The sequence below is a fragment of the Nannobrachium achirus genome (genome assembly GCF_963921795.1).
Source record: "Nannobrachium achirus genome assembly, chromosome: 18".
Taxonomy (NCBI): domain Eukaryota; kingdom Metazoa; phylum Chordata; class Actinopteri; order Myctophiformes; family Myctophidae; genus Nannobrachium; species Nannobrachium achirus.
This window is the reverse complement of record NC_137825.1, coordinates 57,146,774-57,218,862: the sequence shown is the minus strand read 5'-3', so window position 1 is coordinate 57,218,862 and position 72,089 is coordinate 57,146,774. Positions and strand designations below refer to the sequence as shown.

At 40.9% G+C, this 72,089-nt stretch overlaps 1 long non-coding RNA gene across 1 annotated transcript; it reads right to left on the bottom strand.

The window, feature by feature from the left end:
* Nucleotides 1–40,723: 40,723 nt before the first annotated feature.
* Nucleotides 40,724–64,741, bottom strand: LOC308303668. The gene is made up of 4 exons (XR_013963012.1): nucleotides 64,645–64,741; nucleotides 61,428–61,489; nucleotides 42,002–42,121; nucleotides 40,724–40,840 (listed from the first exon to the last, which is right to left on the bottom strand). It is a non-coding gene; the product is annotated as an uncharacterized lncRNA (long non-coding RNA).
* Nucleotides 64,742–72,089: the final 7,348 nt, after the last annotated feature.

Here is a 72,089-nt window from a genome sequence, read left to right as displayed (position 1 = left end):
GAGTGAATGTAACCACTCATGTAAAAATATACCCTTACTATCCTTCTGAAATAAACCAAGTCATCACAGAAAAGATGCAGCATTAAAAGTATCTTGCATGATTCAGTGGGATGAGCCTGTCAAAGTCCCAAATTGTTTGAACTGTAGTTAAAGTCATCATTACAACTTGTTTAGTTTATTTACCATCACTATCATGTAATTTTCAGTGTGTTTTAGTTGTCACAGATTGGCCAAATACTTTAATCATCAGTGTTTTTGATTTAATGTCCGCAAATACGAACATGCGTTTTGAATTAACTTAGTCTAAATATATGAATATTAAACTCTAAGTAGTCACTACTGTTGGGGCATCGACTACTTACATCCAGACATGCACAACATAAGTTTTCGTGTCTAGACACATTTCTATTGACAGTACCTAGTATGTATCATATATGCAAACCCACACTTGCTCTGCTCTCCCTTATTGACAACAGGAATGTAATGTAATAGTAACTGAATTGAAAAATCTGTTTAAACCTATAATGGCCTACTATATTGACATGATATAGAAAGGCATACATAATCCCTTAGTATTTAACTTCAACTGTATCAGTATAATTTTACAATATTACGTTCATGTGTTCAATGATCTATCTCCATAACAATAGATTTTCCTCTTTAGAAAGAAAACATGTATTAACACCTTTCACACAAACTTTAAGTTGCTCACTAGTTGTGCTATGACATCAAATCATTTTGAAAATATAACGTTACACCAGTCATAAAATCCTTAAGAGGATGTATTGTCAAGTATTTGAGGCAGTTGGACATGTCAGAGTTGGACCACCCAGTTTCTAATCAGCAAATTGACATTGGTCGTCAGTGAGATCAATATGATATCTCACCTCCCTACCACCATACAATTCTGGTTGAGTATTTAATTAAGTGCCTTCTGGCCACTTCCTTTTTTTTTAGCTTTCCCAATTTGACCTGTAACCCGTGGTTTACAACCACCACTATGCTTTTTTCCCACTTCACTTATCTTTTAGATTTATGTTTCTCAATTCACGGAAAACATTTTTGGAGACAACAGAAATTTGCTGTTGTCGGTGTCTCATATGAGGGCCTTCATTCATGACTGAACCATCTCTCAAATACTTCTTCACTACAGTGAGAGTCACGTATAGTCTGTGACTCCATCTCTCTTTCTGAACAGGAGTTAATAACATTCCTTCAAAATAAAATTACTAAAAAACAAAAGACTTATCTTCCTAATCTATAGTTCCAACACTTGTTACTTGTGTAATTTGTCTTTTTTACAATTTAAACACCAAAACTATACTGAACCAGCCCATGTTTTTCAGGTTACTGCCCTTTAAACACTTTTCATAGCCCCCAGATTGATGTAGTTCGGTCACGGCTGGGCGTATCACACCAAAAAACCTTGTCCTTGGTGTCATTGGGTCATGGATCAGCATAGCTTTGGGGTCCAGAACTTCAGTCCAGTCCATCCAGCGTATTCTCACCATAGACAAATACAGAAGAAAATAACAAAATTAATGCCAAATCAAAACACTCTTCAAATAATTTACTCTAACGACCTCCTCAAGCAAGGAAGACCACAAAACATAATAGAACCATCTATTACCGCAGTACTTAAGAACACACAGCCTGCAGACAATATGTTCCCAAATAACCACAATAAATTACAAAAAATATCTTTTTTTAAATCATGAATACTCAGTAAACTAGTTAATAAACTTCTAATCAATTATATTATAACCAAATAAAGACTTCATAACCACCTCTTAAGATTTAAAACACTAGCACATAAAAACACATAATGACAGTAGAGAAAAACACAAAAGAACAATTGGAACCCTGGATGTTTTACTGGGTTCAACTTCCCTCAGACACGTAGAGAAAGAGAAAACCTATTGCTTCTCTCCCCCCCCTCATCCACGGGCGCACGTGGACGACAAAGAGAGAGAGAGAGAGCAACACACACGCACACAAAAGGGAGCAGAGCCACACACACACACACACACACACACATACACATACACACACAAGAGGGAGGAGAAAAAATGACAGCCCCAAACAAAGGAGCAGGCCGTTCTTGCGTATTCAGCAAGCAAATTTAGCAACTATCATCAAATTGACTAATGGCAGAATTGAATAATTAAGCCAATCATATTATTCAATCAACCATCCAAAAATATCTTCTTTTCCGTTTTTGAGCTCAACACATAAAGACAAAGACATAGACAGACAAACAAAAACCCACTAAAAAAATCACTGACCGTGCGCAAAATCTAAATTCAATAGGCCCTAAATCACTTAACGTACATGTACTACTAAATTTCCCCCTTGGGATAATAAAGGTATCTATCTACCAAACTTCCTGGTGCACCTTATGTCACCAATAGCGCTTTTCTCTTTTCAAAACCACCGGTATCACTACTGTATGCAAATCTCAACTTCTCTGTATGCGCATCACATAATCCAACTCTATCTACCAATACGCACATCACATAATAAAAACCCACTTTATCAGGTCCAACTCTATCTACCAATACTGACCTCATTAGCAACCGTTATACTGACCATACAGCGTCCTATTGGCCTTCCCCACAGCAGAGTATTTCGCATTCTCGTCAGAAAGCCCGAAAAAACCCTCTTAACTCCCACACATATAACGTTGCAAAGTCATGACTTAAAACACATATTGCATACAGGCGCAAAGTACAACATACAGTTAAATCCTAACACACACTGTGGACACACCTATCCCTTCAACATAATCTAAGTCCGTTGCAGATGCAGCGTAAATAACTTGGAAAAAATACAGTATTACCCAAAATGATGGAAGGACAGGAGGTAGGGTGATCAATCGTGAGGAGGAGATGAGGAGATCAGCTACGCGCTCCACGGAGGTCAGGTCAGGGCAAGGGTAGAGCTGGATGCCGGAAAGATGTAGTAGTAGCAACACGCACCCCCCTCGCAGGGCTCACGCTTCACTGTTGGGCCCCAACTGACACGGCTCCCTCCGTGTCAGCTCTCCGCAGTCGTACACTGACTGGCACGGCCCCAAAGTTCACAGAGTCAATATTGAAAATGTTCATGTAGATTCGTTGAAAACCTCTGACTTCAACAACCAAAAAATAGCGTCTTGACGTCGTCCAAACCATCTTTGAACAAATGTCCAGTTGTCGCAGCAGTTGTAACTTTAGGGCTGCAAGCAAGCAGTCAAAAAAAACAATTAGTGTTCTTCTTCCTACCGCAGTGATGCAGTAGTCAATCTTCAGGGGCCGCGGACACCGCTCACACACCCAGGTCTATTGATATTCAAAATAGGCCAGCTTCTTTGTCAAACAACGCAAGACAAAGGCACAGGCCACAGGGGCACCACTCGCAACGCAACAGTTCTCTGTCCTCCTCCGTCGAAAACAAGCCCTGATCACAGACTCACAGTCCCCCCTAAAAAAAATCTGCTTTTCTTAAAAAGTCATAAAATACGCCACAAATCACTCCTGGCTCGCGTCGCCATTTTTGTAGCATCTAACATGAAAAATAATACTAATATCAATGATAGATACTAATATCAAAAATAGGGATTGTCCACAAAAACTTCAGAGTTAAAATGTTGCTTCTTGTTTATTAAAGCCTTGATCAAAGTAAAAATCTTCTTCTGAGGTTTCTTTCCAATTCTCAGCAAATAGCATATTTTCCTTTTAATGTTGAACTCACAACATTGTTTCCCAATTAGAATTTAACTCCGGACCGGTACGGAGGAGCCATGTCAACCTCCGTTTCTATTGACAATGACTCCCGATTGACAATAAGCAACCCGTTATATGGGCCAGAGCCGACCCTAAAGAAAGCTCACACAATAGAGGATAAGGAGGCAGATGGCACCCTTCTCATCAGCTAATTGACCAGCGTTGTATGTCAAAGAAAGTACATATGACAATCAATACATTGAAAAGTTACCTATGCTAAAAGCTTCACATGACAATTCTTAATTTACGTGTCATGTTAAGTGCCTATGGTCAGCTAATCCAATTAATGGCTGACCATCCCCACTGACCAGGGGCTACTGAGAAGCTATGACCCTTGCAGCAGGAGAAACAATATCATTAGCTATGTGCTGAGAACTCAAAGATACATCACACAAATATATTAACATATTAGGTCGTCCAGCTGCAACACAAATAAAACACGTTTTATTGGTAGAAGCCATTTGTAACATTAGTACCTTCTTTTCCGTTCCTTGAAGAAGAGTCAAATGAAGTTGTCGTGGGTACTGAGTAGAGAGGAAAAGATCAGCTAGTTTGATATTGTTTCAATCGAGTAAGGAAATCACCACTTCTGTTGTGTTGTCATGTGTGGAGATTAGTCAGATCTTGGTAACTGTGAAAGGTCACCTCACAGTATTTCAGAACACTTGTTTTATTTAGGCCTGAACACATTATGACGCAATATTTTATGCTTTAAATATATAAAAAAATAGCAGATATACAAGCTCACAGCGCGGCACCGAGTGCCGCGCTGCGAGCTTGTAGATCTGCTATTTTTGAAAAATCGTGAAAATTTGAATTTTGACCCGATTCTATAAGTGTCTTTTGAATCCTTCTAAGATTTTTGGAAAAAACCTATGTTTCTATGTCAGCAATCTGGCCAGCCATCGTCAAAGGAAAGGTCCTTTTCACTTAACTGGAGCTCAGTTAGTCTGTTCTTGAGAGACTACTGTGTCAGTGGTTCTCAAACCTTTTCATGTGAAGGACCCCCAAAATGATATTTATTTGGCCACGGACCCGCATCTCAAAATATTTAGTTCCAGGGACCACCCAGAAGCAACATTTGAGTTACAACCGTTCGCTTTGAAAATACATATATTCAAAGATTTGCACACATTTTCATGACTTTTTCAAAAATAGCAGATCTACAAGCTCGCAGCGCGGCACTCGGTGCAGCGCTGTGAGCTTGTATATCTGCTATTTTTCACTGGTTAAAGCAGTCAATAATTCTAGGTCTAAATGGGTTAATGTCTGGGATCGTATTTATCAACAATTTACAGTTTGCAATTTAGTCATTTAGCAGACGTTCTTAATCCAGAGTGATGCAATCCATGACATGCATAACAATTATAATCTAGGATCATAAGTAAAACTATACTATATAGAAATACTGTTCCTACGAAACAGTGTGGGCTCGCTCGTGACTATATTCTGCAGCGTGCTAACTGTCATGTGAAGGTCAACCAATACTCCACCTCATTGGCTAGTGGGTCTGCCAATGAGGTGTACTGTCTGCGGCACAAATACAGTCATGCCACCTCATTGGCTAGTGGCTCTGCCTTTCTACTGTCTGCGGTACAAAATTGGCAGAAATATACCAACTGTCTGCGGCGGAAATGTGCGGCGGAACTCACTCTATAAATAATGAGGATAACAGTGTTCTCGCCTTCGGCGAGCCCACAAATAGCCTATCATCAGTCTAACAGTAGAATATTAAAAATATTATGTACATGAAACTATTGAGACTATAGGGTGCCCGGTAATTTCTGTCTAAATTACATTTTGTCTCCATGTATTCTTTTGTCTTCAAGTCTTTCATGGTAAAAACTCCGTCCTAAGTGTACACTAGCTCTGGTCCAGACGCTCTGACAGGCGGCTGGCTAAAAGACTAGACCAGGATTTCTCTACCCCTACGAAGGCTCAACTTCAGTCAAAATAAACTAAACTACTTCGCTACTCACCAAACCAAAGATAGTTTTGCGTTGTTGAAAGTCTATTCTCCGCGGTAAGAAACCTCTCAGCGCCCCACCCACTCTGTAAAATGCATTATTTTTTATGATGAAATAAAATGCACCCACCTCGAGGCGGGAGCGAGCCACCGCAGACACAACCCGGAAATAAGCGGCGGCCGAGTTGGATGCGTTATTTCATGAGAAAAATAATGAATTTTATAGAGTAGGTGTGGTGCTGAGAGGTTTCCCACCGCGGAGAATAGACTTTAAACAATGCAAAACTACCTTTGGTTAGGTGAGTAGCGAAGTAGTTTAGTTTAGTTTAGTTTGACTGAAGTTGAGCCCTCGTAGGGGCTGAGAAATCCTGCTCTAGTCTATAAGTCAGCCGCCTGTCAAAGCGTCAGTGCAGCTGACGCTCTGGACCAGAGCCAAGTGTACACTACAATTATGATTAGTTTCTAGGCTTTGCTGCTTTGTTGAAATACCACACTGTAATTACAAATAGTATTCTCACTTTAAAGCAACTATCTGCCATCACAGTCATGTTTTATGGTTGTCATGGCCACCCCTATGGGTACTATTATTCTTTTAATGATTACAATTATTATTTATAGTTATTAATATAACAATAACTTAGTTGGAGATTCAAACTTCAAACCAAGCCACATCATAAAGTGCTCAAATAAACTCACTCACCTTGAGGATCATGCACAGGCCACAACCCACGCAAAGTCAATATATCATTTAAATCATCTGTTTAGAAATTCAAACACAATAACAGAGGTATGAGTTTTCAGCTGTTGGCTTGTTTGGATATGTGTGCAATAAGCATACTGTATATGCACGTGTGTGTGCTACACACACACACACACACACGCACACGCACGCACACGCACGCACGCACGCATGCACACACACACACACACACACACACACACACACACACACACACACACACACACACACACACACACACACACACACACACACACACACAAACACACACACACACACAGTAACAGTAACATTGCAAGCATGTTGTATAATGTAATGTGTAACTAATAATCAGTAGAGAAAACTTACCACAACATTTCACACCCAGCACCAAAGCGACTGCAAGCATGAGACCAACAACAATAACTGTTCCAATAATACCACTCACAGGTGTATTTCCTTCAAATAAAAAAAATAAAAAGACAAAAAAATCCTTTTTCATTAATGGGTCCAGTTCAACTAGCCCGGTGAACCGCCCGGTTCACCAGTACCCAGAAATGGGCCCAGCATAGATTTATGCTTTAACCAGTGAAAAATAGCAGATATACAAGCTCACAGCGCGGTGCCGCACTGTGAGCTTGTAGATCTGCTATTTTTGAAAAAGTCGTGAAAATGTGTGCAAATCTTTGACTATATGTATTTCAAAGCGAACGTTTGTAACTCAAATTCTGCTTCTGGGGGGGGGGGGGTCCCTGGAACTAGATATTTTGAGATGGGGGACCATGGCCAAATACATATCATTTTGGGGGTCCTTCACATGAAAAAGAACCACTGACATACCGTAGCAGTCTCTCAAGAACAGACTAACTGAGCTCCAGTTAAGTGAAAAGGACCTTTTCTTTGACGATGGCTAGCCAGATTGCTGACATAGAAACATAGGTTTTTCAAAAAACCTTAGAAGGATTCAAAAGACACTTAGAATCGGGTCAAAATTCTAATTTTCACAATTTTTCAAAAATAGCAGATCTACAAAATCTACTTTATGATCTATCTGCTATTTTCCAATAGTTAAAGCATAAAATAATCATACACTATAATGTGTACCCTTTCTAAATGGGTTAACTCATTTTAGACAACTTAGCCTCTTTCAGTGCCACACCGTAAAAAAACAGAACAGGTACAGGTATAATACATACCGGTATAATGAGTGAATCTTAATTGAAAAGAAGTGGTACATTGTAAGATAAATGGTCTTAGGATCATTAAAAATACAATTATGAGGTAAAAGAAATGATTAGATGAAGATATTTTTGGTGAATGAGGAGAATATGGTAACTATCATACCGTATGTTATCAACCGTACAGAGACATTTAAGACATATACTGTAGCTCAGGGGTCCTCAGGGGTTTTTTAGTTGAGAGAGAGACAAAGCAGGGACCCCCACAACCTTTCCATATAGTTTAATTGTTTAATCATCAGTGTATTCTGGATTCATGTCAATTTGTGTTTTCAGATATTTAACCATTTGAACTGTCAATAGACTTGACCTTTCACTACTGGGTCTGCTCTTTTTCCCCTCTACACCAAACCTTTTTGCCAAAAATAGCCGATCTACAAGCTCACAACGCCTCGCACTGCGAGGCGTTGTGAGCTTGTAGATCAGCTATTTTTGCCTTATATAAGTTCTCAGAATAATTACATAAAAAAGGAGAAAAAGTTGTCTATCACACCAAGATTTGGAGGACCCCCTATAGTAACTCTGAGGGACCCCCTAGGGGTCCCGGACCCCCTGTTGAAGCTCCTTGATGTAGCTGATAGTACTCATGAGTTCATCTTCACAGCATTCTCTTCCAATAAAATTGTAAAATGTATTTATTGAGATGTCTAGATATAACAGGAAACACAAACATACCTTTTCGATAAAAAGGGTTGTTCCAGGGATCACTCTGCTCCACACTGACTGGGTTCTTCATTTCACAGAAGACTTTTTCAACTTTCTTCCATTCTTCATCGTTAGTGATAGTCCAGTTCTGTCCAGACTCCATCCATTCCCCTCCATCTTTCTTCCAGCGATAGGTGACCGGACCTGAATCTGTGATGTTCCCTTCACACACCAGTGAGCAGCTGGTAGAATTACGTGAACAAAGTAGCTTGATAACTACTGACGGCTTTGGGACACTCTCTGTTGGGAAAAAGAATGAAAACAACTCAGGAAGTGAAATAGAATTATCTATGCTCATTTGATAGAGAAAATATGTTTTACTGAACAGCTATTGTTTCTATTTTGTATATTCTCTCAGTCACATGCTGGGAAAGAACTAACAACAACTAACAAACAAACAAATACAAAATCTTGCCCTTGTTTGTTACCAAATGCCCGTTGTAACGGACATCTGTTTGTTTACAATACACTTACACTTACAATACAATAAGTAAATAAATTACACATAATAAATAATACGTGTACTTACACACGAATAATCTCAATACAAATCAATTTGGTTTTGGGCAAACCTTTTCATAAACACTTTGTGTTTTCAATTGCTGGTTTAAAGGCTTTTTTTTAAATCCTCATGATATGCATTTCGTAAATTATGATTCCATTAATTTTCAAATTAATTATTAAGTATACGGTATGTTTCTAGAGTTTCTACTGGTTCTAGCGATTGAAAACCCGGCATCACTGCGGTTGTATCCAATGTTGTTTCCGGTAGCATTTTCAGACCAGATATAGAAAGGTGGCGGATTTGAAATAGCAGAAAAACAGGCTTCAAAACGGGACTGTAGAAACCAATGGCGTCACTTTGTCCATTCTTTTTTTTACAGTTTATGGTTTAAACTCACAACCAAACACCAGTTATGAGTTATAGGCTTCTTCTTAACAGATTTTACACAAGTGAGTTTTGTCTTCTTCTGATGAGATCACAAAATACAGAAGTTCATTTAAATAAATAAGTAAATAAACTACACATAATACATAAAAACAGACTTCCCAGGACATAATTCATACTTACTGATCACCTCAACCCAGTAAAGCTGGCTGCTTTTTCCATCTGCCACCATGAAATATCTTCCACTGTCTGCTATAGTCATATTTTTTATGACGATGACTCCAGCTTCCTTATCCATTTCTGTGCGGCCTCCATATGTCCCATTGACCTTCACTTCAACAGGCGAACCCTCAACCCACCTCTCCACCAAATCTGGTTGCTTGTCTGAGGGTCCAGTTTTATATAGCTTGACAGTGGTGGACTTCCCATCTATGGGCAATTCAAGACTTCCTTCCAGTGGAATGTATTTCACATTGTGTTGGTCTGTGTGCAGAAAATAGTTTCAGTCAGTTAAAGAGATCCATGGCTAATAAGCCAAGTATGCATTAATACATTTTATTACACGGCTTGGTTGAATGCTTGATTCTGATTGGTCAATCACTGAAATCAGCTGTGAATGATATCTGTATAATGACCACTCCGCTCTATAAAGGACCGCTGTCTACTCAACGGCTCAGAACACCTGCTGCACTCAGGCTGCACTGTGTTAATTTAGAGCTGTATCCAACATGACAGCCATGTAAACAAACACACAGCGTCATTTACAACTAATCCTTGCTCTCAAGAATATAAAAAAAAAAGATTTGAAGCGAGAAATAGACTATGCAGTAAGTTACAGAAAATTGATGCTATTTGGGACACTTCCTTGTTTTCCAAGGCGACATGTTGCGCTGGGGAGACGCCCAGATGACAACACTTGTGGAACACTTTCAGTATGCAAACAAGGAAATACTTTGTTTTGTTTTTAGTTTTGAGTCAAATTATACATTTTATTGAGTAGCCACCTAGCCGGGTAATACGTGGGATAATGTCTGGCTGTGCGGTCGTTATAGAGAAATAAAGGTCCCGACAGGCTGATAATCAGACTGAAGGGACCTTTATTTCTCAATAATTGCCCTTTATAGTTACAATTTGTCCATATGTGGTCTGGAATGTTATTAGCATGTCCTAGAAAAGAAAAGAAAAACATAATATTCCTACGGTTACTATGAGCATCAAAACAATATTTTAAATACTGTATGTTTTAATAGCATATGCATGCGTTGCTATTAAAGGCTATGAACCATGACACTTTCGGTGGCAAAAGGTTTGATGAATAACATTAGAGTCTAAGAGCGCTGGCTGGACAGTTCAAAAAATAATTCTGAACGATAGAGACCTTTGTTAGATAATCCCTCCAGGAATATAAAAGAAGACATATCACAAGTATTTTTACAATCACTTGCTTTTCGATGTGCACAGTACATAATGTTATTGAGGCAGCTAAACAACGGCAGGTGAGAGTCTCGCGATACTAGCTAGTTCAGAAACGTACTTTGTGCTCTTTAGATGCCGCTATAAAGTTATACAGCGTACACACCGAAAAGCAACACAGCAGAAAACAATGTATGATTTTTTTTTCTTTCATATTCCTGAGCCGAGTATTTTATAAAGGTCTCTATAGTTCAGAATTATTTTTGAGCGGTGCTAACCGCTCCTATAGACCGCTTTTTTACCAAAACCATGATGTCACAAATGATGATGACACAAGTCCGTTAGACCAATGAAACACTTCGATTCTGTTGATCTGTAGATGATGTCATAGTCACATAGGCACCCGATTGGTTAACTCTGATTTAGAACGCGTTTAGGCCGCCTAATTTACGTCATAAAAAATTATTGAGCGGTGCTAACCTTGAATTTCAAAATTGTATTAGTCATGTATTTTTATCTATAATACATGAAAACAAACCACACCTTTAGACAGAGCGCTTTAATCACAGGGCCCTGTCTAAAAGTGTGGTTTGTTTTCATGTATTATAGAGAGATATCCAGCTCAAGACAATTTTGAAATTCAAAGAATATAAATAAACAGCTTATGATTATCATGTAGATCGAAGTACGAGCTTTACCATGCCTAACCAACCCCATATCCTGGACACTTCATGGGAGCGAAAATACAGTAGAACCTCCTTCTCCTCTTTGGATCTGCAACTACTGTTGAATCTTGTACAATCGGTCTCTCATCTTGCCGGCCTTCTGGCTAAACTGGGACAGTGATCATGAAGGTGATACCTATAATAATGTCATGATGATGACACAAGTCCGTTAGACCAATGAAACACTTCGATTTTGTTGATCTGTACATGATGTCATAGTCACATAGGCACCCGATTGGTTAACTCTGATTTAGAACGCGTTTAGGCCGCCTAATTTACGTCATAAAAAAATATTGAGCGGTGCTAACCTTGAATTTCAAAATTGTATTAGTCATGTATTTATCTATAATACATGAAAACAAACCACACTTTTAGACAGAGCGCTTTAATCACAGGGCCCTGTCTAAAAGTGTGGTTTGTTTTCATGTATTATAAAGATATCCGGCTGTCTCTCAGATATCCAGCTCAAGACAATTTTGAAATTCAAAGAATATAAATAAACAGCTTATGATTATCATGTAGATAGAAGTACGAGCTTTACCACGCCTAACCAACCCCATATCCTGGACACTTCATGGGAGCGAAAATACAGTAGAACCTCCTTCTCCTCTTTGGATCTGCAACTACCCAACAGAAATAACACTCTGCCACATGCCAGACTTGTCTTTTCGAATTACTTTGTCTTCAAAGTATCTGAACATGACCTTTCAGGGTCATTAGAATCCTCATGTATTCTAATCTTTAGGTTACAGGTATGTAGACCAGCTTATGGTCCTTATGGTTTTAGACTGATTAGCACAAGAAATAAAACCCTAAGGCCTCTGACTAACATGAATGCACACCCATACATGCATCATTTTCTGAGGCCATTTATAGCCCAAGGAATGTTTTTTGTGCAAAACAAATGCTTGCAATGGATTCGGCATCATGACAAACCCCTAGTTTGACCCCTCTTATGCTACTAAAAGCAGATTATTTTTTTGCTTTTTTTCCCTGTAATGTAAAGTTAATGGGACACCAACTCCAGCGGCTGATAACACCAATTTAGCTGTGTCTAAGAAAGGGTTATCATACCAAAATATAATCTACAGATATAGAGCTTTTCAAAAATGCATGGTAACCTTTGCCACCTTTTTGATACCGACAACCCGTCTGGCCCATGGACTAAAAGCCAGTATTGTATTTATCATTTTAAAAATGATTTAAACTAGTGGAAACAGCCGATCTACAAGCATTGAACGCCTCGCGGTGCAAGGCGTTGTGTGCTTGTAGATCTGCTGTTTTCACTATGGTTGTGCGACACCTTGTATGATGAAGCAGGGCTTTACTTTGTGAAGAAAGGTACAAATTTGAAACTTGGAGATACAAGGTTTCTTCCTGACAGTGACGATATTTACACCCCCGTATTATGTTGGTGTGCCCATGGATTCTTGGGACATGAAAAGTGTGCCCATGCAGAGAAAAGGTTGAGAAACACTGCTCTAAATAATGTTATTCATCAAACTTCCGGTGCGAGTTTTGCACCGAAAGTGTCATGGCACATAGCCGTGGTGCCAAAATAACACATCAGTGTCTTTTCCTTATGTCTTTGTTCCTAGCTGAGTTCTCCCATATTTCCTTTTCTTCTGTGCTGTTTGTCCTCCACCTGGTGGTGAAGAAGGGGATTGCATGATTGTCTACTTCCACAAGCCGGGAGAGGAGAAGGTCAACACTCTGTTCCAAAACTCCACTCAGGACGTCCTGCTCCTCATGGGAGAACCGACCCAGAACATAGCGCTCTACTAGTGTTTTACTGGATGGTCTGCCAATCCCCACTCGCAATCTGGGCATCACTTTAGTCTGAAGACAGTCCAAGCAGGATCGAACGCCATTATGGCCTCCGGCGCTTCCTCCATTTTTGAACGCCATCTTCCCCAAAGGTTTGTCCAGGTCATCATGGATGAGAAGTATGTCTTCTCGCTTGATTCCGTATTTCCCTGCTGCTTTGGTCACTGACACTCCGTTGACGTTCATCAGCAGCTTAGGACGAAGCAGCACCACTTGGGTATCCTGGATCTCTGAAACAATGACCTCGCCAGACACATGCTTGTCACCCCGCCAGTGGTCAGCCACCCCGAGCCTGGCAGCGAGCGCACCGAGTACAGCCATGCCCACGCTGTGCCTGGAACCTTCCATGCCAGGGTTACCCAATCCTACAACCAGCCTCCTCCGAGAGTGTATTTCTTCTTCACAGGCCATGTCACTGGAGTGAAAGGTGCACTCAGCAAAGGTGGTGAACAGTCCACTGGGAGGCGATGGTGCGTCGGTAAGAGTCTCGTCGGTAATGGTGTTCCCCCAGTGGGGGCTCTACTTTTATACCAGGCACTTTGCATCGTCACTGTGATGTCACTATGACAACAAGCGCACACACATAGTTCCACGTCAGCCATGCCCAAATAAGGAGTCCTGTGTTGTCACACTGGCCTCCACGTACACTGATCGTCAATATTAGGTCGTCGTAGCAATAGCAACCCAAAATCAACAAACTGATTTCTCATGGAAATCTATGAGATGGAATCTCCATATATGGGCATACGGTGGATACAGACATAGACACAGATACAGAGATCTCCATTTATGGGCATACGGATACACACATAGACACACATACAGAGATCTCCATACATGGGTATAAGGATACACCCATAGACACAGATACAGAGATCTCCATTTATGGGCATACGGATACACACATAGACACACATACAGAGATCTCCATATATGGGTATAAGGATACACCCATAGACACAGATACAGAGATCTCCATTTATGGGCATATACGGATACATACATAGACACACATAGATCTCCATATATGGGTATAAGGATACACACATAGACACAGATACAGAGATCTCCATTTATGGGCACGTAAATCCGCTCCAGCGACCGCTCCACCGTTTCATAGTAAGATATTATGATATCTATAAATCGTACCAATCATGGAAATTGGTCCTGATTGACCAAAATGTCATGTGAAGCTCACCACAGACGGACGGATGGATTTGGATGTAGGCAAAAAATAGCCCTTATATATGCCTCGATATTACCAGTAAGATGCCTAAGGGCGAAAAGTGATCCCTCCCTATTGATGACATCAGGGATCTCCATATATGGACATAAAATGGATTTGGTTCCCCTGGCATCACAGGGATCTCCATATATGGCAATACAAGGGATTTGGTTCCCATGACATCACAGTGATGTCAGAGTGGGAGAATCAATCAACAAAAAAGACAAACATTACCCAAACAGACAGACAGATACGGTCAAGATGACGATTCTGATAGAATTGTGAAATCCGATCAGACAGATATTTAAATATTGGTCCAAAGTTCATGTAAAAAGAGTTCTGTGCATGTGACACGAAAATCCCAGGATAAAAACGGGTTTAAGCGTTTTACAAACTGCTCAAAATGGTGGAAAATCTAAGAGTGGAGCTTACTTGACAAAAACACAGATGTGTTCCTCTTGAGTCAAGGCACGCGTGTAAGCAAGTTGCATGTCTTCAAGCCAAACGAGGCATGACTTATATAATCAGAAACACAAAACATTATAGAGGGTGTCCATTGGCTTCTGCAATGTAATGTAGTGTAGGCTTACTAGGCTATGCATTGTTGCTATGGCAAAGTCTCATTTCATAATGTGCGTGTGAGTCAAGTAAAGCTTCCATACATGATGTCAGTGTTTGATGGAGGACAATTTCATTATCAACTAGAAAGAATTGGAAATTGCAAGTGTGGTTCATGCGTGATCAAAGGGGAAAATTATTTCACAAATATTTTAATGGCCATATATGCCTGATGTCATCAATATTAAGCCCATATCTTGGAAATGCACATATATGGGCATATACTCTGTCATTCTCATGTGGTCTATATATGGACATATACCGGTACAGACATGATGAAGTCAGACATCAAATCCATATCTGGGAAATGTTTATATATTTTTTATTAAAGTCAATGGAGAAAATTAATTCACGAATAGCCTACACTTTTTTATGAATTAAACTATATATAAGTATCTCTTATTAGCAAAATAGCACGCATACGTGTCCCCATGAAGGTTGATTTGACATATGGCCCAAGCGCATGCCACCAAAACTGTGGGTGGAATTCAAAAAATATTTATATACTTGGAAGATGGAATAAAGTCTGACAAGTAGGCCTATTACAGTCTACGGGGGGAAACAACACTAATAATAAGTCATTGACTGCGAACATTGTTTTTCGTTTTTGTGTTTTGCGTTACTCGCGGGAGCCCTCAAAAGATGCGCACGGGTGTCCTGGAATTGGAAAGTAATCCTCGTCTAGATGCGACCATCCTTTTGAAGGATACAGGGCCGACTCCTGGTGCTCCTGAACGAATGCAAAAGTGGTCGCACATAAAATGCTGTAACTCGGGCTAGGAGCGACCCGGAGAGCCGGGGCCGGTACCCACTTGTTGGAGCAGAGACAGCCGTAACTCCGCCCCCCCAGCGACCGGGACAGACGGGGCCGGCACCCAGGGGGTCCCCGGGGGCCCAGCCACTGCCGGGGACCCCAGCGGACCCCCACGGACCCGAAACCTCCGGGAAAAAAATATGGGACAATAGTCAAAAGTAGACGATCTACAATTAACCTACTGCTCCACTCCACGGCCTGTGGTGTATACATGTGACCTGATGGTTGCTTATCTCCCGATTAGGGAGTCCTACTGGTATTGTGTTCATCACATGGCATTGTATTATTTTTGTTCACCTCATGAGATGACATCACTCTTGCCTAAATAGGGAGGGCCGGCACTGGCAGCCTGCACAAGTCAGTGTTGCTAATAGCCGGGGAGCCACAGGCCCAAAAGCTCAAAGAATAGGGTTTTACCTGTGATGTCATGACATACTTTTTATTTTCGTTTTTTCTATTCATTTGGTCATTCAGGTACACAGAATGAGAGGCCTGCTCTGCCGGAAACTCTGCGAAAAAAAGTTATGGCCATTTGTATATTCACTCCATCGACTTCAATATACAGGAAAGAAACACACCAAAAGAAATATGCTTGAAGTAGCATGTGAGGGGTCAAACTAGGGGTTCTTGATGATTATGAATCCATTGCAAGCATTTGTTTTGCATGAAAAACATTCCTTGGGCTAGAAAACGGACCAAAATAATGGTGAAAAGTGATGACTCATCACTTTTCACAGGTTTGAGAGGCTGAAATCTAGCCCAAGGAATGTTTTTCATGCAAAACAAATGCTTGCAATGGATTCAGAATCATGAAGAACCCTTAGTTTGACCCCTCACATGCTACTTTTTTTGGTGTGTTTTTTTCCAGTACAGTGAAGTCAATGGGAAACTTTTTTTCGCAGTGTTTCCGGCAGAGCAGGCCTCTCATTCTGTGTACCTTATTGACCAAATTAATAGGAAAAACTAAAATTTGGAGTATGTCATGACATCACAGGTCATCACAGGTTACTTCTCTCATTTTGGCACAGTGGCTCCCCGGCTATAAGCATCATTCATGGCAACCGATTGTGTTGTGGGTGAGTGAAGTCAGACCAAAGCTCTGCATACATGAGGTGTGAAGACACTCTAAAGCAGGGATGGGCAACTTTGATGATGGCGAGGGCCACTATATTTCCACCGTCATTCCAGAGGGCCACATTGCATATTGCTACGTACTACTTTGTCATTCTAGTATCTCATACAAAAGAAGCAAAAATAGCCGATCTACAAGCTCAAAACGCATCGCGCTGCGATGCGTTTTGAGCTTGTAGATCGGCTATTTTTGCTTCTTTTGAATTGGAATCCTGAATTATTTGTTGTTATTTTTTAATTGGAATCCTGAAATGTAACATTTTGATTTAATTTCAAACACATTTTGTTATATACTCACTCAACTTATGAACTTAATACAAAAACAATGGACATAAGAAAATACATTTTAATACTACTATACTAGTCATTAAACTACTAATATAGACTGACGGAATTAAAGCAGATCATGGTTGTAATTGTAACAGCTGAAATCAATAATATATCAGTATTCTGGTATTAACCTGTGGGCCGCATTAAGTGAAGGTGGGGGCCGCATGTGGCCCCCGGGCCGCCAGTTGCCCATGTATGCCTTAGGGCATCTTACTAGTCTGTATTCTTGAACAACTATTATTATTCTTTTGTCTGAGTGCATGAAAGACAGACAGGGAATGGAAAAACAAACGTTATGTCCTCGAGCACTCGAGAACAGGTAAAGGTGGGGCTAAGCTCATTTTGTTTGCAGAAATACTTACATATGCATACATGCATAGCCTACATAGAAACATGCATTGATCTAGATGGCTGATCCGTTTCTTGTATAAAAAGAAAGTCGGTGAAAGCATAAAAATACAGCCTATACATAATGGTTTTGTGTGCCGTCTACGATTTATTAAAGTGCTGAAACCTTGCTGTGTTAGTGCAGTTGTGTTGTTTAACATGAATTATTTATTTTATTTATTCTCTTTTTTGGAGGCACACACACACACACACACACACACACACACACACACACACACACACACACACACACACACACTTTTTTCACTCTCCATAATTCCCCGTACATTTACATAAACGTTCAAATATAAAATATAAAGTGCTTAAACCATGGCCATGGATCTTACAATGCTGTACGGCCCCACAGAAGTACCCGTATATTCCCTATATTCTTTAATTAAAAGTAAACGTAATCCCATTGCTGGCTATTTTTCTCATAGAGTTAATACCGTATCAGAGTGCAGAACAGCTCCCAACCGATATGGTCAGATTGGTCACGTAGTTGGAAGCATAGGGCGAAAAAAACGGAGAAATGGCCACCGAACAGATTAAAATGAACATTGTTTATTGAACAATACGGAAGACACAGGAACTTCTGCTGGCCCGTACAGTATTGTAACATTCATGCCCAAGGGGGAGGCACTTTATAGTTGAAATGTGAACGTTTATGTTGATGTACGGGACAAATATGTAAAAAGTAAATAAAACCAACATATTCTCACCCCCAAGTAGTCAGTCATCTTTGCCATACCCTAGCTTTTGCTGAACTGACGCCACTGACCCTACTGCGTCAACAAGAGGGGACGCTTTGGGTATGCCTACTGCTTCAAGTTGGGAACGCTTTGGGTAAGCCCAGTGGTCTAAGAAGACTGTAACATATTCTCACCCCCAAGTAGTCAGACACCTGACGCCCTGTCAAGGAAAAACAGACCAGAGCTCATCCATGACGGTCGTGACAGACGACCCGTCATGTGAACCATATGGCCGTACAGTGGCTCTAATATCGCAAATTGCTGAGCAAAACGAGTCCAGTCTTATTGATTATCAGAGGTACTAACATGTCTTACTTGAGTAAAAGTATCAATAATGCAATGTAGAAATAGATCTGTTACAAGTATAAGTACGGAATTCAAAATGAGTAAAAGTATAAAAGTATTGGCATCAATAACTACTAGCTAGCAGATCTACAAGCTCTCAACGCATCGCGATGCGACGCGTTGTGAGCTTAGATCGTCTATTTTCAAATAGCCACGGTATAAAATAGGGCTAAAGTGGATTAATGTATGTTTTGTAATATAATCATTTATATCTGCAAAGTAACTAGTAACTAACGTTTTCAAATAGATGCAGTGGAGTAGGCCTACAAGTACAATATTTGGATCCGAGATAGAAGTAAACGTATTGGACATTGGAAACACTCGAGTAAAGTAAAAATACCTCAAAAGTGTACCTAAGTAGAGTACTTAAGTAAATGTACTTACGCCCCTGTTCGACTGCAGCTTTGGCACCACACCACACCACACTGCACCACATAAAAATATCTACATTTTCCATTACACAAAAGTACCCCTATCGGTAAGAAACACATTTACCCTTTTAACTGTGATTATAATACAACATAAATTTGTATTACCACTATCATAAATTATAATACACTATAATGGATTATAACTGTGATTATAATACACTATAAAGTAGTAATGTATTACTATAATTATAATACACTATAATAGATTATAATAGTGGTTATAACACAATAGAATCTATTATCATGTATTACAACTATATCCTGGTGGTCTAAATGAAAGGTCAGTGAGTGATCAGTCATTATGAAGTGTTTGGCCCTGTTTGGCCTAGCTCAGACCTACTTTAGATTGGATACTTTTTAGTACCACGTTTAGTACCACTTTCACACCACTCTACCCAGGTCCTTGTAGTGGAAAACCTGGCACAAGTGGGCGGTGTGGTGTGGAGTGGCGTGGTGTTGGGCCTGTGGAAAAGGGGCTTTAGTTACTTTACACCGCTGTTGATCAGGTCTGAGTTGGGAGACTCCTCTGTAGGCCTACAGTTCTTTAACTGCATAACAGTGTAGTGTTCGTGTTTACCTACCTGTTGCTATGAATCCAGCAGCTGCCAGCAACAGCGAGACGCACAACGGTGCTCCGGGGCTCATCATGATTTTGTCCACGTATAGCCTAGTATGTTTTATGGAATATCATAGCGGGATCGCAAAAATAATAATAATAATAAATCAATAAAATACTTTAAAGCAAAAGCCATTGCGGCTTGGTTAGAACGAGGAAATGGGGCAGAGCAGGCTGCAACACGCGCACGGATCGGGGCCATAGAGTTATAATGTATTAGGGGGTGTGTCAGACAGGAGCAAAGGTATTTTCCCTCATGGCTACACAGTTACACACGTAGGAAGGCACACGCCTCTCTAAAATAGTTGAAGAAGTTTGCTTCTGCATCACATGAGACAAAATACTCTTAAAGGACAACTTCTTTTTTTTTTTTTTTTACAACAAGGGTTCATATTTTAGATTGTAATTAGAGAAAAGAATAAGTGAGTGTCAAAATGCTTTCATTTGTTTTGTTCTATTGTTTTATCGCGTTTACCGTGTTAAAATGTATGGCATGCGTACGCATGAGGGCATGCGTACATGCGTACATGCGTACAAGTGGCTAAATATGTCTTTTTAGACACAATAAGCCAGCAGTTTCTTTATTGCTATTTACAGTAACACTTCTAGCCCCCATAAGTCACATCCAACCATGAAAGGTTGCGTTGTATCTTGGATATGGACTTATTCTGTGTAAAATTACATATTTAGCCACTTGTACGCATGCCCCCAGCCACTGAAATAAGAATCTCTAAAACAATAGAAAGAAGTAAATGAAATCAATTTAACACTCATAGTTTATATTCTTTAATTACAATCTAAAATATGAACCCTTTTTGTAAAAAAAACTAAAGTTGTCCTTTAATGACTTAATTAATTGAGGCAAATATGTATCTATTTGTATGCTCTGAGTCTCAGCAGATTGTCACTGATCCAGAGCACGACTCTGGCAGCACTCCACGTGGATATGCATCTGAACTTGAACCTGAACCTCGCTCTTTCTTTGATTCCTATCTTCTACCTCTGTGAGATGCCTCTTAATACTAATTACTGAGTGGGAAAATGGCTGAACGACTTTTGGGTTAAATGAGGATGGAGGCGCTAGCTAGGAGGACAGAGCAGAATGGACCTGAGAAGATGCGGTGGTCCTGTCCTGTGCTGCCAGGACACTTTGGTACATGTGTGGATCATTCCACTAGAGGTCAGGAGAGACTCATTAGGAGAATCATCAGGGCTACTGGGCTAGTAGGCTATACCTTATGTGCAGAAGCTGTTGCAAGCAACACAAAATAAAAGGACAGGGGATATCCCTACATCAGGGGTTCCCAAACTTTTTTGTCTCAGGGCACCACATAAATATTTTTTTTAATCCGAGGCACCCCTACAATATAATTTTCACTCCCAGCACCTTATAAGCATATCGTCGTTGTCGGGTGAAATCCTTGCATTTCCAAAACCGTTTGTTTTGTATTTATCATCTATAAAATGTACTAAACTAGTGAAAACAGCAGATCTACAAGGTGTTGTGTGCTTGTAGGTCGTCTGTTTTCTCTAGTTTTGTGCGACAGTCTTGTATGATGAAGCAGGGCTTTGCTTTACCAAAAGACATACACATTTGAAACTTGGAGATACGAGGTTTCTGCCCGACAGTGACGATATTTTAGTGATTATGTTGCGAGGAAAATGATGAGATAATAGCCATTTTGGTTGGAACTGCCTGAAAATAACTTTGTACTTCAAGTTTAAAATGATACTAATTTAAGTTAATTCCAAATATTATCAAATTATCTCGTGGCACCCCTGGACTGCCGTCACGGCACCCCAGGGTGCCCCGTCACCCACTTTGAAAAGCCTTGCCCTACATGATCTAACACAGCCCTGCAGACGGTCGTGTTTCAGGGCCAGGTCTTACATTGCTTCAGTCATCAAATCAATTTCTGTAGGCCTACTTTCAGCGTTTGAAATTGAATGGTTTAACGTATCAAAATGTTGTCAAATGCTAGTAAAGCAATCCTGATCAAACTCCCACAATTCACCACCGTCCAGAACACATGGAGATTACTACTACTCTGTTAAAAATGAGAGAACAAAGAACATAGCTTGCAAGCAAGTATGTGAGCTTAATCATAGCTACCGGTATCTAAATGCAAATGTTATCAACCGTCATGCATTTGTGTACCATATTTTTCATTTCTTTTTACATTAAAAAAAACCCACATTTGAAACAAATATTATAATGACTTGGGTTGTGCAGGTGAGATTTAGAAAACCCAGTTTTATAAGGTTAATCTCACCTCAGTTCAGATTATTCTAAACAATTCTCTAATGTATGAGAGCCTAAATAAAGATGAGACCTCTTAGATGCTCTAAGCCAGTGGTTCTCAACCTTTCCAGGCCGCGACCCCCAAACTAATCATATTTTAACTGGGGACCCCCCAACCTGACGAGCACTAAGAGTTGAGGCATTGCATTTTGTATATCACGGACACGGTTCTATTGTGTTGCGAGGCATTGTGAGCATGTAGATCGGCTATTTTCACAATTTCTGCCTCTAATAATTGACAATTTGGCCAATGTTTAATTTGTCCTTTTAGAGATATTAAAAAGTCCTTAAAGGAGTAGTTCACCCCCAAAATGCCATTGAGCCAATGGAGACTCATTCCTAAAACAGAAATGTTATTACAATAAATACATGCCTATTGATTCCGGATTCCGGAATCAATGGGGGGAAGTGTACTATTATCACATTTTTGTCTTAGTAATGCGACAAATAAAATAAAAATACATTATTGAACTCAAGTCTCCATGGTGTGAGTAATCAAAGAAAAAAAGTCATTTTGCGGATGAACTACTCCTTTAAACAAATAGCATCTCTCGTACCTAACTGCAACTGTAATACCAATAATGAAAGTAGCTATTTTACTTAATAAACACAATTTGTAAAATGATATACTGCTAGCTACAGCAGTGGCTGAGACGACAGGAAGAAAAACAGAGCGAACATGTGCGCGAGTGTGCATGCCATCCGTTCCGCGACTGGTTCGGCCCTCATCAAGTCGCCTTTCATCCAATGCGGCCCTCACCCCAAAATGAGTTCGACACCCCTGGTTTAGGGCATGATGTTATATGAGGTACCTCAATGGGAATGGGAGCGCATCTGCTGTTAGGTTGGTGTATGATGTGTTTGATCCAGGGGTGTTTTGAGGTGGATGCATGAGCTCTCCCCACAGGCCAACCTGCTGCTGGTGCGGACATTCTGTACCTGAAGCTGCTCCACGTTCAGGAACCTTTGGAATAAACACTAGGGACCATCTTGCATGAGATACTTAAGTTAAAGTATTAATACTGCGATATAGAAATACTCGGTTACAAGTAAAAGTCCGGAATTAAAAATGAACTTGAGTAAAAGTACAAAAGTATTGGCATCAAAATGTATTTAAAGTACCAAAGGTGAAAGTACAAAATGTTTGAGAATAGCCGATGTACAAGCTCACAACGTGTCGCTGAGTAAATGTACTTACTGTAGTTACTTACTTTACACCACTGACTAGCAGTGTGTGTGTGTGTGTGTGTGTGTGTGTGTGTGTGTGTGTGTGTGTGTGTGTGTGTGTGTGTGTGTGTGTGTGTGTGGGTGGTGTGTGTGTGTGTGTGGTGTGTGGTGTGTGGTGAGAGAACTGAGTTTGGTGAAACCGGTTGTAGGTCATCATGTCAGAATTCCCTCACGGTCTCTCAGCACCTTCATAAGAAAGCACAGCAGAGATCCTACTTTCAGACGAGGTTCTATGAGAACCTTTTTTAGGTCCTGCTCTTAAGGTAGTACTAACCTTGAGTTCTAGTGGGAAGCCATGGGCAGGACCAGCAGCGCTGCTGCTCTCGATTCCGGTCTGGTTGGGTCTGGTTGTATGGAAACTTAAGCAGAACTTGGTCCCGGACCTTCACAGGTTCTTGAAAGTTCTTGGTTCCGGAAAGTTCTGTTTCCAGGTCTGGTTTGGCCATGTAGTGGAAAAGGGGCTATGGTCTCTCAGCCAGTGGCGTCAGTTCAGAAAAAGCTAAGGTATGGCAACATGACTGGTGGGACACCAGTCATGTTGCCAAACTTGCCATACCTTAGCAACAGGCATGATATATTTATTTTAAGAAGAAGTACATATAATATATAATTATATATACCTATAATATAATTATAATACCTTGTTAAAGTGACCATTTTGTTAAATTTTGCATTTGTAGTTATTTTACTGTAATTTACCAACATAATAACCCGCACAGATAGACAAAGAGACATTCATGGATTCATATTTAGAACTAACTTTTATCTTCCCCCCTGGACCCAGGGTATGGCAGCTGCATACCCCTGCCATACCCAATTGACGCCCCTGCTCTCAGCACCTGCATAGTCTTCAATCAATACTCAAGAAAGCACAGCAGAGATCCTACTTTCTCTGAAGGGTTGGTAAGAGTCACTCAATTTTCACAACAAGTCTGTACATCGGAAGCTCTGAAAATGCAAAGAAAATAAAGTGGATTCTGTTTTTACAAATAGTCTAAGCCTTTCTAGCTTGCTGCTGAGCAGAAACGGAAAAAAAAAACAAATAAGATATTTTGAAATATCGGAGTATCTGCACAAAGCTCTTGTGAATTTCTACAAAGGATTGTAAAGACAGCAGCAATCATTGCCACAGAACTACTGTACAATAACTTGATAACACGTACTCGCTGCAAAAGGAAAAGCCCAAAACATTATTAGAACAATTATAACACTAGCTCGCACCACGCATCTCAGTTTCTTTCCAAACTGAACTGAAAAACTGATTTACATGGGGTTTGAATAAACAGTGCTAAAGTATTGTTGCAAATTACATGGACATGGACAGAAATACTGCCCATCATGGAACATGGACATTGTACACTTCATGTATTTAGACTACCTAAAGCTAGCAATAGAGTTGCTACATGACAGGTGACTCTACTCTGACCTTACGAAAAAATATATGCATTGGCTGCTGTTTATTGTTCATTCCGGATGCCCATTAGTCCTCACCGCAGTGAAGAGCTGTCTTCACTGCGGTGAGGACTAATGGGGATCCATAAATGAACAATAAACAACAAGGTCAGTGCATGTGAGCTGTTCATGTGAGTGAGCAGGACGGATATGCAAGGCTTCTTCTGAAATCTACATTCTGTCAAGACAGCCATCCATGAGAGGCTGTGAGAGGAGAAATCCTTTACTGTCAACGTATTGACTTGTATAAACGTATAAAATGTGCTAATTTGACGCAAAGTCTATAGCAGGGGCCTTCAACAGGGGGTCCAGGACCCCTAGGGGGTCCTCAGAGTTACTACAGGGGGTCCTCCAAATCTTTATGTGATAGGAACTTGTTTTTTCCCCCTTTCTTAAATTAACCACTTGAACCCTAGCGTCCATATTTTGAGAACTTTAGCCAAAAATAGCAGATCTACAGGCTCGCAGCGCGAGGCGTTGTGAGCCTGTAGATCAGCTATTTTTTGGCAAAGAGCTTTGGAGGGGGAAAAGAGCAGACTAAGTACAGTGAAAGGTCAAGTGTATTAAGTATTGATGGTTCAAGTGGTTAAATATCTGAAAACACACATAAACATGAATCCAAAATATACTGTTGATCGTGCTATCAAACAATGAAACTATATCTATGAACAGATTGTGGGGGTCCCTGCTTCATCTCTCTCTCAGCTAAGGGGTCCTTGGCCTGAAAACGTTGAAGACCCCTGGTCTATAGAACAGGATGTTATGAGAGGTTCCTCACTGGGACCACATCTGCTGTTTGTTTGATCCGGGCTGTTTTGAGGTTGGCAAAATAAGGCCGGCAGTTGCATATGCTCTCCCCACAGGCCGACCTGCTGCTGCTGCTGAAATTCATCTGATGATTCAGGGATGACACTTTACTACCGCCAAAGTGACTCAACACTCTATTCCCGTCCAAACGAGAAGCACGCATGGCGTCATATATCCGCCCAGTTCAGAGAACATTGCATTCTGTTTTAGAAGTTGTTCTACTGCCATTTACGCCACATGACTATGAGACCAGTGGTGTACAAAGTACTCAACCGCAGTACTTGACTTGTGGATACATGCTTTTAAAGATACTTAAGTATTCAAAACTACAAAATACAAAAGTATATAGACATTTTTATTTGTATTATTTATTTTTCTTGTATTTAGTATTTACATATTTCCCCAAAAATGATTTTCCAGAATTTACTTTATAAATAATATGCAACATATTGTATATCTGATATTTTCACTATATTTGAAATAGGGCTTGAGTGGTCAATTCATGATGTACTTTTTCCCTTCCCAAATTACAATATTTCTCTTTGAAATGTAGTGGAGTGAAAGTAAGGCATACGTATTCAAAAATACAAATAAGTACAGATACTCAGAAGATACAGTACTTTGTTAATCCACCACTGCTTTTTAGGCAAATAGACTGTGTGTATTTTGATTTGATACTTGCAACTTAACATAACACACAAGCACATGACAAGGTTCAAGAGCCTCATGTAATAGTGGTTCACACAAAGAATATACAGCAAACCTTTTACCAATGGATATAACACTGCTCTTTCTCTGCATGGGATTTGAAAATGAGCCCGATTTATCAAGCACTTTACAGCAAAATTACATCCATATTTTGATCTTACCGGCATTTACAAGTTAGGGGTCAGATTCAGCAATGTTTCTTGTTAGGGATTTTGAAGGTAAGACAGAAATATAAGCAAGATTTAGTCACTTTATTTACACTATATTTATGACAAGATTGATGAATCGGGCCCATAAATGTGTCTAAATTATCCATGATTGTTTGGCTCCTATTCGTAAACTTTGGTGAGAATGTGTACATTATTTCGAGGCCCTTGATGGTGATGGCATGGCCAATTCAGAAATGACCCATATTACTGTCACTATTAGCCATTTGTGAATTCTCCATACATTTGTAAAAATGGTAAATGCCTTCAAATAATATGACCCTTTTTTTAGACTTAGCATCATTATTTCACATTGCTCAACTGCAGTTCAGATTGTATAAGTTAGCTATAAGTCTAACGTTTCTTTACTTTGAACATTGCAGTGTTTGAATTCATTGCAGTTTATGATTTACTTGGGAAAAGGGCGTTAACTCAGCAAACCAGCAAATTTACTTTGTCCACAATTATGTCTCACACTAGAGAAATGAGCAATGTTTTTGACAGGAATTCATTTGTCTACTCATGGGAACCTCTAATGCACAGTCCGACCTCAGTGAACATATTTCTATCATTAACATTTCAACTGACCTTTTACTGTGTCCAAAACTGAAGAATTCAACGAACGAATGCTGTCTACTTCCATCAAATAACTCCACACCCCACAACCAGCAAGTATAGGCCTATCCTCCTTCCAGTGCTCTGTGAGAGACTTGAATCAGCACTAGCCATCAACATGTGGCTCCCTACAGTTATGGTAGACATTTCTGCTCATTTCCGCCATGTGACAGTTTAATTTACTTTTTTGGCAGAAACACAATGCTGTCAAAGTCAATGTGTTTGACACAAGCTTTGCATCTCAGTATAGCTACTTCCTCCTCCTCCTCCTCCTCCTCCTCCTCCTCCTCCCTCTGTCTCTTTCTATTCTGGGTTTGTGGAGATCCTCCCAATACTCCACACCTCCTGCTACCACCCTCGTCTGTCAGGCTCGGCGTACCAAATGTGATGCACTAATTAGTTGGCTTGGAACCAGACATTAACATATGGGGCCCTAAACGGAACCTGCCGTAAATTGTATAACTGCGACGGCACTTTGTTCCCGAGTTCCCACCTTGGCATTGTAGGTTATGTGTAGCAGGAATAGTGTTGCACATTCAGAGTGGATAGCCTACCTACAGTATAGGCGACCAGAACCAGAACCAATGGGAAAGGAGATGTGGGTTCTGTCCTGCCGGTACAGTAGCTACTCCAAAATGAGCATGGTGTGACAAGTTAAAATGTGAAATAGTCTCTATTGTTTATAAATGTCTTCACATTTCTTTTTCCTAATTTTACAACACAGATAATAGAGTAGACCAGCTAAAAAAAATACCTCAAACAAAAGAAAAGAAAAAAAGAAAATAAATAATATAGGCTACTTTATAAAATACTACTACTGATACTACTACTTCATCATCATAATAACAACAACAACAACAACAATGATTATTATTATTATTATTTTTAATCTACTTTGTCACCCCCTTCGCAAAAGCAGTTAATGTCTATGGATTAGGTCCATGCATACAGTATTTGCCTCAGCTCAGTGTATTTCAATGCATACAGAGCCATCTTGTGGCTGTTTGGTAGAATCACTCAACCAATTCATTGTATTTAATGATAGTTTAATCATGACACCAACACCAGACTCAGGTTTGACATTATGATGATTCTGTCACATGTTGTTGTTGTTGTTGTCTGTTCCATCATGTAGGCTTATTGGCCCTGTGGAGTTTGTTTGTTCCATCTATTGCTGGCCAAATAATTGCCATATTTGTATATATATATTTATACTGTGCAAGAAAGGGAAGGAAGTCCATATATGCTTATTTGGAATCAAGAAAGAAAGAAAGAAAGAAAGAAAGAAAGAATGAATTTGCACTTTGTAAACATAAACAAACATGACCCTCATCTATTGACAATATCGAGTATTTAGGAGGTGCAGATGCCTCATTTCTGTTTGACAGAAAAAAATATTCTCAAGGACAAGGACGGAATTCATTTGCAAGTGTGACTCGCATCACAACATCCACACTGGTTATCATGAGACCATTCTCTCGAGACAGAGTCTGTAGCTGGCTACTGAAGGAAAAGGAAGAGGGACAGACCGAGTGTCAGCTGGCTCCTCTGCCAGCGAGGCGTCACCTTAAACAGCTCCAATGGTAGTCCTGTAGTTGGTGAGATGCTGGACTCCCTGCCACACCTGCCTGCGGTCCTCGATCCTCCTCCTGTAGTCAGACTTGGCCTCTGTGATGCCTCTCTTCAGGTTGGTTCGGGCTGTGTTGTAGTGTGCCCTGTCCTCAGACCTGAAGGCGGTGTTCCTATTGACGTCACAGACTGGCCTGGACACGCCGGAACACCATATAAGGGCATAAAAGAGACAGACAGACAGAGATAAGAGATCTCCATATAATGTATGAGCATGAAAGGGACACAGACAGATACAACAGGTATTGCACAACTTGATGCCAATGGTGACTATTATGCCCAATGGACACACACACACACACACACACACACACACACACACACACACACACACACACACCTAGCTCAAAACCTAACCAGCAGTAGGCTACTATATCAGACTGGATGCTATCGCTATAAAACAAACATGACCAGAAGTTGTTGTGCAGTAAATCGTGCCAATAAATCAAAGGATGGTGGAAAATGTTTAATATTCCGAGGGGTTCTCACCCATTTCCGAAGGCCATAAAGGAGTGTGGATCACTAGCATCCTTTAAAATTGCCCTGAAAAACCACTTACAGGCAGCAGCCGTTCGCAACTGGTAAAAAAAAAAACTAACCTAGCCCAACCCTACCCTCCCCTGCCCCTTCTTATATACTTACTTACTTACTGTTTAGACTCTTTTTTTTTGTTCTCTCATTTTTCTTTTCTTTACATCTACTGCATAGTACTGTGTTCTATTCGTCTGTCATTCAATGTTATATGAGATACTTAAATGGTTTCCTGTGGAAATAAGCTTAGTCTTTTCATGGATCTCCTTTTAGACCTTGTACCAGTGAACTGTACCGTCATGAAACTGTACCTTTTCCTATGCAAAATTCTAATAAAGTCTTCAATCAATCAATCAAAAATTTCATAAAAAGAGAAGAATATTGTGGCTACTGTACAAGCCATCAAAAGGGGGTTCCGGTGGTCCTAAAGTAGTGGTGTGAATGGCTCATTTCAGTCAGAGAACAGACTGTCTTCAACGATTAGTGATTACATTGTTGAATGTTCTGATCATGTATGCTTTACTTTACTTTACCTTTACCACTTTGGGTCCAAAAGTAACTGCAGACAAAGAATGCTGTGGAAATAAGCGTAGTCTTTTCTAGGATCTCCTTTTAGTAGACCTTGTACCAGTGAACTGTACCGTCATGAAACTGTACCTTTTCCTATGCAAACATCTAATAAAGTCTTCAATCAATCAAAAAAGTCATAGGCCTACCAGTGACTTGTAAATAGACTAAGCCTCTTTTTGGTTGTTTTGTTGTTTTTGTTGTTGTTGTTTAACCTCTTTTTTTATTATTATTATTTTCTTTTCTGCTTTTGAAATGTTATCCAAAGGCTACTCGTTCTATCCGTTTTTCCTGTGGTGTGTGGTTCCTGTGTAAATAAGCCATAAAGCTAGGATCTCCTTTTAGTTGACCTTGTACCAGTAATTTGCGCTGTCATGAAACTACTTCTTCCTATTGCAAACTCTTCAATCAATCAATACATTACAGAGGCTGCCTGTGTGTGCGTGCAGTGGTGTCAAGTAACTATTTACTAAGTATACTGTAAGTACAGCAGTTTTCAGATACTTGAGTATCTAATACTTTTACTTCTGCTCCACTTTATCTCAGATTCAAATGTTTACACCACTACATTTAGGTATTTGAACAATTTAGCCTACTACTTTGTAGTTTTTTTTTTATTATGATTACAAAATACTTTAGCTATTAAGTAGCCTATATAGCTAAAGTATAAATAACTAAAGTAGGAATAATCAGGCTATCAAGGCCATTTGAAAATAGATTATCTACAAATAAAGCTCACAATGAGTCCTCTGCTATTTTCAAAAGATGTTTGTGAATTCCAGGATTTTATGTAGGCTTGATACTTTTACTTAAGTAAAACATTTGACGATTTGAGTAGGCTACTTTTCCCCACCACTGGCTGTGCTCGTGACAATGAGTGTGCTCGCAAATCAATCAAAAACATTCACACAACAAAACCGGACGATCAGCGCGAATTAACATATTAATTACACTGGCTGGACGCATAATTTCTCCTTTGTGAGACTTGTAGCCTATTGTATATTCTGAAGATATATGCCACACAGTCAAGAGCCCCTTAGTTTAAACCCTGTAGCATTTTAATTATAGAAATGAAAGACTAATCCAACTCTGAAACACCATTTTAAATCAGTGAACAAGTTATTACAAACAATGCATATTTAATCTACTTTGTTTAAAGTCGTGAAGACCAATTTTTATCATAGTCTTAACTTGACTAGAGCTGCTGCGCACATTAGCGCCCTCTGCATCCCCGTTGATGCGTGCGCATCCTTTCTTGTTTACAAACAGGAAATTTGTCTATGTATCCTGATATGAGGTCATATTAGCTATCAACAACATGTTTTTGTACTCAACAATCTTCTAAGGTTAAATTAAGGTAGTGGATCAAAGCTCTTCTGTCATATCCCCAATGAGACTTCAACACAGAAGTTATGGCCAAAAAACATATTTTTGTTGCAAAGGATTGTGGGAAAAGCTTAAAAAGCGTTTTAAAGCGTTTTGACACCCATTTCTAAACATTTTACACCACAACACCAAATTTGAAAGTTGTAGAACGTTGCGAGTTCTATCAGAGAAAAATATTAATAATAAAAAAATAATAATAATAACCGCGACCGACACTGATATGTGAATAGTATATCTTGGAGCAGTCTCAATTTCTACACAAATATAAGAATTAGCTCAGCCTGCGAATGCCCTTGCCAAATTTTTCAAAAATTGCAAGACAAACCCAACCTTTTCCGACTTTTATTTGGCTTTTTTTTTTTTTTGGTCTTAAATTTATGTTTGTGCAGCGGGAGCCCTGTGCGTTTTTTTTTGTAGTGGTGGGAATTTTCGTTCATTTCCGTGAACCGAATCATCGTTCGTTCGTTCACAAGATAGATTCGGTCATTATCGTTCAATCGGTCGTTCACAACTTTCGGGAAGCGGGGGGGGGGGGGGTTATTGGAGCCGGCGTTGAGCCGGTCGTCACATCATTCTCGTTCAGACCCGTGACCGATAATCAGTCGAGTTCAGTCAGTCAGTCAAGCACAAGCAGTCAAAAACACACGGCTCTTTCCTCTCTGCCTGACTGTTTCGGTCAGATGACAGACTCATGCCTGGCCTGTGAACGTGACCTGACGAAGATGATGTATTGATTGACACGCTCTATCACTATAAAACGGCCAACATAAAGCGCAAATTAACATTTCACCCGTTGTGAAATATCGCCCAGCGTTTTGTCCCGGAGCGAGTGTGTTTCTCCACCGCGGGGGCGGCGCGATCCCCAGCTCCGCAGATCAAAGCGAGAAAGCATCGCAGCCGTCTGTAGGGCTCTCCGTCTCGCTGCGTCGCCTGCATGTGTGTAGAGGGGAGAGAGAGTGGAGGAGCAGAGCAGCTCTGCTGCAATCACTGCGCTTAGAATTCTCCGTGCGACTTTTACCAAGTGAGAAAACCCCCGCAACTTTCGGGAGAGGTCGGTGGGATGGCTGTAAAAATGCGTGAGAAATGGCATGTGTGGCGTGTGGCGTGAGAAGAGGTTAAATTGCGTGACTCTCACGCTCAAAGCGTGAGACTTGGCAGCCCTGATAACACCCTTTTCACTCGCAGTCAGTCAGTCGGTCTCGGTCAATCAATCATCAGTCACAATTCTTCTCGCGGTCGGAGGCACTCTGCTGCTCCGTAACTGTAGGTCCCTGATTTCTGTTCCACCCCCCCAGAGCCCTGCACACCCCCACGCACACACAGTCCTGCTTCTCTGAGGGAGAGCCCGCCTCCAGCCCTCTACTAAATAATAAGAGTGAGAAAAATATAATGGAGGGTAAAAAACATTAAAACAGAACAGTATAAAATATAAGGGTGGGTGACGTGACGTAACGTTTTCGCTGTCCTCGGTGTCAAACATGTATAAATAAAAAATATATTTGTCAAAAACCTTCTGAATATTGTGCAGGACATTAAGCTTTATGTGAACTTACTCGAGATTAAAACATTTCATTCCTCATTTCTTCAGAATCTTCAACCAAACATGGCAAAACTCATATGGTGTGACTGTCCTGACCTTGTTTCTCAAAGTGGGAACTTGAATAAAACTAAGAAAAAGAATTGCTAAAAATCATTTGAAAATGAATTTAGGCAAAAAAAAATGTCTATTTTGAGCCTATATCTTTTCAAAGTCAAAGCATAATGTTTTCAGTCATTTCTGATCAAAAACATTTTGTCCCCCAACCCAAAATCATTTGGTGTGACACTAGTTTGGAAAAATTAAACAGGCAATTATTTGGACACCTATTGGCTAGAGAGGTCCTTCTTCTGTAAGGCTATTCAGCACTCCCAGCACAACTGCAAGACAGGTGTCTGAGGTGAGTTATGATTTTAACATTTTCATGAAATGCCATCTTGTTGAAACGTTGACAAACTCACCATTCTGGATGTCTTTTGGTGTGACACCTTTTCTTTAAAAAAAGCTTAAGTTATTTGAAGTTTTGGTCATATTTCCATGTAGATCTAGGCTGCTTTGTTATAGCTAGCATGCTGTTAGCATGCTAATGTGTACATAGTAGCCTCAAGGTAAACCTAAATGGAGAAAACAGTAATATGGTGTGACACTTAATCATATGGTGTGACATGTCTGCTTGTCACACCATATGACTTGACTGTCACACCATATGATTTATACTGTATTTAACTACAGATATAACAACAAATAACAAAGTTCCATGTTTCTTTTGTACATTTAAACATTTGTTTTAAACATTTTTACATAAAATGTAATTTAGCTTCATTCAGTGATACTTCAAATTCATCAGACAGAGCAGAAACCCCTTCACAGAAACCTTAACATATTGTTTCAATCTAAACAATATTTTCTCTTTGTCTTAAACTATACATTCCATTTTCTTTTGTCAGCTGGAAAATGACAAGTGCTGAGAGAACGAGAAAGTACAGGGAGAAACTAAACAATGACCCAGCAAGGAGAGAGGAGCCAAAGGGGCGAGACTGCCTTTTCTACGAAGAGCAGGAGGTTGTCTGTGGCATAGCAGAACCGCAACAAGGCAGCCGGTTTGCTACCCTCACCAAATACGACTGGCTGATGTACAATACAGTCTAAATGTATAATCTAATCTGATCTAATACTTTTGTACTTACACTCACTGGACTGGACTGGACAGTGGACAGTGTTAAGGTAGGACCCGAGACAAAACTAGACGTTGTGCTGCGAGAGCTTGTAGATCAGCTATTTTCAGAGTTGCGCAACCCAGCACTCTTTAGCTAGTGGAGATGTGGTGTAATGTCATGATTCCTAATTACATTTGTTCAACACAAAATGCTGTGTTCAAGTTCAGGAGACTTCGGAAAAAAGCAATTTACCTGAATGCTGAGTTCTGTTTCCACTAATTGGTGTTAATAAAATGTTGCCTTCAATGCCTTGGCTCCAAGTGTGGCTATGCGCCTTATTGTCCCTTTAGGATCCTTCTGCCGTGGGCCGGCAGAAGGTGTGCGTAGCATTCCTGTGCACATCCTCATCATCCATCTACTACTACAATTCTTTCTTATCCCATGTTAAAGCCCTACAATAATATCCTGTTCAGAAATATTAAGGCCATGTTATCCTGGGTAATTGTTTAATCAATCAGTAAAGTTCAGTACTCACTAATAGGTAGGTTAAAACACAGTTTGCTTTGACACATGAAGATATGATCATACGGTGTGACACTAAATCATTTGGTGTGACATTCCAAATAGTGAGAAATCATACCTTTATTAATGATTAAACCAAAAAAATGTTTATGGATTACATAGAGAATATTATCAGGAAGAGTCACAAATATTTGTGTAATTTTAGAGAAAGTTTTGAGAGAATACATTTAAAATATGTTGTAAGATCATGAACATGGGCCTCACACAGAGTGTCGATTATGAAAAAAATATATAGATATAATTAATTTTCAAAAAACTATAGTGGATCACTGGTTAGTTATGATAAAGGACTTTGATAAAGTGAGTAACTTAAGAAAGATGTACTCCATTTTCATTTTATGAACAATTATTTTCATGTCACACCATATGACGATTTTAGGCACAAGTACAACAAACTGCTGAATAAAGTCTGATTCCAATAAAATATCTAAAAACAAAATGTATTTCCATAAGGTTGAGAGTGAGTAGAACAAAAGTAAATAACTTTTATGCCTGCAATTTAAAGTTTTTTTAAAAACACATTTTTTGGGGCGTCACGTCACTGACCCATAAACAATTGAATAAGGAAATGGAAATAAAATAGTGTCAATAACAATCGCGTTTTTCCCAATTTAAACAAACATTTACGTGGAAGTCAAGTCTGTTATAAAACAAATAAATTGCAATAGTGATTACCACTGTGTATCCTTCCCTGGTGGTCTAGTGGTTAGGAATCGGCGCTCTCACTGCCACGGCCTGGGTCGATTTCCGGTCAGGGAACTCAACTTTATCACATCTCAAGTCAAACTCAACTCAACCTCTAAGTTTCATTTTTTAGCATACCCCTTTTCAATCACATAGAAATGTTGGAAATAAATTGTGATTTTCATAAGAGCCAATTGTTATCCAGCCTTATTGAGGCTACTCGTAATTGATCAACTTTGCCACTAGATGTAGATGGCACAGTGGCATGAAGGTGGTCAGCCTGTGGTACTGCTGAGGTGTTGTGGAAGCCCAGGTTTGCTTTGGTCTGATGATGCTTATCCTGCAACCATACCTCTGTTAGAGAAGCCAACACTGACCCCTTGTGGCCAAAGCTGAGAACACACAAAATCTATGTGGAATAAGAAATGTCTTTCAGGGGTCATCACCATGCTGGTTTGTGGTGGACATTTGTCAAAATGAAATATTTTCCCACGGACATACAAAATGAGTAGACAAACACATAAATAGCTAGCCCTAAATGACCATTACAGGTCTGTAAACCTGAGTGTACAAAATGTAACCTTACGGGTGCATCTGGTTCCATGTGTAAACTATTCAGAGTTATGGGGTCTTAAGAAAAAAAAAACATCAGAGAACTGCTATCCTAGTGGCCTCCTAATGTGCCATATAGTGTACAGACATATAGATGACCCCTGCTTTCAGCTCTTCATGTGGTTCACGTCTTCCTTCTTTATTGTCGTGCAGAAGCTCAGGTTTCTAGCTTTTTATATTGACTACCCCAGTGGTTCTCAACCAGTGGTCTGGGGACCACGTGGAACCCCCACAAGGACCACTGGTTGAGAATCTAGATGCTGGAGAGTTGGTAACCAAATGGTCCATTAGATCCGTAACTTTTCAGAAACCAATTGGGGCCTTCAACAGGGGGTCCTCAGAGTTACTACAGGGGGTCCTCCAAATCTTTATGTGATAGGAACTTGTTTTTTCCCCCTTTCTTAAATTAACCACTTGAACCCTAGCGTCCATATTTTGAGAACTTTAGCCAAAAATAGCAGATCTACAGGCTCGCAGCGCGAGGCGTTGTGAGCCTGTAGATCAGCTATTTTTTCAAAAGAGCAGACTAAGTACAGTGAAAGGTCAAGTGTATTAAGTATTGATGGTTCAAGTGGTTAAATATCTGAAAACACACATAAACATGAATCCAAAATATACTGTTGATCGTGCTATCAAACAATGAAACTATATCTATGAACAGATTGTGGGGGTCCCTGCTTCATCTCTCTCTCAGCTAAGGGGTCCTTGGCCTGAAAACGTTGAAGACCCCTGGTCTATAGAACAGGATGTTATGAGAGGTTCCTCACTGGGACCACATCTGCTGTTTGTTTGATCCGGGCTGTTTTGAGGTTGGCAAAATAAGGCCGGCAGTTACTCAACCGCAGTACTTGACTTGTGGATACATGCTTTTAAAGATACTTAAGTATTCAAAACTACAAAATACAAAAGTATAAAGACATTTTCTTATATTTAATATTTACATATTTTCCCCAAAAATGATTTTCCAGAATTTACTTTATAAATAATATGCAACATATTGTATATCTGATATTTTCACTATATCTGAAACAGAACTTGAGTGGTCAATTCATGATGTACTTTTTCCCTTCCCAAATTACAATATTTCTCTTTGAAATGTAGTGGAGAGAAAGTAAGGCATAAGAATTCAAAAATACAAATAAGTACAGATACTCAGAAGATACAGTACTTTGTTAATCCACCACTGCTTTTTAGACTAATACACGGTGTGTATTTTGATTTGATGCTTGCAACATAACACACAAGCACATGACAAGGTTCAAGAGTCTCATGTAATAGTGGTTCACACAAAGAATATACAGCAAACCTTTTACCAATGGATATAACACTGCTCTTTCTCTGCATGGGATTTGAAAATGAGCCCGATTTATCAAGCACTTTACGGCAAAATTACACCCATATACACCCATACCGGCAATTAGGACAATTCCCAAGTTAGGGGTCAGATTCAGCAATGTTATTTTTGTCAGGGATTTTGAAGGTAAGACAGAAATATAAACAAGATTTACCGGTAGTCACTTTATTTACACTATATTGACCTGTTCGTAAACTTTGGTGAGAATGTGTACATTATTTCGAGGCCCTTGATGGTGATGGCATGGCCAATTCAGAAATGACCCATATTACTGTCACTATTAGCCATTTGTGAATTCTCCATACATTTGTAAAAATGGTAAATGCCTTCAAATAATATGACCCTTTTTTTTAGACTTAGCATCATTATTTCACATTGCTCAACTGCAGTTCAGATTGTATAAGTTAGCTATAAGTCTAACGTTTCTTTACTTTGAACATTGCAGTGTTTGAATTCATTGCAGTTTATGATTTACTTGGGAAAAGGGCGTTAACTCAGCAAACCAGCAAATTTACTTTGTCCACAATTATGTCTCACACTAGAGAAATGAGCAATGTTTTTGACAGGAATTCATTTGTCTACTCATGGGAACCTCTAATGCACAGTCCGACCTCAGTGAACATATTTCTATCATTAACATTTCAACTGACCTTTTACTGTGTACAAATCTGATGAATTCAACGAACGAATGCTGTCTACTTCCATCAAATAACTCCACACCAGGACAAATTCTCACGATTTTTCAAAAATAGCAGATCTACTGAGATGTACAGTAGTGGAGTAGAAGTACTGAGAACTGGAAATACTCAAGCATCTTTAATGCAATGTACAGGTAACAATACAACAATGTACAGGTAACAAAAACAAAAAAAAACTGCAGCCTCCGCTTGCTCTCCAGCTTGCCATCTCTAGAATCAAGAGGGTAGAGAGAAAATACATTTTGGGTCAGCTAAACACTAAGGACTAGGGGTGCAAAGTGCAACACTTTATGGAATATTTCGCCATGCTTGTTTGGGGTCATGTTAACGTCTACGTCTACGTACAATAGACCGTTTGTCAGCCTTCTGATTGGTCCCTGAGACTCCCTGACTGGCCAACCAGAAAAAAACATTCACTTTTTGCTATCGGGGGTGGAGTTTGTGCAGTGGAGAATGTTGCTTCAGCCTTTCAAAAACTGTCCGCAGTGCGCGACACGGAGATCGGCCGGTACGGTGATAGCGACGGCAAGCGTCAAGCGATCTCGCTCATCATAACGAATAAGCTTCAACAAACTAGTTCACATGTACCTTATCAATGGTCTAAGAGTCACGATTGGGTACATATAATTTAAATGGCCAGAATTACGAAAAGCCAGCCTATTATGTGAGGAGAAACATTCTCTCTGTCCTCTTCCTAGTACCCAAGATGCAATGCGCTTCTCTTTCTATCTCTGATCCAGAGGATTAAACTAATTAAAACATTTATTTTTCGGGGGAAAACTACTGTTTTGCTATGTAATTACTGTACCTTTTTCTTCCCTTTTTATTAATATCACGTAGATGTGTTTTTTGTGGTACTTTATATAGCTGTAATGAGGCTATGAAGGGAAAAAAAATCGCATCCACTACCACTATAAAAGAATCTGCAAAGAGGATTCTGTCCCACTGGGATTAAACAAATTAAAACATATATTTTCGGGTAAATCCCCTGTTTTGCAATGTAACTACTGTACCTTTGTCTTCCCTTTTTATTAATATCACCTAGGTGTTTTTCCTTTGGTACTTTATATAGCTGTAATGAGGCTATGAAGGGAAAAACAAATCCCATCCACTTCCACTATAAAAACAATCTGCCCAGGGTTAATGTCCCATCATAGTAACAGGGCAGAATGGGGCGGGATTTGCAAAAGGGTTTATTGATGAGGTTAGCTTCGGTGTGGTGGATAGTCTCGTTGGCGAGACATTCATCAATAGCTGGCACAGTGCAGCTGGCAGGGGCAGGGGCAGGGCCGCCACGGGTCATAACTGAAATAAACAAATACAAACATTTAATTGTATCCGTGGCAAAGAAACACAAATTGGGTCATAGAAAGGTACAATACTAGTAAGACACCTCAGGGTGACATGCATGAAGGCAGAAGCAAGCATCACACAGCATGGCATATTGAGCACCCTACTATAGAGACAGCATAATATCTAAGGCCTATATAAGCGCATCATATTGGCAGCCTACCTTAAGCGCTACTATAAGACAGCATAGAATCTATATCCTAAGTGAAGCATTAGACAGCATAATATCTAAGCTAAGGCCTATATAAGCGCATCATATTGGCAGCCTATCTTAAGCGCTACTTTAAGACAGCATAGAATCTATATCCTAAGTGAAGCATTGTTTGGCATGGGTTCTGCCTCGGGCCATTACTCGCTGACCCACGATCCCCATGTTGCCATGAGTATCGAGGGCATAATCTTATTACAGCGAGCTCTGGCCCGAGACCCCCCACGGGGGATCTGAGGCAGAACCTGACAGTGGAGCTGGGGTGGTGGCGGGGCAGTGCTATGCAACAGACTGAGACCCACCAGCTACCTTCCCTATGAACCTTGGGTAAGGGGGGGGGCAGGACCCAGTGTCCCGTCCCCCTCCGCGCGCGCGCCCCCTTGTGACCGTCCACCGAACTAGCTTTGATTCTACGAATCGTCGCACTATATAGTGTTATCCACATTTCGTGTAGCCGCCCCCTACAGGAAGTGATGTCACAACTCGCTGACATCACACTGACATCACAGAGGATACGGAAGGACGGTCACGAGGATACGGAAGGAAGGAAGGAAGGACACTCAAGCGACACGATTCTTCAGAGTATATGCGACCTTCGGTCGCAATCAATTCATTTGAAATACTTACACAGGTACAGGAAGAAGGCAAGGCAGAGGGCAAGAAGCACCATGGCCGCCACTGCAGTAACAGTGTTGCCCCTCCACTTGATCCCTGTGGCCTTGGCCCCAGGCACTTCTATCTTCTCTCTGTAAAAGGGAAATACTTACACAGGTACAGGAAGAAGGCAAGGCAGAGGGCAAGAAGCACCACTGCAGTAACAGTGTTGCCCCTCCACTTGATCCTTTTGGCCTTGGCCCCCCAAGGCTTAACTTCTAACTGATCTCTGTAAAAGGGAAAGATAATACTAGTAAGACACCTCAGGGTGACATGCGACCTCGCCCTAAAGGGCGAGGTCGCGCCAATTCTTGACTATCTTGACTATTCTTTAGAGACCAGGTCTCCCTCCAGTCCAGCTGCTACTATTATCTCTGTGTCTCCTCCTTCAGGAGTGATTTCTGCTGCTTCCGTAAACACGGCAGATGCGGCAGCGGCGCACATGTCACGTGACGGTTTTCGGTTTTGGCTTACGAGACCGTCAACATTTTATAACACCGTATCAAACCGAAACACCGAAAAACCGCACAACACTAGTCATGTTAACGTCTACGTCTACGTACAATTGATGAGGTGTGCTTCGGTGTGGCTGATAGTCTCGTTGGCGAGACATTCTTTTATCGCTGCCACAGTGCAGATGGCAGGGCCAGGGGCAGGGGCAGGGCCGCCACGGGTCATAACTGAAATAAACAAATCAGGTTCAGGTTTATTAGTCAAATGCATATCCATACAGGTATAGACATACAATGAAATGCTTGTGCCAGGAGCACTCTCAGCCTTATTACAAACAAAAAACAAGACAACAACAGGTCACCCAGGACAACCCAAAAACAACAAAACAACCATACAGTGTACAGTTTAAAAACTGCGTATATTGCACATGACTACCTACGTCTCGCTTCCATCTCTTCGTTAAGCAACCTGATTGCTTGAGCATAAAAACTATTACTGAAACGGGTGGTGTGAGATTTGATGCTCTGGTAACGTTTTTTGGATGGGAGGAGATAGAACAGGGAATGGGCGGGATGACAGCTGTCCTTTAAGATGTTCTCTGTCTTTTTCTTACAGCGTGTGTTATAGATTGTGTGTAGCTGTGGTAATTCTGTGCCAATGATTTTGGCAGCTCTCTTCACAATTCTCTGTAACTGTGTACTGTCTTGAACAGTCACGTTACCAAACCACACTGTGATGCATCCTGTCAAAACACTTTCTATGGTACAGCGATAGAAATTAACAAGAGCCTTGGTGCTCAGGCCAAATCTCCTGAGGCGCCTCAGAAAGTACAATCGCTGCTGCGCTTTCTTAAGGATACCTTCGCTGTTTTGAGACCATGTGAGTGAGTTTGTTATGTGAACACCCAGGAATTTGAAACTGTCCACTATGTCTACAGGTGAACCATTTATGGTTAAGGGACTGTGATTGACTTTAGACTTCCTAAAGTCAACGATGATCTCTTTTGTTTTACTAACATTTAGAGAGAGATTGTTATTCTGGCACCATAGGGTTAGCTCTTCAATTTCCCTCCTATAGGCCCTCTCATCATCGTTGGATATTAGTCCTATAACCGTGGTGTCATCTGCAAATTTGAGAATAGAATTATTGCCACACCTGGCAACACAATCATAGGTGAACAGACTATACAACAAGGGACTGAGGCAGCAGCCCTGGGGCGCTCCAGTCCTGGTCAATATCTTAGATGAATGCTTGTTCCCTATTCGTACAGATTGTGGCCTGCCTGTCAAAAAGTCAAACAGCCAGTTGCAGATACTACTGCCAAGACCAAGACCCCTGAGTTTCAACACAAGCTTAGATGGTACAATCAATTCATTTGAAATACTTACCCAGGTACAGGAGGACGGCACAGAGGCCAAGAAGCATGGTTATTGCCATTGCAATAACCGGGTTGGCCCGACATGTGATCTTCTTGACCTTGACCATCCAAGGCTTAGCATCTAAGTCTTCTCTGTAAAAGGGAAAGATAATACTAGTAAGACACCTCAGGGTGACATGCGACCTCGCCCTAAAGCCCTAAAGGGCGAGGTCGCGCCAATTCTTGACTATCTGGCCAACAACAGTGTTTCTCTGACAATTCTAGTTGTTATCATTCTGGGGGGAGTTTGTCCATCATGTCATAATGGGACTACCGTCATAGACAGTAGCCATTGTTAGGCCGGAGTCAATGGCTGTGTCTATGACGGTAGTTCCATATGACATATTGGACTAGACTATCTCCATATATAGTGTTATCCACATCTCCATGTTAGGACTCATATATGGGCATAAAAAGTATGTCATGTGACATCACTTCCTGTACAGACAGTCAGCCATTGACTCCGGATTAACAATGGCTACTGTCTATGACGGTAGTCCCATATGACATATTGGACTAGTTAATGAATATTCTCACACACACACACACACACACACACACACACACACACACACACACACACACACACACACACACACACACACACACACATCTCTTTCTCTCAGGAGGAGCTGCCTGGAGCAGTAGTAGGTAGGTAGCGGTAGCTGTAGTACTGCAGGGAGACACAGGAAGAAGACGTTAGGGAGCGATCAACATTCAAACAGGGTTCCCACACATTTTTACCAATTCATTTCCAAAACATGCATGCTTTGTGACTACAGAGAGGGAAATATTTTTTGTAGACAGTTTTTTGGACTACAGGTAGTTGGATTTTGTAGTGTTATCATGATGGCAGTAACACGAGAGAGAGAGAGTAACACGAGAGAGAGAGAGAGAGAGAGAGAGAGAGAGAGAGAGAGAGAGAGAGAGAGAGAGAGAGAGCTCTCAGGGGTCAAACTGACAACCGGAGCTGCCAGAGGAGTGGCGGCCTTGGTGATAGCTGCAGTATGCCTCTACAATGCTCCTTCGAATCCTTCGCATCTCTGGTCTTAAACTAGATGCAGATTAGACAAATCTGTGCTTCGATCTGGGGGTCCCTGGAACAAAAAAGTTTGCGATAGGGGTCCATCCGTGGAACAAAATATTTTGAGATGGGGTCCATGGCCAAAAACACATTTTGGGGGTCCTTAACCACTGATAGGCACATTCTACAAAATTTGTAGAATGTCTTCTAAATCATAATAATAATAATAATAATGAATCAATTAATTAATTACCCTCCACTGCGTTGTTGCTCCTATTGTCCGAGTGACGCCTATGGACGCACCATACAGCAGGCGGGAACAGGGCCTGCTCTCCCACGTACGTCCCCTCCATGTATTGGATAAAGTCACCAATTGCAGGGTAGCGCCGAATCAGCCTGCGTGTCTCTCTGGTCACGCAAAAGGCCCTGAAATTTTGCCTCTGGAGGGCGACGGGCAGGTAGCCAGTTGCCATCGCCTTCCTGAGCCATCCTCTCAGGGCCTCGTCGTGCCGGTATGGACCTGCAAAGGTTGAGACAAGAGGTACAATTTAGGCTACTTAAACTTGTATCTTTTCACACAAAAAAAGAGCTCAACATTTTGTGTTGTGTTCTGTTAATACCATCACTAACCTGCCAGGCCAATTTCCTGCACCTTCCTCCAAAGGCTCTGACAGGTGAAAGAAACACCCCGTTAGCGCGTCTGTGGCAGCTCCGCTCTGAAGGCGTTCATCATCCCCATTTCATCCCCATTTCGTAGTCCATAAGGACTTTCTCAGGTCTCCATCTTACATGGATGGAAGGATGGATGGAAGGATGCACGGACAAACAGTAAAATAAATAAATACATATATTCTCTATAAAATATTAAAATGCTAGGTGCAGTGAGACACATGAGCGTCTCTCTCTCTCTCTTTCTCTCTCTCTCTCACACACAAACACACACACACACACACACACACACACACACACACAGAATGTAAAGGAAAAGTGGTTACAAAGTGGAGTCACCTAGTACTCCCAGTATACAGTAAGACAACGCCACTCTCAATTACGGGGTGAGAGACCCGGATGTTAAGGTAAGTGTTCAGTTTTAGTGAACAATAAGAGCTTGGCTTCAATGTAAAATCACACCCGTGTGAACTGAGCGGTGGTTTACCCCCCCCCCCCCCCCCCCCCCTGTGTGTGTGTGTGTGTGTGTGTGTGTGTGTGTGTGTGTGTGTGTGTGTGTGTGTGTGTGTGTGTGTGTGTGTGTGCCTGGTCTGGCCTGAACAACAGCGCCCCTCCCTTAACATGTGTGGTCATAAAAGGTACTGCAGGCCTGCAGGCTACATACAGACACACACGCACGCACACACACACACACACACGCACGCACGCATACACACACGGCCACGTATAGGAGACGGTGTAACCACCGCTCAAAAAAATACTTTATTTACATATGGAGAAAAGTACAGTATTGACAGTATTGACATTTAATCATCACAAAACTATATACCCAATTGTTTTGTTTAAAGGGACACGTTAGAGACAGTAGACTTGGCTTGGTTTAGTATTGGCGCTGAGAATTAGGTAATCAATTGCTGCTTTAGACCCATACACAATTATGTTAAACACTGCAAAAATAAAATACAAAAAAAGAGCCAGGTGCACCTGGCATTAAATGGCACGGCAAAAGATCACTGCAATACACGCAAACAGGCTAAAATGCCATCAACACAGCAAACAGGGTCAATAATCAATTAATTGACAATCTGCAGCGCAACAGTTAACCAAGATTAGTATCTCTGTCCTTGGAGGAAGCCCAAACAACCAATGACATAAAGTCATAGGACATAAGATATGAAGTTAGTTTCAAGTTTAAAGCCGCTGGGGCTACCACTGGTATATACACAATACCCCAAACAAACTAAATAGCAGCATAGAATAAATGATAATAAACCATAAGAAAAAAAATGTAAAAAGAACAGCGGTTGAACAGTGTATCCAGTACAGGTGATTGTGAGTACCCAGGTTGTCTGTGCACGGCACGCCAGTCACTTGTTGCACCGCCTCTCGAGCTGCGTGTCAGTCACACACACACACACGGCTGGCTGGCTTCTAGTTTACACACTCGGATGCTCTCATGGACCTCGTCTTTGTTTGTTTTACTGTCGCCTGTGTGCAAATACACACGCACACAACTAGACCCTGTTAGCCTCATTTATCAACGTGGTGCAGATCAAAATTTGGGTGTACACCGAAATTTAGGGAAGTCTCGACATTTATCATTTCAACTTGACTTTGACGTAGGGTAGGATCAAATCTCACGTCAAGTCCAGAGGTGGTGTAGGATTCATCCTACACCACTTTGTTCCATTGTAGACGTGCGGAGCAGCATTGTGTAACTATTTGACAGGCAATGGACACGTATCCACTCAAAAATGTATATCCAACACAATAATAAATAATCCTGTGAAAATATAACATTTTATAAAAGTATATTATAGCCAGCTACATCATGGACATGCACGCCGATTTTATTTCCAAGTTACAATGACAAGCAATCAAAATCTAGCAACATGGAAGCAATCTACTGTTAAGTGCTTTAACAGTCTATATTTTAAGATTGCAGACCTGGCTCAGAACAAGCACATTATAGCCTACGAACGCATGCGAGAGCATTTTCGGGACCAGCGCAGCGCCGCTGTGATCTACCGTGAGGCGTGAGCCTCCAATTTATACAGTGACGCGAGTCCTTTTAAATATGGATAAAACCCGAAGCTCCAAACCTGGCTGTGTCCAGCCCCGCGCACGCACGCTGCGGATGATTTATTTGGGGGTCCACGGCCCACCTGGGAGAAGACCAGCCCGCGCAGGAACGGTACATGATCGCTAGTTCAAGCACTCAAAAGTGCATTGCGCTCGTCACCAAAATTGGGTTAAATTAATATCCAAAACGTAACCGTGGGGTCTCTCAATTTATACAGTAGATACTGTACACTATGCTGGAGTTAATGATGAAACCCGACGTGGCGAGCCTTGAGCTCATGGCCATGGGGAATATGATTGCTTGTAACCAAATGAACGCGCTCTGTCTGCGCACGCACGGCACGGGTAGGCAATGGTTTAAATTAATATCCAAAAGTATTCATGGCAGTGACCAGTGACTTGTGTCATTCATGTCGGCTGCGGTGCTATAGCCTCCTTGTCAAAGATTGTACCGTTGGTTAATCCCACGTTTCCACTGTCAAAGACTGCTGTGTAAACCAAAATGCTGCTGTTCCAAGTAGCCTAGTTGCGTGTGTAGGTGTGTGCGTGCGTGCGTGCATGTGTGCGTGGTCTGTGTGGGACGCGGACATGGCTTTTCTTTGGTTGTTAGGTCGTATTCGGGTTGTTCTGGTCGTAAAAGGGGGGCGTTTCGAGAATAATTAAGGGCGTGTTATTTAAATTTCAGCCTGCGCATTTATCAACGCTGGGATCAAATGTACGCCAGGTGTGTCTGTTTAGGAAGCATTGATAAATGCCGTGCACACGTTGCCCTACGCAAAATTTGGTGAAAAAAATAGACCATTTTTTACACTCCATTGATAAATGAGGGCCTCTGTGTCCTAGTTCGGAGCTCCGTAATGCTAACAGCACAAACACAAGACGCGACTTGCTGCCCCACGACCAAGATGCCACTGAGACGCAACGAGTGAGTAAGCACCCTGGGCAAACACCTGATCACTCTATGCCTGCCCAAGTCCCTAATATGATGAGCTGAAGGGGAGGTGCTGTTTCATGCACCCATTACCAATCACACTGATTACAGATACACTGTTCAAATTAGTCTCACGAATGTCTCTGGTGCCATTTACATGTTCCATTGTAGTTTGGTTGCAGTCGGAATCCAATTCTGACTACAGCCAAACATTCACAACACAACACCAAGCAGGTTACAATGTTTAACATGAGCACATACCCAGTACAGGTGATTGTGAGTACCCAGGTTGTCTGTGCACGGCAGTCACTTGTTGCACCGCCTGCATGGTAACATAACACCAGTGTGAGAATTCAAAAAATTTCATTCATAAACGAAAGACTGTTGTGTAACCGCACTACTAAAGCGAGCCTACCTCTCGAGCTGCGTGTCAGTCAGTCACACACACACACACACACGGCTGGCTGGCTTCTAGTTTACACCACCTGCTTCTAATGATATCAACGCACTTAATGCGAAATATTCACGTGCTTTCAGACTCTTCAATGCAGAGGTATCCATAGATACAGCATACTAGTATCTCACCAATGCAGAGAAGTATCTCACCAAGGCAGAGATATTAGTAGTAAAATGACGACATCTAGTGGTCAACCTCAGAGGAGCGCAAAAATAAAACCTGAGGAGAATTCCAGCCTCGAACCAGAAGCCAGCTATTCTCTGTTCCCCCGTGCAACGCTCCACGCCACAGACCCTGACGGAGCGGCGCGGTATTGGGCGGCGATGACCCCCGTGAGTCGCCACCGAGGCGAGCGCTAGCGAGCCGAGTTGCCGCGACGAGCGGTGGGAACGCCGCACAATCCCACTCAGCCGCGTTACCGAGTTATGTGCCGTTATGGACAGAATAGTAAATATTCAGTCCCTCACTATCAACGTCTACCCCACTATCCACGTCATAGATAAATGCACAAAAAAGGAGTCACATCATCCGTTCATTAGCTCAGTCAGTAGAGCACGGATGCAATAAACCCACGGTTTGGGTTCGATTCCCCTGAGGGGAATAATATTCAAGGCGAGAGATATCGGCGCATGCGTACTTCAAAGTAGATACTCCTCCGTGGATACACTGTGGATACTATCTGCGTTCAAACGTCTGAAAAAGGGTGATAAAGTCCGGTTGAATGCGAAGATACCAGTCGAAGCGGGTGGTTTACACACTCGGATGCTCTCATGGACCTCGTCTAACAAAGAGATAAACATGTATAAATACTCAGACCAATGTCAAGCATTCCCGTCGCAAACATTTGTGCTGCTGCAATAGGAAGCAAACGTACCTTTGTTTGTTTTACTGACGCCTGTGTGCAAATACACACGCACACAACTAGACACTCTGTGTCCTAGTTCGGAGCTCCTAAAGCAACATATAACAAAACCATAAGTCAGTCACTTGGAGGGTGTCTGCATAAAAGCAAACCAGAAACAGAACGCTATTGTGCTAACATTTAAAACAAAGGCTTACCGTAATGCTAACAGCACAAACACAAGACGCGACTTGCTGCCCCACGACCAAGTATGCCACTGAGACGCAACGAGTGAGTAAGCACCCTGGGCAAACACCTGATCACTCTATGCCTGCCCAAATCCCTAATATGATGAGCTGAAGGGGAGGTGCTGTTTCATGCACCCATTACCAATCACACTGATTACATTATGGATTGCCTGTCACGCCTTCCACCCTCCGCTTGACGAGGCGGAGGACCGACTCGTACATTGCTTGAGTCTTGCCGCTCATTAGGACCATTACAAATGGCACCACGTGCTCCATGTACAGGCCATGTATGGTCGCAAACTGTGCGTAAGGCCTTGGGCACGTCTTAAACGTGGCGTCCATGTAAATCTGAAACATGTCAAATTACATAAATTAGACCTGTCGGCTATCATATTGCCCCAACAAAGTGGCGAAACTAGCCCCCGGTGTGCCCCGATGCGAGATTTTCACCAAGTGCCCCTCAAAACAACAACAACAACAACCCCCCCCCCCCCCCCCCCCCAATTAATTTGCGCAAATGCGGGAGTACAAAAGAAGACATCTACATGCTCGCCAACTAAGGTTTTCATGACAAAATGTAGCCCAACCAAGTTTAGTGTCACTGTCTCCATCTCTCTCTGGAAGAACTCATGAACTCCTCTTCCCCAGCTTTGAAATTGAGACACTCTCCAACACAACTACTCTTGACATTAGTCTACTCTACACACTACAAACATCACCATGCCGTTTTTCCAAAACAGCATTATAAATATCATCCATTAAGAAAACTAGGCCTACATTAATGACAGCACAGTTTAACTGACAGCGATGCATCACTGCAAAACCAGCATTATTTATATTAATTACTTAACTCACCTGCTAAAGTAAGGAGGATGACAACAAGAGCAGTTGGGCACGTTTTGTTCCATATTCCACAGTGTCTTGGTTTCAGAGAGCATGGCAAATATTTACTTTTGCCTCAAAGTCTTGTTGAAACTTTATATTCGATAATGCCCGACGTGTTGTTTTTACTCAGAAGTCAGAACGTCTCTTCAGCCTGTGTTCCGTCAGCAGCACTAAGGGGCCCAATAGAGCTTCCAGGAAGCTGCTTCCTGTCATACCAGCGGGCATTTCAAAACAAGAGTCATTGTATTGGATATTTGTAATGTGATCATTCAATACATGTTTTATTTTGAAATGGTAGCAGCCTACTACAGGAAATATAAGCAGCAGACAGTGTCACATTGGACTGAACAGCGGTGTCTGGGCCAGGCTCCGTCTGTACATTATTAGATTTTTTTTTATCTCCTCCGACCTGCGTGTGCCCCTGAACGCCATGGCCCCCAATGCGCATGCGTTGGCTGCATCCCGCTAGTTTCGCCACTGCCGGCCCAACACCTTTTCTTTGATCAAGCATTGATATTATTAAACATTTAAATGATTAGGCTACATTTCATTTGACTGATTCTCACCTGCCGACACTGGCTCAGTTTGTCGAAGTTCTCTTCAGTTCCAAAAACTAAATAGCCATGCGGGCGATTGTGTTTGGTAAGGAAATCGTCCCCTCTCCAAGTCAATGCCCATTCATCCGCTACGGCAACGTCTTCCACTCTCGGGGGGATGGGAGGCATTAGCCTGGCACGTGCCCTCTCCAAGAGAGATTTGACCGCGTTCCAGGGGGGAATGTGGCGAATGTCGGCCGTTTGGACTACGATTAGGTCATAGACCCTCTTGACGGGAACAGTAGGGTCTGCCTCCACCTGTCTGAGCATCTGTTGTATCAAAGCCGTGGTGGCTATGAGATCTGGCTCTCCTGCGTGGCCGTGGTTACCTGGCGGCCTAATAATAACTATTGCTGGATCAGCCTGAGACACATCTAACCACCTGGTGTGGATCCAAACGTTGCACCCAGTGCGGGCACAACGCCAATAGATTTTATTCTCGTTTATCTTTACCTTGTTTCTAAGGTATCTAAACTCATCAAGGATGAGGGCCTTTCCTCCGCGACTGTTTGCCACCTGCAAGTACGCCATCATCGGTGTTGGAAAAGAGAATCCTTCCCAGGTGGGACGCTCTTTTATAGACTTGGACATAATTTCATTGATTAACATCTGCTTCCAATACACGATTGCCTCAAACTCATTGGACTTTGCGAATTGAATACTTTATTGGCACTGTTTTTATCGTGCCGACCTGTCTGTCTGTGGTGATGATGACTGATGAGGAACTGTCTGGTGCTGAAATGCCGTGCGCAATTACGCACGGCTGCTGCAACCATCCAGCGCGTCTGTGAACTCTGTGCTCTACTCGCTATCGAAAATCTAGCTGTGTTCTATAAGAGAGAGAGAGAGAGAGAGAGAGAGAGAGAGAGAGAAATCAATGACAAACAATTATTATTCGATAGCGAGTAGAGCACAGAGTTCACAGACGCGCTGGATGGTTGCAGCAGCCGTGCGTAATTGCGCACGGCATTTCAGCACCAGACAGTTCCTCATCAGTCATCATCACCACAGACAGACAGGTCGGCACGATAAAAACAGTGCCAATAAAGTATTCAATTCGCAAAGTCCAATGAGTTTGAGGCAATCGTGTATTGGAAGCAGATGTTAATCAATGAAATTATGTCCAAGTCTATAAAAGAGCGTCCCACCTGGGAAGGATTCTCTTTTCCAACACCAATGGCGTACTTGCAGGTGGCAAACAGTCGCGGAGGAAAGGCCCTCATCCTTGATGAGTTTAGATACCTTAGAAACAAGGTAAAGATAAACGAGAATAAAATCTATTGGCGTTGTGCCCGCACTGGGTGCAACGTTTGGATCCTCACCAGGTGGTTAGATGTGTCTCAGGCTGATCCAGCAATAGTTATTATTAGGCCGCCAGGTAACCACGGCCACGCAGGAGAGCCAGATCTCATAGCCACCACGATTGATACAACAGATGCTCAGACAGGTGGAGGCAGACCCTACTGTTCCCGTCAAGAGGGTCTATGACCTAATCGTAGTCCAAATGGCCGACATTCGCCACATTCCCCCCTGGGACGCGGTCAAATGTCGCTTGGAGAGGGCACGTGCCAGGCTAATGCCTCCCATCCCCCCGAGAGTGGAAGACGTCGCCGTAGCGGATACTGGGACGCTGTCAAGCACTGCATCCACAACTTTTTGTAGGGTTTTGTGGTAGATGTTTCTTTTCTTTCTTTCCTTTTTTGAAATTATAGCCTACATTATTTTAATTTTTTTTTATTTTTTGTTTTAGTATGATGTTTATGCATTGTAGGCTATTTTTTTGTTTTGTTTTTTTGCATAACGAATACCTTTGTATTACTTGGTTCTGATAAAAAATACTTCAGTACACGTGAAAATACTCAAGTAAATTTTGATTACCCTACTTACGTGTAACAGAGTATACTTCTTCATTGCAGTATTGATACTTAAGCACTTTTGAAAGGTTTGAACCCACTAATGTTGAGAGTCCTCAGCTTTAACTTTGAACTTTTGGTTTAGGTTAAATTAGAGTAGACATGGTTAGATTAGCTTTTCTGTGAATAGAATAGTTTGTGTTTAAAACTAATGCAGCTTTACAGATGGTTCTATTTTTCTATTGTGTTAAAAAGAGTTTAAAAAAAAAACAGGAGACGGGAGTGACGGGGAGGGGGAAATTACGCCGCAATATGGGCGCATATAGGCCGGGTATTCGGCTTCTAAAGAGATTGAGTCAGAGCAAGGGTTTAAATAAGTATTTTAAAAAAATATGAAAAGGATGTGACTTACCTTTGATTTAATCTCCTCCTAGTCTCTAGAACGTGGACCCTTCTTATACCATATTATAATGGTGAACAACAGGAATTGCCATGGCAACCTCCTTTTGTACTGAAGAGCGCCCCAAAGAAGCGCTCAGACTACCGTGATTTGGCTGCATCTATTAGGTTTAGTTTAGTGATGGCATGAAGACTGAAGAGAGAGAGGGACGTTCCATCCAGCTCTATTAGACACCACAATTATTATTTATAGACTAGATGTATATGGCTTGTGTGTTGATTGACAGGTCAGTGATCACTCACTAATCACACGCAGGCAAGCAGGCACGCACGCACACACACACACTCACACGCACGCACGCACGCACGCACGCACGCACACACACACACACACACACACACACACACAGCCGGTGAGACGGAGAGAGAGAGAGAGAGAGAGAGAGAGATAGAGAGAGAGAGAGAGAGAGATTTTCTTTTTGATCAAATTGATTCAATGATCGCTCCCAGCCTGCCATGCATATCTCTCTCTCTCCCTCTCTCGCTGGCATATAAGCAAGACACATGTAAACTTTTATTCAATACAAGGAGTAGCCTATTAATGAAGGATTAATTGGTCACAGGTGCACTTGTCCTCCTGACCCGAGGCTTCAATCGCAACTGCAAAAAACCCTGCAACGGGAGTTCTGACAGGTCCGAAAGGTGGTCTTCCGAAGGGTCGGAATGGGGGGGGGTGTCGTAAAGGGGGCGTTTCGGAGCTTGGTTGTTTCGGAAAGGAAACCCGTTACCCACTGAGGAGGAAGGTGCCAGTGAACGATGCCTCACCAGGAGAAGCAGCAGCCGAGCCACAGCCACAGGTGAGTTGGTTTCCATGTTTAACCGACAGTTCAGACACAGAAACTGATTCTCCTCTTTCTCCTCCCCCACAGGTCACCACCAGGAAGAGAGTTGCTGTGGCCAAGAAGCAGCGAGCCCCCATGACTGCCTGGTTGAAGTAAGTACATAGATGCATGGTTTTGTTACTCTTGACCTCAAATGTTTAAGAATCATGTTTAGATGGTATTTAGCATGTTGTATAGACAGATGCTAGGTTAATTGCTAACCAGAGGCACTACATTGTCCTCTCTGTGCTGTATTTGTGACTATTATACCTTGTTGTTTATTGACTGGAGTTCATAACCCTAACCCTCTGCTTATTGTCATCTCACTCTTTTTGCAGGGGTATGCGAGGCTTCCTCCAGCAGAGGTACGTCCGTCAGACCACCGGCGCCAATCGTAGGCCAACGCTGAGAGCCTGCAAAGGACACTCCTGCCAGGGAGAATGCTGCCAAGGTGTTGCCTGCAGTGCAAAGGACAGAGGCCACAGCCACCCAAACACCACCTGCTGGTAAGTCCACGTTCACTACGGATACAGATCTCTACAATAGAGAAATGAAGTGACGTTAATTAATTGATAAATACAACGTTTAGTCTAGTTAGACTTAGACCAGTCATCCATCTTTGAAGAAAATTAAGGTTGATTTTCTTACTATTGATTGGAGTTGGTGCTTAATCTCAGAAGTACAAGAGTTGAGCTAAACTAGGCCAAGCTCACATTCAACAATCCTTTAACATTTAAACCCTATTTACATTGTTGACTGGAGTTCTGGAGGCTGTACTTTCCCCTCTCCTTTTTTCCCTCTGCATTAAATCTCTGCCACAAATAGCCAATCTACAAGTTCCCAACATGACATGTTTTGAGCATGTAGAATTTCTATTTTTGCAGAGTGCTTGCCCCAAACACCATTTGTTGTGTTTATGAATGTGGTTAAGCTGCTGAGACATGGAATAAAACCTCCATGAGTTTGTCTGTAATTGTTAAAACCGTGTTAGCTGTTGAATTGAACTGATTGATCAGTGATTTGGTTTGTGTACATTTACCACCACCACTAACCTCTATCTACATTTTCTCCAACAGATCGATGAAGATTACTTCACCAACAGCAGGACGTGCATCGTCATCGATGACCCCAACAGCAGGATGGCTAAGAGCAGGAAGGGACCATCTTCTGCCATGGCCACCAAGAGACCTGGACCCTGCCAGCGGTTAAGGTTGCTGAGAGCCCAGATTCAACCAGCGCACTCTACAATCTCCAGACCCTGAACTTCAGGACCTTTGAGCCACACTGGCATTGATGGACACTTGGACATTTACTTGAGTAGTGTACTCAAGTACATTTTTGGATTGTTTTTTTGCAAGCACTTTACTTTCACTGCAATACATGTACTTTTGACTCTACATTTCTAGGAACGGACTATTTTTTCTTTCTTTTTTTTCTCCTTCTTTTGTAATCTTTTTGTGGAGACTTGACTATTGACATTCATTTCAGTACACGGGTTAGATATTGTTTCTTAGTTCTTATCGGACACCACTACGAGATGGGTCCTAGTCTTTCCTTTGATTCATCTTTTGTTTAGATAAAATGTATAGTCATGTTATTTTGTACAGAAAGTATGCTTTCACGATCCTTTGTAAATAGTTATGGTATTTTTGCACAATGATTATTATTACATATTTGTTTCTAAGGCAACTAACGGTTCTGTAAATAATAGTGTTATATTCTACATTCATGATGGTTTAATCTTTTATTTCTTACATTAAAGGAGTAGTTCACCCCCAAAATGACTTTTTCTATTCATTACTCAACTCATGGAGACTTGAGTTCAATAATATTTTTTGGTTTTTGTTGCATTCCTAAGACAAAACAAATTGTTACAATAAATGTACCCCCGGATCCGGAATCGATGGAGGTAAATTTACTATTATCACATTTTCGTCTTGGGAATGCAGCAAAAAAATATTATTGAAGTCTCTATGGGGTGAGTAGAATGAATAGAAAAAGTCATTTTGTGGTGAACTACTCAAGTTTTTTTTTTAATCTTGTTTTATACATTAAATATGTTTCATCTTATATAATTTAAGTTTGTTAGTTTATGTAATAAATAATGCATTTTTATTTGATAATCATATATCAAGCTTCATCTCTTTATTTTCTTCTTCACTGTGAAATATAAGCTATGCAAAGCACTTCATTCCAGTAACTGAAGATTGGCAATATCAATTGTAGACTTTTTTGTATTATTACAGGCTTGAGGTTTGACTGATGACTACACAACTAATCGTACTGCCTCCATGCAGGCCTGGGTATGGGACTGAAATAGACTAGTGGAATAGACCATATACAAGTTACACATGAACATGATAATGTGGAGTTTTGAAATTAGGTTTTGAAGCAGAACCTGAAGGTTAAGATTGATGTCAGTGTCAGCTGACTACCATACTCCTTTTGACACCTGAAGAACTCGAGAATATTATTGAAGGAAACCAAAGGCAACAAGTTTCACTATTGTCTTTTCGATGAAAATAATTCAGTTAAGAGGGTTTATCAAAGGAAGAGATGGATTATGATTATTCTTTGTCCACACAATGATGCAGATGATGGAAATCCAGTCCTGCATTGGAGCAGTTCTGTTTGAACATACTGTGGTCAGTAGGCCTACAGTACATTACAATGAAAGCAACAGAAACATTTACAGTTATAGCTGTTTTGCAGTTGGTAATTTAATGGAGGAATACGGAAGAGGAAGGCAAATAAAGGATGGTTCTCAAGGTCAGGTCTGGGGACCACCAGGGGTCCAAATGGAACCTTACAGGTCAGTGTAGACTGGGGTAAAACATGGTATCAAATGGGGGTCTGAGCCCTAAATGCATATCATTTGTCTCGAAAATTAAGAGCTCAGAGGAAAAGATTCAAACAGGGAAAAATCAAATTACATTTATTATTGATGCATTGTTTCGCAAATGATCTGTTTGTTTGTTTTTTCAGTCTAAAGAAACTTTACAATATAAAGAAACAATAATACAAATTACATCTTTATTACCTAAACAAGACACCTACACACACAAGTCCACGATTCCTAACTATCCCACCATGCTGTGTCATTAGAATGGACCATGAACAGGACACACAGCTTGTGGGAGAAAGTGGACTAACCAACACTGACACCTGGTGGACAAAATAAATAAAAAAACATCTTAACATGAGATCTAAACATGAGCTTCATAGGTTTCCAAAGATGTCGTCCATTATTCCAACATAAACAAAAATCATTCATATAGGCCTACTGCTACTGTAGCAATTATGCCTCCCTTGCATAATTATCTAATTATTTTTGTGTATGTGTGTGTATTATGGATTTTGATTCCAAACCTTGATATAATTGTCAATGTTAGGGTACCCTGACTGAAGAAACACCTCTTCCAATGGAGTTCACCTGTGTCCTACCCTATAGCCAATGATACGTGAGGTTCATTCCTGTTGCATCAATCCTTAAAGAAGACCTTATCTGTTGGTTGTGTTTCATTAAAATACTGTTTACATGGTAGCTATGAGCAGCGCAGCCTTTCTTCATTAACGTCTTCTGCACCATGGCAAGCACCTCAGCAACATTGGTGTGCATCCTTTTTGCTAGCCAGACAACTATAGAGGGTATGCGCATGCATAAAGTGAATGGCATATCGAGTGGCAAATCGAGTGGCAAAGTGGTGTGGCAAAATGAGTTTAACGGCATTTTACATTGTTTAATTCAATCAGATATGACTTTTCTGTTTGGATGTATGTGCTGTCAAGGCCATAAAGTATTTTTTTGCCATTCATTAGGCTTTCCCGCATAACTTCCTGGTATGGTGATGATGTCACACGCATACCCTCTATTCCACAATCTCTGAATGCTATATAGAGTCTGGAACAGCAGCTCCATAACGGCGAGTATCGGAAACGGGCATTACCGTTCAAAAAAATATATTTTAAAATGTTATTTCTGCTAAGCAGCAAGCTAAACATGCTTATATGATTTTTATTTATATAATGATAAATATGTGTGATGACTGAAACGGAAGTGACGTGGGGGCTTCACTTCCTCTTTAATCTCTTATTAGTCCTAGTTTCATCTCGCACTCATTTTTTTCTTTCTGCTTTTTGCCACTGGGAGCATTTGACCAAATCGCGGAGGCAACCGTCTGGCCACGCGAGACTACCCTGGTTGGCACAAAGTTTAAAGTCCAGTTTGGATAATTGTTTTGTTGTTTTTGTTGTTGTTGTTTAACCTCTTTTTTTATTATTATTTTCTTTTCTGCTTTTGAAATGTTATCCAAAGGCTACTCGGTGACAACTGATGAAGTGTTTAAAAAACTTCGCACCCTACCTCAATTCAAGGCCGCTGGCCATGATAAAATCGCCCCCAAATTTCTCATAGACTCAGCTGCCACCATTGCCCCAATCATTACCCATATTATTAATCTATCTATCAAGCAGGGTTATGTCCCCCAGGACTTCAAATTAGCTAAGGTAACCCCCCTGCACAAAAAAGGCAGTAAACTTGACCCTGGCAACTACAGGCCAATCTCAATCCTTAGTTCCATCTCTAAGGTAATGGAAAAAGTTGTCTATGAACAGGTGGCTAAATATCTTGAAGAGAATAAACTGATCTACGAGTTCCAGTCTGGCTTCAGAGAGTCCCATTCCACAGATACATGCCTCATCTATTTGAATGATTACATCAAACGTGAAATTCACGATGGCAAATATTGCGGCATGGTCATGCTGGACCTCCAGAAGGCATTTGACACCGTCGATCATTCTATTCTGATTGAAAAACTCAAAGCTATTGGTCTTGATAGCACAGCAGTGAGATGGATGCACTCTTACTTGGTGGGGAGGGAACAGATGGTGGAAGTCAACGGAACCCTGTCCCCCCCCCCTCCCAGTAAACTGTGGAGTACCTCAAGGGAGTATACTAGGACCACTGTTGTTCTTAATATACGTAAACGACATGTCATCTGCTTGTGACTGCAATCTGTTTCTGTTCGCGGATGACTCGGCTCTCCTAGTCTCCGGCAGAGACTTATTGCAGGTTGAAAAGGCCCTTAACTGTGAACTTAACAAGATCTGCACCTGGCTCAATGACAACAGACTCTCAATTCACCTAGGCAAAACTGAATGTATCCTCTTTGGATCTAGTCAGAAACTTAGCCTTGTTGAGTACTTCACAATTAAAGTAGGTGACACTGTGATAGAAAGAAAAAACTACATCTGCTACCTGGGTTGCATCCTGGAGGCTAACCTATCCAGTGAAAAAATGACCACCAAGGTAATCAATAAAGTCAACCAACGAATTCGCTTCTTGCAAAGGGTTGCCCCACTGATCAATACAAAATCCCGAAAGACACTAGGAGGAGCTCTTATTGGGCCCCTCATTGATTACGGAGTCCTTGTCTGGTATCGCGACGCCCCAGCCGCCTTAAAGATAAAGCTTCAAACAGCCCAAAACAAACTAATTAGGGTTGTGCTTGGTCTCCCTCCTCTGACCCACCTTACCGATCATCACCACGAAAGCGTGGGATGGCTCAAAGTAGCTGACAGAGTACAGCATCTTGCAATGGGCCTGGTGTACAAGATACACTACACCTCCAAGATTCCCATGTACCTGACAAACTACTTCTTAAAGGTCAAGGATGTTCACGACCACAACACCAGAGGCAGCTCCACTAATCATCATCAACGTAGATTTAACACTAAACAAGGCTCTAACTCGTTCTCCTGCTACACCATCAACATGTGGAACGCCCTTCCTCAAGCCCTAAAGGAGAGCAAATCCCTAGCCTCCTTCAAAATTGGTATGAAAAGTCACCTTCACACAGCTGCTACCCGTGACTTGTAAATAGACTAAGCCCCCATGCCCCCCCCCCCCCCCCCCCCCCACCCCACCCGTTTTTATTATTCTTTTTTCTGCCTTTGTATTTGATGTCATGCTTTTGAAACTGATATTATCCTAGATAAAGTACTATGTTCTATCCGTCTTTCAATGTTATATGAGATACTTAAAAGTGTGGTTCCTGTGGAAATAAGCCTCGGCTTTCTAGGATCTCCTTTTAGTTGACCTTGTACCAGTGATTTGTACTGTCATGAAACTGTACTTTTTTCTATTGCAAACTTCTAATAAATTCTTCAATCAATCAATCAAACTCGTTCTATCCGTTTTTCCTGTGGTGTGTGGTTCCTGTAAATAAGCCATAAAGCTAGGATCTCCTTTTAGTTGACCTTGTACCAGTAATTTGCGCTGTCATGAAACTACTTCTTCCTATTGCAAACTCTTCAATCAATCAATACATTACAGAGGCTGCCTGTGTGTGCGTGCAGTGGTGTCAAGTAACTAAGTATATTTACTAAGTATACTGTAAGTTCAGCAGTTTTCAGATATTGTACTTTACTTGAGTATCTAATACTTTTACTTCTGCTCCACTTTATCTCAGATTAAAATGTTTACACCACTACATTTAGGTATTTGAACAATTTAGCCTACTACTTTGCAGTTATGATTACAAAATACTTTAGCTATTAAGTAGCCTATAGGCTATAGCTAAAGTATAAATAACTAAAGTAGGAATAATCAGGCTATCAAGGCCATTTGAAAATAGATTATCTACAAATAAAGCTCACAATGAGTCCTCAGCTATTTTCAAAAGATGTTTGTGAATTCTAGGATTTTAAGTATTGATACTTTTACTTAAGTAAAACATTTGACGATTTGAGTAGGCTACTTTTCCCAACCACTGGCTGTGCTCGTGACAATGAGTGTGCTTGCATATCAATCAAAAACATTCACACAACAAAACCGGACGATCAGCGCGAATTAACATATTAATTACCCTGGCTGGACGCATAATTTCTCCTTTGTGAGACTTGTAGCCTATTGTATATTCTGAAGATATATGCCACACAGTCAAGAGCCCCTTAGTTTAAACCTTGTAGCATTTTAATTATAGAAATGAAAGACTAATCCAACTCTGAAACACCACTTTAAATCAGTGAACAAGTTATTACAAACAATGCATATTTAATCTACTTTGTTTAAAGTCGTGAAGACCAATTTTTATCATAGTCTTAACTTGACTAGAGCTGCTGCGCACATTAGCGCCCTCTATGTGCATCCCCGTTGATGCGTGCGCATCCTTTCTTGTTTACAAACAGGAAATTTGTCTATATGTATCCTGAGGTCATATTAGCTATCAACAACATGTTTTTGTACTCAACAATCTTCTAAGGTTAAATTAAGGTAGTGGATCAAAGCTCTTCTGTCATATCCCCAATGAGACTTCAACACAGAAGTTATGGCCAAAAAACATATTTTTGTTGCAAAGGATTGTGGGAAAAGCTTAAAAAGCGTTTTAAAGCGTTTTGACACCCATTTCTAAACATTTTACACCACAACACCAAATTTGAAAGTTGTAGAACGTTGCGAGTTCTATCAGAGAAGGGTAATAATAATAAAAAAAAAATAATAATAATAATAACCGCGACCGACACTGATATGTGAATAGTATATCTTGGAGCAGTCTCAATTTCTACACAAATATAAGAATTAGCTCAGCCTGCGAATGCCCTTGCCAAATTTTTCAAAAATTGCAAGACAAACCCAACCTTTTCCGACTTTTATTTGGCTTTTTTTTTTTTTTGGTCTTAAATTTATGTTTGTGCAGCGGGAGCCCTGTGCGTTTTTTTTGGGGTCCTAAATTTATTTTTGTGCAGCGGGAGCCCTGTTAGTTTTTTTTGTCTTTGTAAAAACTTGTTGTAAAACACTCCTTGAGAAAAAAAATATTCAGAGGAGTTAGCACCCGGTGTTACCCAAAAAGGATGTTGCCAGTTTTGGGCATTTCCTGTTGGCGCAGCCAAATAAACGTTGTATCTTCAGACTTGGCGCACCTGATCTTTGAATATACTGTATGTATTTTTTAAGCGAACATTTGTAACTCAAATGTAACTAAATATTTTGAGATGTGGGTCCATGGCCAAATACATATCATTTTGGGGGTCCTTCACACTAAAAGGTTGTGTTTGAGCACCACTGACATAGAAACATCGTTTTTTCAAAAAACCTTAGAAGGATTTGAAATATTCAAAGACTTGGACAAATTCTCACGATTTTTCAAAAATAGCAGATCTACTGAGATGTAGTGGAGTAGAAGTACTGAGAACTGGAAATACTCAAGCAAAGTACAATACCTCAAAACATTTAATAAAACAATAAAACAATGTCAAATTTTGAGGTGGTTAGTCAGCTGCGTTGAGATTTGGGACAGCTGGGGGGCCGCCATCAGGGGCCTCAGGGGCACTGTTCATCCCTGAAATAAAAAAAATACAAACATTTAATTGTATCCGTGGCAAATACACACAAATTGGGTCATAGAAAGGTACAATATCAATTCATTTGAAATACTTACACATGTACACCAATCCTGCAAGTATGAGGGCCAAGCACACCCCGGTGCTGATCTTCACCCTCTCCAAGGTCACCCCAAACATTGTCATCTTGCCTCTGTAAAAGGGAAAGATAATATCACCACCTAGTTAATTCTCTCTCTCTCTCTCTCTCTCTCTCTCTCTCTCTCTCTCTCTCTCTCTCTCTCTCTCCATTGGATTGTGTTGAATGTCTACACACAGTCACAATGGCATATTGGGCAAATAGAAGACATAAAAGTAGAGATGTTACCGATCAATCGGCAATGGATCGGATCGGGCCGATCAAACCGTGATCGGCGATAATCGGTGGTTTAGATCAAAAGGTAAATTCACCGATCCGATCGGTGCATCCGATCAACCAGCCGTTCAGTATGCCCACGAGGCCATTTTGGGGTATTGATTTCCACAGTGCTGAAGGAATAATTAGTTACTGGTATCATAATAAATACATAGTAATGCTGGTAAATAAATATAAGGCAAATATATAAATGAATTCATGAGTGAATGAATTAAAGTTAAAACATTAACATTTAGAAAACTTGATCGGATCGGTGATTGATTGGTATCGGGTGATCAAACTTTTGTGATCGGTGCTCGCTGATCGGTTCCAAAAAACCTGATCGGACCATCCCTACATAAAAGTACAACTATTCTCCCATCTCATCTCAATTATATATAGGAGTCATTCCACGAAACCGGTACGATTTGGACATTTTTTTCGGGAAAATTTGATCGAAATGAATTAATTTTCTGAATAGCCCACACCATTAAGGACATATTGCAGAAAAACATATTTTCCCATCTCAGGCATTAAATTAATATTTATATATGGAATAATCCATTCAACAGGGTTGACATTGATAACGGGGTTGAGATTTTTTACTCAAGATGGCAATTACTCTACCTGTGGTGATTAAGAGGAGACCACATGGCATGCATGACATTAGGAAATCAGATACATTGTTGAAATAACAAAGATAGTTTTCACAAATGATTGTTTTCTATCTTTATTTCATGTAACGGGGTTGAGTTGTTAAGCTTTACGACCACACTATGAAAGTATAAATGACTATAAATAGGTGTAAAAAGTTGGGAAATGTCCTCTTTCTGCAGCATCTTGCTCAGAAGACTTGTAGAATGCCATTGCATGTTGTTGATGTCACTAAAGGAGCATTACATACTTTTTACAGAGAGGAGAATGACTTTGTAACGGGGTTGAGTGCGATTGGGGGACGGAGCTATATTATGTGATTTTAATGATAAATCATCTATCTATTAAAATACTAAACATGACCAGCAATAGAGTACATTGCTGGTTTTATGTGAATAGCATAATTTATGGATTATTTTACATTTTTATTAGTTATATCTCAAGTCCTGTGCACCATAAAAATGCTAATATACAGCATACGATTTGTGAAAGTGACAAACGGGCTTCACAGTTATGTTAGGTGTGTTCATATGCTAATGGTGATGCGATTTCAGATCAATTGCTCCAGCCACTGAGGAGAAACGCTGTTTCAGACAGACAGACAGACAGACAGACAGACAGACAGACAGACAGACAGACAGACAGACAGACAGACAGACAGACACTCACTCACTCACTCAGACATTCGCAAAATTATAGTATAGATTGGAGCATGTCAAAGAGTTACCTGATGCCCAGGAGAATAATAAGGGCTGTAATGAGAGTGAAGAGAGAGAGGGAGTAGCCAATGGTGTACAACATCCTGAAGCTCACCATCAGCTGTTTGAACCACAGCTGCAAAGACAAGACCACAAAAAGTATTTTTTATTTTGGTTTTTTGTGTGTGTCACGCTAAGAGATGATCTCCTCAAAAACATTGGTTAAGGATCAAGGTTCTTTGTTGTTATTTTCAAACAAGCAAATGCCAATGAAGGAATAATTCTGCGCCTCATGAGTGAGGTTTCTCATATCAGGGTGAATCAGATCAGATCAAATAAGTTATTTATTGCAAAAGAACGTGCAGTCTAAACTCCCACTCATGTTAGTTAGTAAAGTTGGTCAGTAAACTTAACCAGCCACCGGTTGCTCCATCTGAGCAGGATAGTTTTTCGCCAGAACCATGAGGCAAATATTCTTCTTCTTCTTCTTTTACCTTGGCCTAACACCAAGTGTTCTTAGCACATCATAGAGCTGTGTCTGATATAAACAATTAATTCAAATTAATTCATACTTCGTTGCACAACCGTGTGTGTCACTAAAATGATTTTTCCGCTGAAAACCTAGCAATTGTTTTTGCGAGAGATGAAGTTGTGCAATGGAGTATAAATTGGGCTTAAATATTTAAACAATGACTGTACCTCCTGAGATGCCACCTCTTGTTCCTCCTCACACTGGGACATGTCCCTCCACACCTGCCCGTTCTCCTTCCTCACCCAGAGGCCGTTAGGGCCGCACTGCCGACGCACAACACCCTGGGAGACTGCACAAGAACCACGCACACAATACTAAAGTAAGCACATACTGACACAGAACCACGCACACAATACTAAAGTAAGCACATACTGACACAGGCCAACAAACAGACAATCAAACTCTATTCACTCACTGTTGTAAAGATCTGAAATATGTCAGTGCAGGTGGAAAAAGTACTAAAATGTTTTACTGAAACAAAGGTATCAATACTGCAAAGTAGAAATGCTATACTCTGTTACAAGTAAAAGTCCGGAATTCAAAATTGACTTGAGTAAAAGCATGCACGCACGCACGCACGCACGCACGCACGCGCACACACACACACACACACACACACACACACACACACACACACACACTCATGTTCACCAGATTTGATGGGGTCCAAAAAAAAAAATCAAAAAAATTATTATTATTATTATTATTATTATTTTTTTAAAGCCGAACTAGTTCGGGATCGGCACTCTGCGATACGCTAATAAAGCCGAACTAGTTCGGGATTGGCACTCAATGAGTTAAACCATAAACTTCAACTTTTACTAACCATAAAAACCAACATGAAAAAGAATCGTGATAAGATCGTGTATCGTGATACCGCTTGGAAAACTATCGTGATATTGTATCTTTCCATATCGCCCACCAGCGTGTTTTTTTTTTAAGTCGTGAAAATGTGTGCAAATCTTTGAATATACTGTATGTATTTTTTAAGCGAACATTTGTAACTCAAATGTAACTAAATATTTTGAGATGTGGGTCCATGGCCAAATACATATCATTTTGGGGGTCCTTCACACAAAAAGGTTGTGTTTGAGCACCACTGACATAGAAACATCGTTTTTTCAAAAAACCTTAGAAGGATTTGAAATATTCAAAGACTTGGACAAATTCTCACGATTTTTCAAAAATAGCAGATCTACTGAGATGTAGTGGAGTAGAAATACTGAGAACTGGAAATACTCAAGCAAAGTACAAATACCTCAAAAACTTAATTTTATTAAAATAATTAAATTACATGTACATGTACATTAAAACCAGTACATAATAGTGAGGTGTCAGTTAGCAGTTGTGCCGTTGAGCCCCGCGGCTGCCGCCAGGCACTCAGTCAGGGCCGTGGCATTGGCCGTGGCATTTGGGCTGCCATCACGGGGCACGGTTGGCGGGGCAGTGGGGGCACGGTTCATCCCTGAAATAAACAAAACGAACATTTAATTGTATCCGTGGCAAAGACACACATTGGGTCATAGAAAGGTACAATTAGGGTTACCAACCATCCCGTAAAATACGGGATCGTCCCTTTTTTGGAAACTAAAAGACGTGTCCCGTATTGAACTGAAACGGGACGCTCTTTGTCCCGTATTTGAAGGTTGGGGGATAAATATGAATGACGGGATGATTTAATTGAGAAATGACAGCGATTCTGCCTGTCAGAGAGCTTCCACTCTGCTCTCCTCTGAGTCAAGTGCTGCATCCCATTGCTGAGAGAGGCGCTGCACTGTTTGTAAGCAGCCCATTGGCTTATTAACACAGTGTTGCTAAGACACAGGCTCCGCCGCTCCGCCGCCTACACAATCCGTTCCCATGGGCTGTAGGTACAATCCACAGTTGCCTGCGCGAAAGTGCGAGCGATACCGAGTTGAATGTCTTTAAAAAAGAAAACGTGTGACAGAAGATTGTGTACAAACAGATTAGACATGAATCCATGATAGGTGATAGCCTAAACAACAAAGTGAAAAAGCAAGCAGAAAATAAGCCATGGATATATTGGTATTCCTGGGAGCACTACAGTATTTCTTGTCTGCCAACTACTAAAGCGACCCCAGACTGGCTGGTATGTGAAATAACATAAGCATGCGTTGATTTTGTTTTTAAAACCTAATGGTTATTACTGTATGCCAATATGATTAAACTATTGTTGGGTAACCAAAGAGTGGGCACATGAGAACCAGGTAGACCTGTTTTGGAAGAAAAAATAAAATAAAAAATACACTACATGATTTTAAGGTAATAGGACATGGCCCAAAGACACCCGAAATGATATTGTGAAAGGAAAAATATGATTTAATATAGGAAAATGCCCGTTTTAGCCAACTTTATAACCGAAAATATCCAATTTTTCGGCCTTTCCTCAGAAATATAATGAGGTGTCCCGTATTTGAAACTCTCGGAGTTGGCAACCCTAGGTACAATATCAATTCATTTAAAATACTTACACAGAAAGAAGAAAAGGACCGCCAATATGATGGCCAGGCAGGCAGGTGTGCTTATCCGGACCCTCTCAAAAGTGATTGTCCACCCAAGCCAGGTTACCCTGTTGCGTCTAACCCTTACCCTGCGTCTGTAAAAGGGAAAGATAATATCACCACCTAGTTAATGAACACTCTCTCTCTCTCTCTCTCTCCTCTCTCTCTCTCTCTCTCTCTCTCTCATAATTATTAATTCATTTCGGATATCCGCGGATGAAATAATGCAGGAAATAAATTATGCCTAATATATCTATCAATAAAAAGCGAAATCTAGGTATGCTTGTGTCTGTGTTAGTGTGTGTTATTTTGTATACTTTGTAAAGTAACCATCATTTTTCATAAGGCAATGTGCAGTCCACGATAAAACTAAACAGCTGTGTCCACTTAAACGGCATCACGGCATGCATCGTCACACTCATCATTACCTCTTGTTGCGCTGCGCTTAAAAGTGAATCTCTCCATAGTCCATATTGTAAAGTACTGTACAGTAGGTAAGTTAAACTTCCCACTAAGTTGTGTTTGTTCCTCTCGCTTTCGCTCTCTCCCTCGCTCTCTCTTTCTCTTGTGTGTCTGACTCTGTCTGCCTGCATGTCTGGTTGGTCTGCATCGACGCACAGCACCGACTCCAAAAAAAAAAAAAGAAAGAAAAAAAGACGAACCGCATTTCTGTGATCGCACAACTAAGAAAACTAACAGGGAATAGTCTACCAGAAAATAATATTAGCCTAATAGCTATAATAATAATACTTTTGAAGTTGCGGATGAGGATGGTGCGGATTTATAAATTGGATGATATAATTAATGCGGTTGGATAATGGGCGGATAATGAATTTGCGCGGATGGTTTGGGATGACTTCAGAAGCCTATCCGCGCATCACTAGTGCGCATGGTTTCACTGCCATCGTTCCAACGGTGCCGGAGATTAGCTGTTCACAGTCTGACACATGGACAGACTGAGGTGCAAAACACAGTCTTGGCCATGCTGCCTTTCAGCCTGGTGGAGATTCTCTTACATGAAGGTGTAATACTGTAGCTGTTTTCTTAAAAAATGTAGAAATGTTTACTTTGATGTCGCTTTATGACAGTTACCGGTATATAGCTAGCAGCTCTCACAGGTTGTGATTGTGTATGGTCGCCATGGAACCCAGTGCTACGGAAAGTCAAAGTAGACAAACAGAACGATTATTGGTTGATGTAAGTAGAACAAGCACATTTTCCCCCCTTTCTTTCTTTTCTTTTTCTTTTTACAACGCATCTCCAATAATAATAATTGAAAATCATGTTCACCAGATTTGATGGGGTCCAAAAAAAAAATTTCAAAAAAATTATTATTATTATTATTATTTTTTTTTTTTAAAGCCGAACTAGTTCGGGATCGGCACTCTGCGATACGCTAATAAAGCCGAACTAGTTCGGGATTGGCACTCAATGAGTTAAACCATAAACTTCAACTTTTACTAACCATAAAAACCAACATGAAAAAGAATCGTGATAAGATCGTGTATCGTGATACCGCTTGGAAAACTATCGTGATATTGTATCTTTCCATATCGCCCACCAGCGTGTTTTTTTTTTAAGTCGTGAAAATGTGTGCAAATCTTTGAATATACTGTATGTATTTTTTAAGCGAACATTTGTAACTCAAATGTAACTAAATATTTTGAGATGTGGGTCCATGGCCAAATACATATCATTTTGGGGGTCCTTCACACAAAAAGGTTGTGTTTGAGCACCACTGACATAGAAACATCGTTTTTTCAAAAAACCTTAGAAGGATTTGAAATATTCAAAGACTTGGACAAATTCTCACGATTTTTCAAAAATAGCAGATCTACTGAGATGTAGTGGAGTAGAAATACTGAGAACTGGAAATACTCAAGCAAAGTACAAATACCTCAAAAACTTAATTTAATTAAAATAATTAAATTACATGTACATGTACATTAAAACCAGTACATAATAGTGAGGTGTCAGTTAGCAGTTGTGCCGTTGAGCCCCGCGGCTGCCGCCAGGCACTCAGTCAGGGCCGTGGCATTGGCCGTGGCATTTGGGCTGCCATCACGGGGCACGGTTGGCGGGGCAGTGGGGGCACGGTTCATCCCTGAAATAAACAAAACGAACATTTAATTGTATCCGTGGCAAAGACACACATTGGGTCATAGAAAGGTACAATTAGGGTTACCAACCATCCCGTAAAATACGGGATCGTCCCTTTTTTGGAAACTAAAAGACGTGTCCCGTATTGAACTGAAACGGGACGCTCTTTGTCCCGTATTTGAAGGTTGGGGGATAAATATGAATGACGGGATGATTTAATTGAGAAATGACAGCGATTCTGCCTGTCAGAGAGCTTCCACTCTGCTCTCCTCTGAGTCAAGTGCTGCATCCCATTGCTGAGAGAGGCGCTGCACTGTTTGTAAGCAGCCCATTGGCTTATTAACACAGTGTTGCTAAGACACAGGCTCCGCCGCTCCGCCGCCTACACAATCCGTTCCCATGGGCTGTAGGTACAATCCACAGTTGCCTGCGCGAAAGTGCGAGCGATACCGAGTTGAATGTCTTTAAAAAAGAAAACGTGTGACAGAAGATTGTGTACAAACAGATTAGACATGAATCCATGATAGGTGATAGCCTAAACAACAAAGTGAAAAAGCAAGCAGAAAATAAGCCATGGATATATTGGTATTCCTGGGAGCACTACAGTATTTCTTGTCTGCCAACTACTAAAGCGACCCCAGACTGGCTGGTATGTGAAATAACATAAGCATGCGTTGATTTTGTTTTTAAAACCTAATGGTTATTACTGTATGCCAATATGATTAAACTATTGTTGGGTAACCAAAGAGTGGGCACATGAGAACCAGGTAGACCTGTTTTGGAAGAAAAAATAAAATAAAAAATACACTACATGATTTTAAGGTAATAGGACATGGCCCAAAGACACCCGAAATGATATTGTGAAAGGAAAAATATGATTTAATATAGGAAAATGCCCGTTTTAGCCAACTTTATAACCGAAAATATCCAATTTTTCGGCCTTTCCTAACCCTTACCCTGCGTCTGTAAAAGGGAAAGATAATATCACCACCTAGTTAATGAACACTCTCTCTCTCTCTCTCTCTCTCTCTCTCTCTCATAATTATTAATTCATTTCGGATATCCGCGGATGAAATAATGCAGGAAATAAATTATGCCTAATATATCTATCAATAAAAAGCGAAATCTAGGTATGCTTGTGTCTGTGTTAGTGTGTGTTATTTTGTATACTTTGTAAAGTAACCATCATTTTTCATAAGGCAATGTGCAGTCCACGATAAAACTAAACAGCTGTGTCCACTTAAACGGCATCACGGCATGCATCGTCACACTCATCATTACCTCTTGTTGCGCTGCGCTTAAACCATAAACTTCAACTTTTACTAACCATAAAAACCAACATGAAAAAGAATCGTGATAAGATCGTGTATCGTGATACCGCTTGGAAAACTATCGTGATATTGTATCTTTCCATATCGCCCACCAGCGTGTTTTTTTTTTAAGTCGTGAAAATGTGTGCAAATCTTTGAATATACTGTATGTATTTTTTAAGCGAACATTTGTAACTCAAATGTAACTAAATATTTTGAGATGTGGGTCCATGGCCAAATACATATCATTTTGGGGGTCCTTCACACAAAAAGGTTGTGTTTGAGCACCACTGACATAGAAACATCGTTTTTTCAAAAAACCTTAGAAGGATTTGAAATATTCAAAGACTTGGACAAATTCTCACGATTTTTCAAAAATAGCAGATCTACTGAGATGTAGTGGAGTAGAAATACTGAGAACTGGAAATACTCAAGCAAAGTACAAATACCTCAAAAACTTAATTTAATTAAAATAATTAAATTACATGTACATGTACATTAAAACCAGTACATAATAGTGAGGTGTCAGTTAGCAGTTGTGCCGTTGAGCCCCGCGGCTGCCGCCAGGCACTCAGTCAGGGCCGTGGCATTGGCCGTGGCATTTGGGCTGCCATCACGGGGCACGGTTGGCGGGGCAGTGGGGGCACGGTTCATCCCTGAAATAAACAAAACGAACATTTAATTGTATCCGTGGCAAAGACACACATTGGGTCATAGAAAGGTACAATTAGGGTTACCAACCATCCCGTAAAATACGGGATCGTCCCTTTTTTGGAAACTAAAAGACGTGTCCCGTATTGAACTGAAACGGGACGCTCTTTGTCCCGTATTTGAAGGTTGGGGGATAAATATGAATGACGGGATGATTTAATTGAGAAATGACAGCGATTCTGCCTGTCAGAGAGCTTCCACTCTGCTCTCCTCTGAGTCAAGTGCTGCATCCCATTGCTGAGAGAGGCGCTGCACTGTTTGTAAGCAGCCCATTGGCTTATTAACACAGTGTTGCTAAGACACAGGCTCCGCCGCTCCGCCGCCTACACAATCCGTTCCCATGGGCTGTAGGTACAATCCACAGTTGCCTGCGCGAAAGTGTTAGTGTGTGTTATTTTGTATACTTTGTAAAGTAACCATCATTTTTCATAAGACAATGTGCAGTCCACGATAAAACTAAACAGCTGTGTCCACTTAAACGGCATCACGGCATGCATCGTCACACTCATCATTACCTCTTGTTGCGCTGCGCTTAAAAGTGAATCTCTCCATAGTCCATATTGTAAAGTACTGTACAGTAGGTAAGTTAAACTTCCCACTAAGTTGTGTTTGTTCCTCTCGCTTTCGCTCTCTCCCTCGCTCTCTCTTTCTCTTGTGTGTCTGACTCTGTCTGCCTGCATGTCTGGTTGGTCTGCATCGACGCACAGCACCGACTCAAAAAAAAAAAAAAGAAAGAAAAAAAGACGAACCGCATTTCTGTGATCGCACAACTAAGAAAACTAACAGGGAATAGTCTACCAGAAAATAATATTAGCCTAATAGCTATAATAATAATACTTTTGAAGTTGCGGATGAGGATGGTGCGGATTTATAAATTGGATGATATAATTAATGCGGTTGGATAATGGGCGGATAATGAATTTGCGCGGATGGTTTGGGATGACTTCAGAAGCCTATCCGCGCATCACTAGTGCGCATGGTTTCACTGCCATCGTTCCAACGGTGCCGGAGATTAGCTGTTCACAGTCTGACACATGGACAGACTGAGGTGCAAAACACAGTCTTGGCCATGCTGCCTTTCAGCCTGGTGGAGATTCTCTTACATGAAGGTGTAATACTGTAGCTGTTTTCTTAAAAAATGTAGAAATGTTTACTTTGATGTCGCTTTATGACAGTTACCGGTATATAGCTAGCAGCTCTCACAGGTTGTGATTGTGTATGGTCGCCATGGAACCCAGTGCTACGGAAAGTCAAAGTAGACAAACAGAACGATTATTGGTTGATGTAAGTAGAACAAGCACATTTTCCCCCCTTTCTTTCTTTTCTTTTTCTTTTTACAACGCATCTCCAATAATAATAATTGAAAATCATGTTCACCAGATTTGATGGGGTCCAAAAAAAAAATTCAAAAAAATTATTATTATTATTATTATATTTTTTTTTTAAAGCCGAACTAGTTCGGGATCGGCACTCTGCGATACGCTAATAAAGCCGAACTAGTTCGGGATTGGCACTCAATGAGTTAAACCATAAACTTCAACTTTTACTAACCATAAAAACCAACATGAAAAAGAATCGTGATAAGATCGTGTATCGTGATACCGCTTGGAAAACTATCGTGATATTGTATCTTTCCATATCGCCCACCAGCGTGTTTTTTTTTTAAGTCGTGAAAATGTGTGCAAATCTTTGAATATACTGTATGTATTTTTTAAGCGAACATTTGTAACTCAAATGTAACTAAATATTTTGAGATGTGGGTCCATGGCCAAATACATATCATTTTGGGGGTCCTTCACACAAAAAGGTTGTGTTTGAGCACCACTGACATAGAAACATCGTTTTTTCAAAAAACCTTAGAAGGATTTGAAATATTCAAAGACTTGGACAAATTCTCACGATTTTTAAAAAATAGCAGATCTACTGAGATGT